This window comes from Hordeum vulgare, chromosome 6H (genome assembly GCF_904849725.1).
Source record: "Hordeum vulgare subsp. vulgare chromosome 6H, MorexV3_pseudomolecules_assembly, whole genome shotgun sequence".
Taxonomy (NCBI): Eukaryota; Viridiplantae; Streptophyta; class Magnoliopsida; order Poales; family Poaceae; genus Hordeum; species Hordeum vulgare.
In genome coordinates this window covers 90548098-90620186 of record NC_058523.1, presented here as the reverse complement: position 1 = coordinate 90620186, position 72089 = coordinate 90548098, and positions in this window count along the sequence as shown.

Sequence of the window (72089 nt, the reverse complement as noted above, 5' to 3'; positions counted from 1 at the left end):
AAATTGTTATTCAACTTGTCTTGGGAGTACGTGAAGTGTTAATTTATTCTTATGTGCACTAACATATCTCACTAGTTCTTTTCAAGTTTTGCGTGGATGAAGTTTTTGAGACAGGTGAAACCGGGATATGAGAGGATTGACTGAGATACAAAAGATCAAGCTTAGGGATACCCAAGGCACCCAAGTCAATATTACAAGAAGTCTCAAGCATCTAAGCTTGGGGATGCTACACATCCCATCTCTCTTCATCAACAACTATCGGTTAGCCTATGTTGAGCCTAAATTTGTATTTGTTCACATTATATGTGCTATTCTTGGAGTCCTCACATAGCTACTTAAATGTTTAACTACACATTGATCTTCACTCGTACCTTTTGAGAGTATTTTGATGTTTACTCTTCTGCTTCACCTATACCGTAAATTGTCAAGAAAGAAATATCGTAAATCTGAACTCATCAATGTTCTTTATTCTTACATTAGTAGAAAAGAGGGATTTGGTCCCCTTTATGAAATCCCATTAGTCTCGCTTCACTTATGAACCAGGACCCATGGGGGCATCGGTCCCGGTTCGTGAGGCCAGGGCGCCGACCGAGCCTCATGGGCCATTGATCCCGGTTCGTCTGGCCCATTTGGTCCCGATTCCACACATGAACAGGGACGAATGTGCCTCGCTCATGGCCCACAACAATTGATCCCGGTTTTTGGCTGGAACCGGGACCAAATGTTGTCCTTCACTCCCGGTTCCATCCACAAACCGGGACCAATGCTTGTCCTATTGATACGTCTCCAACGTATCTATAATTTTTGATGGTTTCATGCTATTATCCTGTCAAACTTTGGATGTTTTGTATGCCTTTTATATCTTTTTGGGACTAACTTATTAACTCAGTGCCAAGTGCCAGTTCCTGTTTTTTCCGTGTTTTTGACCCCTTTCAGAGGAGGATTTTAAACGGAGTCCAAACGGAACGAAACTTCCAAAATTATTTTTTCCGAAACAGAAGAAGATCAGGAAGCTTGAGAACCAAGGCAGGGGGCCACCAGGGACCCCACAAGCCCCCTAGCCGCGGCCAGGGGAGCCCGCGCCTCCCAGGCTTGTGGGCTCCCTGGGCCACCTCTGCCCTAGGTCTTTCGCCTATATATTCCCAATAATTCTAGAAAAAATTGAGAGATCATCGAAAGTACTTTTCCACCGCCGCAAGCTTCTGTCTCCACAAGATCCCATCCGGGGCATGTTCTGGTGCCCTGCCGGAGGGGGATTCGGATACAGAGGGCTTCTTCATCAACACCATGACCTCTCCGATTATGCATGAGTAGTTCACCATAGACCTATAGGTCCATAGCTAGTAGCTAGATGGCTTCTTCTCTCTCTTGGATCTTCAATACAAAGTTCTCCATGATCTTCATGGAGATCTATCCAATGTAATCTTCTTTTGCGGTGCGTTTGTCGAGATCCGATGAATTGTGGATTTATGATCAGATTATCTATGAATCTTATTTGAGTTTCTTCTGATCTCTCTTATGCATGATTTCATATCCTTGTAATTATCTTCGAGTTTTGGGTTTTGTTTGGCCAGCCTGATCTATGATTCTTGCAATGGGAGAAGTGCTTGGTTTTGAGTTGATACCGTGCGGTGACCTCACCCAATGACAGAAGGGGTAGCGAGGCACGCATCATGTTGTTGCCATCAAGGGTAAAAAGATGGGGTTTACATCATTAGTTTGAGTCTATCCCTCTACATCATGTCATGTTGCTTAAGGCATTACTCTGTTCGTCATGAACTCAATACACTAGATGCATGGTGGATAGCGGTTGATGTGTGGAGTAATAGTAGTAGATGCAGAAAGTATCGGTCTACTTGTCTCGGACGTGATGCATATATGTATCATCATTGCCTTAGATATCGTCATGACTCTGCGCGGTTCTATCAATTGCTCGACAGTAATTTGTTCACCCACCGTATTATTTGCTATTTTGAGAGAAGCCTCTAGTGAACACTATGGCCCCCGGGTGTACTTCACATCGTATTTTCAGCCTGACACTTTTACTTGTTGCACTTTTCTCCTTCAGTTCTCACTTTTCAATCAGTCTTGAAGGGATTGACAACCCCTTTATAGCGTTGGGTGCAAGCTCTTTTGTGTTTGCGCAGGTACTCCAGACTTGATGCGATTCTCCTACTGGATTGATACCTTGGTTCTCAAACTGAGGGAAATACTTACTGCTCCTGTGCTGCATCACCCTTTCCTCTTCAAGGGAAAAACCAGCGGAAGAAAAGTCTCTGTCAACGTGCCAATTTCTGGCGCTCTTGTCTGTTGCCGTAGGAGAAGAATTTCTGGCACCGTTGCCGGGGAGGATCAAGTCAAGAACTCATCCAAGTAAGTGTCGCAAACTCATCTCTTGCATTTACTTTTTTGCCTCTCGTTTTCCTCTCCCCCACTTCTGAAAAACAAAAATTTACAAAAAAAATATTTGCCTTTTTCGTTTGCCCTTTTTTCTCGATTGCTCTTTGTTCGCTTGTGTGCTTGCTTGCTTGCTGAAGTCACCATGACTGAAAACACCAAACTTAGTGACTTCTCTAAGACTAATAATAATGATTTTATTAGTACTCCAATTGCTCCCGCCACTAGTGCGGAATCATATGAAATCAATGCCGCTTTGCTGAATCTTGTTATGAAAGAGCAATTCTCCGGCCTTCCTAGTGAAGATGTCGCATCCCATCGTAATACCTTCATTGAGCTTTGCGATATGCAAAAGAAGAAAGATGTGGATACTGATGTGATTAAATTAAAGCTTTTTCCTTTCTCATTGCGAGATCGAGCAAAAACTTGGTTTTCGTCTTTGCCCAAAAATAGTATTGATTCTTGGAATAAGTGCAAAGATGCTTACATATCCAAGTATTTTCCGCCGGCTAAGATTATCTCTCTCCGTAATGATATCATGAATTTTAAGCAACTTGACCATGAACATGTTGCACAATCTTGGGAGAGGATGAAATTGATGATTAGAAATTGTCCAGCTAATGGCTTGAGTCTTTGGATGATTATACAAATCTTCTACGCTGGCTTGAATTTCGCTTCTAGAAACATCTTAGACTTCGCCTCCGGTGGAACATTCATGGAAATCGCGTTAGGAGAAGCCACAAAACTCCTAGATAATATCATGACAAACTACTCCCAGTGGCACACTGAAAGGTCACCTACTAGTAAGAAGGTACACGCTATAGAAGAAATTAACTCGTTGAGTGCTAAGATGGATGAGTTAAAGAATTTGGTTGCTAGTAGAAGTGCTCCTTTAGATCCTAATGATATGCCCTTGTCTTCCTTGATTGAGAGTAGCAACGCTAGCTTGGACGTTAATTTTGTTGGTAGGAATAATTTTGGTAACAACAATGCTTTTAGAGGAAACTATGTTCCTAGGCCTTTTCCTAGTAACTCCTCTAATAACTTTGGCAACTCCTACAACAATACTCATGGAAATTACAATAGATTACCCTCTGATCTAGAGAGTAATATCAAAGAGTTTATTAACTCACAAAAGATTTTCAATGCGTCCATAGAGGAAAACTACTCAAAATTGACGATTTGGCTAGGAGCGTTGATAGAATGTCTAGTGATATTGATGCTTTGAAAGTTAGATGTGCTCTTCCCAAGATCAATATGGATGAAACTTTGAAAGCTATGCGTGTTTCCATGAGTGAGAGCAAAGAAAGAACCGTCAAAATTCGTGCTAGACATGAATAGCTTAAAAAGGTGTGTTCTCGTGATAAGAATCACGAAGATCTTAAAGTGATTGGTGTGACTCCCATTGAATCTTTGTTTTCTTGTGTCAAACCTAATGATGATGGGGCTGTATATGAATCCACCTTGGTTGAAAAACGCCCCAATGATTCGGAGTCCATCTATCTTGATGCTAAAAGCATTAAAGTGGAGTAGAAGATATTAAAACTTTGAGTAGTAATGAAATTATTACTTTGGATTTCAAGGAATTCAATTATGATAGTTGCTCCTTGATTGAATGCATTTCCTTTATGCAATCCATGCTAAACTCTCCACACGCTTATAGCCAAAACAAGGCCTTTACCGATCATATCGTCGAAGCTATGATAAAATCTCTTGAAGATAAACTTGAATTGGAAGTCGCTATCCCTAGAAAGCTTCATGATGAGTGGGAACCTGCTATCAAAATCAAAATAAAAAACTATGAATGCAATGCTTTGTGTGATTTGGGTGCTAGTGTCTTCGCGATTCCAAAGTCTTTATGTGATGTTTTGGGTTTTAATGAGATTGAGGAGTATTCTCTTAATTTGCATCTTGCGGATTCTACTGTCAAGAAACCCATGGCCAGGATCAATGATGTTCTTATTATTGCAAATAGGAACTATGTACCTGTGGATTTCATTGTGCTTCACATTGATTGCAATCCTACATGCCCTATTATTCTTGGTAGACCTTTCCTAAGGACTATCGGTGCTATCATCGATATGAGGGAAGGGAATATCAGATTTCAATTTCCTTTAAAGAAGGGAATGGAGAACTTTCCTAGAAAGAAAATAAGATTTCCTTATCAATCCATGATGAGGGCTACTTATGGTATGAGCACCAAAGACGACGATACGTGATTCTATCGCTTTATGCCTAGCTAAGGGTGTTAAACAATAGAGCTTGTTGGGAGGCAACCCAATGAATTTATCTTTTTATTTAAGTTTTGTTGTGTCCACGCTATCATAATTCTGTTGTGATTGTGTCTTTTGTGTTCTTTTTGTGTTTGAGCCAAGCAAAACCTTTATGACTAGTCTTGGTGATGGTTGTTTGATCTTCCTGGAAAAAGACAGAAACTTTTTGCTCACGAGATTATTTTTCATTTTTATTCAGAAAGAGATTTTGAGTTGATTCTTTTTGCTTCTGGTTGATATGCCTTTTTCCCAGACAGTCGTAAGTTTTCAGAATTTTTGAGGTACCAGAAGTATACGAAGTATACAGATTGCTACAGACTAGTCTGTTTTTTACAGATTCTGTTTTTGTTGAGTCGGTTGCTTGTTTTGATGAAACTATGGATAGTATCGGTGGGTACTAGCCATGGAAAAGTGAGGATACAGTAATCTAACACCAGTATACATAGAAATCAAGATTTCTACAGTACCTAAAGAGGTGGTGGTTTGTTTTCTCGTGCTAATGTAATCACGAGTTTCTGTTTAAGTTTTGTGTTGTGAAGTTTTCAGGTTTTGGGTGATGTTCTCATGGACAAAGAGATAAGGAGTGGAAAGATATCAAGCTTGGGGATGCCCGAGGCATCCCAAGACAAATTCAAGGACACCAAAAAGCCTAAGCTTGGGGATGCCCCGGGAAGGCATCCCCTCTTTCGTCTTCAATCCATCGGTAACATTACTTGGAGCTATATTTTTATTCACCACATGATATGTGTTTTGCTTGGAGCGTCTTGTATCGTAGGAGTATTTTCTTTTCATTGTGCCACAATCATCCTTGCTGCACACCCTTTGAGAGAGACATGCACTCATCGTGATTTTGCTAGAATGCTCATCGTGCTTCACTTATATCTTTTGAGCTAGATAATTTTGCTCTATGTGCTTCACTTAGATCTTTTAGAGCACGGCGGTGCTTAACTTGGTAGTTGGCTTGTGCTGTGAAAGTACTCCCAAAGGTGATAGGTACCCAAAGAGAATACAAAAAAACTTCCATCTTCATGTGAATTGAGTAGAAAGAGAAGTTTTGATTCCTCTCAGTTAGTTTTGAGACGTGGATTTGGTAATATTAAGAGTTATGTTAGTAGGGTGTTGTGAATCTAGAAATACTTGTGTTGAAGTTAGTGATTCCCGTAGCATGCACGTATGGTGAACCGCTACGTTAGGAAGTCGGAGCATAATTGATCTATTGATTGTCATCCTTTGTGTTGCGGCCGGGATCGCGCGATGGTTAACACCTACCAACCCTTCCCCTAGGAGTAAGAGTTTAGCACTTTGTTTCGATTACTAATAAAAAAATCGAAACAAGTTTGTGAGTTCTTCATGACTAATGTGAGTCCATGGTATAGATGCACTTTCACCTTCCACCATTGTTAGCTGATACGTCTCCAACGAATCTATAATTTTTTATGGTTTCATGCTATTATCTTGTCAAACTTTGGATGTTATGCATGCCTTTTATATATTTTCTGGGACTAACTTATTAACTCAGTGCCAAGTGCCAGTTCCTTGTTTTTCCATGTTTTTGACCCCTTTCAGAGGAGATTTTGAAACGGAGTCCAAACGGAAGAAAATCCCCGAAAAGATTTTTTCCGGAACGGAAGAAGATCGGGAAGCTTGAGAGCCAAGGTAGGGGAGCCTCAGGGGCCCCATAAGCCCCCACCCCACGGCCAGGGGGAGGCCGCGGGACATATGCTTGTCGGCCCCTTGGGCGCCCTCTGCCCTAGGGGTTGCGCCTTTAAATTTCCTAAAGTACTTTTCCACCGCCGCAAGCTTCTATTTCCGCAAGATCCCATCTGGGGCACGTTCTGGTGCCCTGCCGAAGGGAGATTCGGATACGGAGGGCTTCTTCATCAACACCATGACCTCTCCGATGATGCGTGAGTAGTTCACCATAGACCTACGGGTCCATAGCTAGTAACTAGATGGCTTCTTCTCTCTCTTGGATCTTCAATACAAAGTTCTCCATGATCTTCATCTAGATCTATCCGATGTAATCTTCTTCTGCGGTGTGTTTGTCGAGATCCGATGAATTGTGGATTTATGATCAGATTATGTATGAATCTTATTTGAGTTTCTTCTGATCTCTCTTATGCATGATTTCATATCCTTGTAATTCTCTTCGAGTTGTGGGTTTTGTCTGGCCAACTAGATCTATGATTCTTGCAATGGGAGAAGTGCTTGGTTTTGGGTTCATACCGTGCGGTGATCTCACCTAATGACAGAAGGGGTAGCGAGGAACGCATCGTGTTGTTGCCATCAAGGGTAAAAAGATGGGGTTTTCATCATTTGTTTTAGATTATCCCTCTACATCATGTCATCTTGCTTAAGGCGTTACTCTGTTCGTCATGAACTCAATACACTAGATGCATGCTGGATAGCGGTCGATGTGTGGAGTAATAGTAGTAGATGCAGAAAGTATTGGTCTACTTGTCTCGGACGTGATGCCTATATGTATCATCATTGCCTTAGATACCGTCATGACTTTGCGCGGTTCTATCAATTGCTCGACAGTAATTTGTTCACCCACCGTGATATTTGCTATTTTGAGAGAAGCCTCTAGTGAACACTATGGCCCCCAGGGTCTACTCCACACCATATTTTCAGCCTTACACTTTCTACTACGTTGCACTTTCCGCCTTCAGATCTCACTTTGCAAACAATCTTGAAGGGATTGACAACCCCTTCGAAGCGTTGGGTGCAAGCTTGTTTGTGTCTGCGCAGGTACTCTGGACTTGACAAGACCCTCCTTCTGGATCGGTACCTTGGTTCTCAAACTGAGGGAAATACTGACTGCTCTTGTGCTGCATCACCCTTTCCTCTTCAAGGGAAAAACCAACGCAAGCCCAGTCTCCATCAACGTGTCAATTTCTGGCGCTGTTGTTTGAGAAATAGCACTAGCCTCTCTAGTGCCGGGCGACTCTTGCCGGTGCACAAACCCACCAAATGCCTTCCTCAAAACAGCCACCATGCCTACCTACTATGGCATTTTCATAGCCATTCCGAGATATATTACCATGCAACTCCCACCATTCCATCTCATGACTTGTGTCATCACTCTCATATTGCCATTGCATGATCGTAAGATAGCTAGCGAGATGTTTCAACGTCATACGCCAAGCTAGATCGTTGCACGTCTCGATACACTGCCGGAGGGATTTCCTATAGAGTCATCATCATTATGAGCTTTGAGCTGTGAGTAAATAAAAGTGTGATGATCATCATTATTAGAGCATTGTCACATGTGAGGAAATAAAAAAAAGAGCCCAAAGAGCCCAAAAATAAAAAAAAGAGGCCCAAGAGCCCAAATAAAGAGAGAGAGAGAGAGAAAAAAAGAGAGAAGGGACAATGCTACTATCTTTTTCCACACTTGTGCTTCATTATAGCACCATGTTCTTCATGATTGAGAGCCTCTCGTTCCGTCAGCACCATATGCTAGTGGGAATCTTCATTATATAACTTGGCTTGTATATTCCAATGATGGGCTTCCTCAAAATTTCCCTAGGTCTTCGTGAGCAAGCAAGTTGGATGCACCCCCACTAGTTCTCCTTTTGAGCTTTCACATACTTATAGCTCTAGTGCATCCTTTGTATGGAAATCCCTACTCATTCACATTGATATCTATTAATGGGCATCTCCATAGCCCTTTAATACGCCGAGTCAATGTGACCATCTCCTCCCTTTTTGTCTCACAACCACCACCACACTTTATTCCACCTATAGTGCTATATCCATGGCTCACGCTCATGTATTGCGTGATAGTTATAAAAGGTTTGAGAAAGTAAGAGTGCGAAAACAATTACTTGGCCAATACCGGGGTTGTGCATGATTTAAATTAGTTGTGTGGGGATGATGGAGCATAGCCAGACTATATGATTTTGTAGGGATAACTTTCTTTGGCCTTGTTATTTCAAAAGTTCTTGATTACCTTGCTAGTTTGCTTGAAGTATTATTGTTTTCATGTCAATAGCAAACTATTGTTCTGAATCATACGGATCTGAACATTCATGTCACACGAAAGAAGTTGCAAAGGACAACTATGTTAGGTAGCATTCCACATCAAAAATTTAGTCTTTATCACTTCCCTACTTGAGGACGAGCACGAGTTAAGCTTGGGGATGCTTGATACGTCTCCAACGTATCTATAATTTTTGATGGTTTCATGCTATTATCCTGTCAAACTTTGGATGTTTTGTATGCCTTTTATATCTTTTTGGGACTAACTTATTAACTCAGTGTCAGGTGCTAGTTCCTGTTTTTTCTGTGTTTTTGACCCCTTTCAAAGGAGGATTTTAAATGGAGTCCAAACGGAACGAAACTTCCAAAAAGTTTTTTTTCGAAACAGAAGAAGATCGGGAAGCTTGAGAACTAAGGCAGGGGGCCACCAAGGACCCCACAAGCCCCCTAGCCGCGGCCAGGGGGCCCGCGCCTTCCAGGCTTGTGGGCTCTCTGGGCCACCTCTGCCCTAGGTCTTTCGCCTATATATTCCCAATAATGCCAGAAAAAATCAAGAGATCGTCGAAAGTACTTTTCCGCCGCCGCAAGCTTCTGTCTCCGCAAGATCCCATCTGGGGCACGTTCTGGTGCCCTGCCAGAGGGGGGATTCGGATACGGAGGGCTTCTTCATCAACACCATGACCTCTCCGATGATGCGTGAGTAGTTCACCACAGACCTACGGGTCCATAGCTAGTAGCTAGATGGCTTCTTCTCTCTCTTGGATCTTCAATACAAAGTTCTCCATGATCTTCATGGATATCTATACGATGTAATCTTCTTTTTTCCGGTGTGTTTGTCGAGATCCGATGAATTGTGGATTTATGATCAGATTATCTATGAATCTTATTTGACTTTCTTCTGATCTCTCTTATGCATGATTTCATATCCTTGTAATTCTCTTCGAGTTGTGGGTTTTCTTTGGCCAGCTTGATCTATGATTCTTGCAATAGGAGAAGTGCTTGGTCTTTGGTTCATACCGTGCGGTGACCTCACCAAGTGATAGAAGGTGTAGCGAGGCACGCATCGTGTTGTTGCCATCAAGGGTAAAAAGATGGGGTTTTCATCATTGGTTTGAGTCTATCCCTCTACATAATGTCATCTTGCTTAAGGCATTACTTTGTTCGTCATGAACTCAATACACTAGATGCATGCTGGATAGCGGTCGATGTGTGGAGTAATAGTAGTAGATGCAGAAAGTATCGGTCTACTTGTCTCGGACGTGATGCCTATATGTATGATCATTGCCTTAGATATTGTCATGACTTTGCGCGGTTCTATCAATTGCTCGACAGTAATTTGTTCACCCACCGTATTATTTGCTATTTTGAGAGAAGCCTCTACTGAACACTATGGCCCCCGGGTCTACTTCACATCATATTTTCAGCCTTACACTTTTACTTCGTTGCACTTTTCGCCTTCATGTCTCACTTTGCAATCAATCTTGAAGGGATTGACAACCCCTTTATAGTGTTGGGTGCAAGCTCTTTTGTGTTTGCGCAGGTACTCTGGACTTGACGCGATTCTCCTACTGGATTGATACCTTGGTTCTCAAACTGAGGGAAATACTTACTGCTCGTGTGCTACATCACCCTTTCCTCTTCAAGGGAAAAACCAGCGCAAGAAAAGTCTCCGTCAACGTCCCAATTTCTGGAGTTGTTGTCTGTTGCCGTAGCACCTATATATACCACCCGACCACGAGCAGAGCAGTGCACTGCTCTGGTTTTTTGGCCGGCCGTGGGAGAGCTTTGTGGTGCTCTAGCTCACCTCCTATGCATATGAGATGTTCGTTGAAATGTCCATGCCACACTTAAGCTTTCTCCTCTCGAAGCTCCTTGTCCAAGCTCCATTTTCCTCTAGTTTTGTCTAGCTTTGGCGGTCCGTCCGTGTCCCGTCCCCGTCCTCACCACCGTCGATCACCCGCGCCCATCTCGGCGTCGGCACCACCGTGGTTAGTCTCTTCTTCTTATATTCTTTCTAAAAGAAAAAAGTTCCTACTTGTATGATTTAGATAGATACTTGTGTAATATTCTTACTTCTATTATTGTTTGTTATCATATAGTGCGATGGTTTTGGTATCTGCCTCCGTCGGCCCTCGTCCTGACTATGATTCGGATGTGGTATATATTATCTTTTATAACTATTTATTTTATTTAGTGTTTATGACAATTATGACAACCAACGTGACATATATATTTTAATCTAGGAGGTATGTGAACCGGAAATTCCAACCCACATAAAAATTCTTGTCGGGAAGTTAAATTTGGTTGAAAAAGAAAACAATTACTTGAAAGAAAAATTACAAAGAGTTGAAGAGGAGAAGATGATATTGGAGTTGGATGTTGCCGAGGTGCGTGACGATTACAAGATCAAGATGAATGCAATGCGTTTGAAGATTAGAAACATTAGAAAATATGTCATTTATACTAAGGCTTGGCATCATTATGCCGTTGGATCAATTTGTACCTTAGTTGCGGTTATGATCGCATTTGTTGTTGCATTTGAATCATTTGAATTTAGTAGTTTCAATATATGTTCTAATTGGATGCTCTAGAGAGCTATATGTTGTTCAACAATGAGAACTATGTAAGAACGTTTTGTATTTATTTTGGTCACTACTGTACTTTGGCTTTAATGCGATGATGAATTTCTATTCATTTGGTCACTTTTCTATTCATGATATGTTGTAATGGTTTTTAATACACGCACCCATGTGGAAAAAATGAAATAAGTTCGAAAAAATGAAATGCCTTTTGTAACAGATGAGTTTTCGTATGAAACCCTCATACTTCGAAAGAGATTGTCCGATTTGTACACAAAGTGCATCTAGTTTTTGCGGAAACCCTCTCAACTTTTTACCACATGCTATGTGGGTGAATTGATGATACCATGCCAACTTTCAACCTATTAAGAGTTCATTTGTAGTGCTTTTCAATTTCTGGGTCATTTAGCTCCAAAAAATCACTAGAAGCATGAAAAATACCAAATGAAGTCAGAAAGTATTGAAAATTGATGATGTGGCCTTGACTGGTTCATTTTGAACACACAAAAAGTCTGGAGTTCAAATAAGTTCAAAAAAATGAAATGCCTTTTGTAACAGATGAGTTTTCGTCTGAAACCCTCATACTTTGAAAGAGATTGTCCGATTTGTACACGAAGTGGATCCAGTTTTTGCGGCAACCTTCTCAACTTTTTAGCACATGCTATATGGGTGAAATGATGATACCGTGCCAACTTCCAACACATTAAGAGTTCATTTGTAGTGCTTTTCATTTTCTGCGTCATTTAGCTCCAAAAAATCAGTAAAAGCATGAAAAATACCAAATAAAGTCAGAAAGTGTTGAAAATTGATGATGTGGCCTTGAATGGTTCATGTTGAACACACAAAAAGTCTGGAGTTCAAATAAGTTCAAAAAAATGAAATGCCTTTTCTAACAGATCAGTTTTCGTATGAGATGTTATGTTTCATGTGTCGAATCATGTGAAGAATAGATCTTGTTCGAATTTCTTGAATAATGTCGATTTATGTCGAATCATGTGAAGAATAGATCTTGTTGGCATTTCTTTAATCATGTCGAATCATGTGAATAATAGATCTTGTTGGAATTTCTTGAATCATGTCGAATCATGTGAAGAATAGATCTTGTTGGAATTTCTTGAATCATGTCAAATCATGTGGAATCATGTCGAATCATGTGAAGAATAATAGATCTTGTTGGCATTTCTTGAATCATGTCGAATCATGTGAAGAATAGATCTTGTTGGTAGTTCTTGAATCATTTCGAATCATGTGAATAACAGATCTTGTTGGAATTTCTTGAATCATGTCGAATCATGTCAAATTATGTCGAATCATGTGAAGAATAGATCTTGCTGGAATTTCTTGAATCATGTCGAATCATGTGGAATCATGTTGAATCATGTGCGAATAGATCTTGTTGGCATTTCTTGAATCATGTCGAATCATGTAAAGAATAGATCTTGTTGGAATTTCTTGAATCATTTCGAATCATGCCAAATCATGTGAAGAATAGATCTTGTTGGATTTTCTTGAATCATGTCGAATCATGTGAAGAATAGATCTTGCTGGCATTTCTTGAATCATGTCAAATCATGTGAAGAATAGATATTGTTGGCATTTCTTGGATCATGTCGAATCATGTGAAGAATAGATCTTGTTGGAATTTCTTGAATCATGTCGAATCATGTGGAATCATGTCGAATCATGTGAAGAATAGATCTTGTTGAAATTTCTTGAATCATGCCGAATCATGTGAAGAATAGATCTTGTTGGAATTTCTTGAAACATGTCGAATCTTGTCGAATCATGTGAAGAATAGATTTTGTTGGCATTTCTTGAATCATGTCGAATCATGCGGAGCTTGGTGAAGAACCACCTGTTCTTGCCGGTCTTGAACCTATCCTCGAGCTTGAGGAAGATCTTGACGCGGGACTTCTTGGTCGTCTTCTTGGCCGAGTCCTTGCGGATCACCTTCTTCGGGTATTTGGCCAGGCCGGCGACCAGGCAGTGCCCGTAGGGGCGGTCGCGGGTGCCCTCCTCGAACACGCGCATGATCACCGCCTTCTTCTCGGCGTACTGCCCTGCAGCAAGATCACCGCCTTGCCCGACTTCAAGAACTTCACCATCTTCCGTCTCCTCTCCTCGCGCTGCGCCGCCGCCGATGGGTTGGCGGTGCTAGGGTTTCACCGAATCATGTGAATAATAGATCCTGCTTTTGGTGGTACTTCACCAAGCACTTTGGACGTGGCACGCAAAGGACATTCGTGTCAGTTTGTGGCACCAACCAGGACCAAAGACAGCCTGTCGTGTCGGTTGGTGGTACAAACTGGGACCGAAGACCCCCTTTAGTGTCGGTTTGCAGCACAAACCGGGACTAAAGGTCTCTTCTTGCCGCCCATTCTGCTGCTGAAAATTGACCTTTAGTCCCGGTTTGTTCCTCGAACCGGGATAAGAGGTTTTCGCATATAAGGCGGGAGTTGTCGAATTTTTCCCAACCTCTCCCATTTGCCCCGCACCGCCGCCGCCGATCCATTCCTCCTCATCGTCGCCGCCATCCCCGAGCCCGTCGTCGTCGCCGCTCCCGCCCCGAGCCCGTCATCGCCGCCGCCCCCGAGCCCGTCGCTGTCACTACCCCCGAGCTCGTCGCCGTCGCCGCCCCCGCCTCGAGCCCGTCGTCGACGCCGCCCCCGAGCCCATCGTCGTCGTCGCCCCCGCCCCGAGCCCATCATCGTCGCCGCCCCCGAGCCTGTCGCTGTCGCCGCCCCCGCCCCGAGCCCGTCGTCGTCACCGCCCCCACCCAGAGCCCATCGCCGAGCTCGACCCCGACACCAACCCAAACCTCTAGTGATACATCCCCATATCCCCATGCCTAGGGTTCTTGCTAGGATATGATTCTTGTATATTTGCAAAATATTTGCTCAAGCCTTGAATGTTGTTGCAGAAATATTTGCAAAATATATATATTGTGTTTTATTATTGTATATTTGGTGTCATACTTGCATGTTGAGAAAAATAGGTAGTGGGCTCTAGCTAAATTACAATCAGATGATTATTGTATAAATGATAACTAGAAAGTAAGACATTAAAGAATAAGAAAATTTTCTCACAGGAATTTGTCTCGCCGTCGATGATGCCCGGCCCTCATCCTCGTCGTCGAGTGGTCAGCGAGAGCCTACTTGATAGGCGCCAGCATGTCCGGGACTGGGCTCCGCCGGGGCAGGCACTGGGAGGTGCTACCTTCCGGGGGCGCACCTTGGTGAGGAATCCGGGTCTCATCATTGACCCGGAGCTTCTTTGGTGGTGGTAACGTGGGCTATTATCGGTGTCGAGGGAGCTGGCCCCCACGGAGGTCGTACGTCACCTTGTCAGGGAGGAGGACGAGCACGTCGGTCGCTACATGGCTACATTGGATGCCGGGTTCTCCAATACCTGGCAGGTTCTCCAGGGACATCACCCGAGCTATGATCCGGTGACGGTTCCTTATCTTTGGGTTGCCACCGCCTGCACCGTGAGACGTCAACTGGGTTTTTATCAGTGATATTGTATGATAAAATTCGAGATGTATTAGTGATAATATCGGTTATGTTTCGGTTTGTCGTTGCTCCTTGTATGAATTTCATGAGTTGTTAAATGAGTAACATGATGATGAGTTATATGTCATTTATTTGATGTATGGAACAGGTTGACTTTAGGTGTCATGGGGGTTGCTTCTCCTTATTTTCCTTCTGTGCCAGATAGAGGAAGAATCCCGACTATTGTCGTGGGGGTCGCTTCTCCTTCTTTTCCTTGTGCTAGATATTTGTAATGCACTAGGGAAAGAAGGAGTAGCGACCATCACCGACGGTCGAAATATCAGAGGTAGTGTCCACCATATACGTAGATGAGAGTTTAGGAAGGAAAGCCTCGACAAACCTAAAGTCAACCCATTTCATATTGAGTAATAGTGATATATGTGTTGATCAGTTTTATGAAGGAAATGTCTGACGATGAAAGGAAATTCTCTATGTGCGAATACTGCGAGGATGAGCGCGTCCTGTGCGACATGCCTCACCTAGTTGATGATAGGCGCTTCAGCATCATGCTGGATGAGGACTTCGAAGTGGATACAGTAAGTCACAACGATAAGTCTTTTTTCGTAATTAAGCATGACTTCTTTTGCTTTGACTTATCATTTTTATTTTTTACTATTCTACTAGCGTACCCCCTACCATGCAACAATTTATGTCTTGGATAAGATTGGTTTCAGTACTAAAAAAACTATGGAGGTAAAGAGAGTTCACTTGAGGACCGTGCATGGTTATACTTGTGTCGTAAAGTTGTACGATGCAGACACCTACTCCTATTTTGACTGCACAAGTAGGCTAGCACTATGCAAGGCTTATGCATTTGAGTCTAAGATGCTTATCACCTTTGATATTCGTCCGGAAGATGAAATTGAAGGTAATATCGACATCTGGGTCGATGTGCAGGCGCATCCAGTTCTACCATTATGTGAGTTTATCAACCATATTTATTAAGTAATTTATATTGTTTATTTAAAAATAGTTGACAACTTATTTCCATTGACACCTTATTTTCGTTCTTCAAAAAATGTACGAAAGATGGTAGACAGAACCTATTACTACAATGATCAAACGGAATTGACTTGTAAGGAGAAACATCATCTTGTCGCATTTATCAATGATCTTGAGAATTACAATACCTATCAGCAAACTCCCCCACATTATGGTCAATACGTGCCACTAGTGCACGCGGTGAACTACGGTAACATGCATGGAGATTGCATGGTAAGATTTTCTACTATTACGACATCCGTGCATATTTTGCATAAATTCTTGTATGTTTTTTAATACTATGTTTTTTAACAGAAAATCCCGCAAGATTGTGTGCCTCATCTGATATTTCCAAGAGCTCGCGTTGATGTTATGAGCATATGACCAGCACAGCCAGGTCAGCCTAGGTATCTGCATCACTCCTGTCCATACCGGATTTCTAAAACCGATGAAATGACAATCAAAGATTGGAAAAATGTATGGTCAATCGCAGAGAGATACTTGGAAGCAACATTGTACATAGGCCAAGAATGGGAGACAAGATGATCTCCATTCTCCATAATGGAGAGTCAGGGCCTATCTTGTTTTATGATATTCTACCTAAGAGAGGGTAGATTAGGTCCTATGAGAGAGTAGGTCCTAGGTACAATGTGTTATTATGTGCTACAATGTGTTATAGTTGATGGTGATGAGGAGGAGTTGTGATTATGACTAGTGACAACTTTTGTTATATATGTGATGTCTCATTGACAAAAATGATGATTAAATAGTGTTGGTGGTAATGACTATGATGATTATTAGATACAGTGATGCAAGAGTTTTTATATTAATATGATGATGATGTCGATCATGATTATCATGATGATTTGCTATTATGATCATGACTGGATATTATATCATTGGGGGAAGGAAAGTGGATTAGATTCATGTGTTGATGAATCTTAGACATTGGGTTCATTATCCCAGATGTTGTAAATGAATGGTCGGTACGCCACAATACCTAAGAGATCGAGGATAACTTGCTAAAGTCATTACTTCTACATCACGGAGAAAGAGAGGACACTTCTCTCTATTAGCTAGATAACACAATATGAAACCCTTAAATTAACCCTCCAAAAAACCCCAACACACCCCCTTCCATTGAAAAAAAACACCTCCTGGTCCCAGTTGGTATTACCAACCGGGACTATAGGCCCTCCTGCCTGGGCTCCCCGCAGAGGCCACATGGAGGCCCTTTTGTCCCGGTTGGTAAAGGAACCGGGACTAAAGGTTTTGGGCTTTAGTCCCGGTTCCGGAACCGGGGCTAATAGGCCTCTGGAACCGGGACAAATGGGCCATTTTCTACTAGTGTTAGTAGTAGTTTCACATTTGGTTTAGAAATTAAAATCTATTGAAGTTTGACAAACACTATATTGGTCATACAAAGAATTCATGAATGTTTGTATAAGGAAGAGAACTTTCACATACAAATATATTATCTTGTACACCTTTTATGATTTTGAATATCCATTAATTATTTTCAATCTTAATCAAATAGCTTAAGTTGGACAAGGAATACAACATAATGGTTATCGTTGGGTATATTTGCATAGAAGTTATATTGTTATGGATCCTCCAACATGTGGTGCTGGTTTAGAACCTTTTGCTAGCCAAAACTTAGTACTAAGTAGAGATACTACTTGTGCATCCAAATCCTTGAGCCAAGTTTCTTCCATAAGAGTCCACCATACCTACATATATATGGTGTTTCACTCCCATTCCAAGTAAATTTGCACGTGCCACCTCCAAACAATCAAATAAACATCTATTTTGTGGGCTCGTACCTCTCATGGAGGGACGGGGTGTTAGGGCCATTACCGTGATCTATATGACCAGCGAGGTACCTTGTGGTTCATGGTAGGATCACACGTTCACAAAGAGCATCATCAACCACATATGCGCACAAAGGTTTTTAGACAGGTTCGAGCCGCTCGGGAGCATAAAACCCTACGTCTTGTGTTTATGGATTATTTGCGTCCAAGTACATGAGCGCGACTAAGTGGCAAGGATGAACGAAGATTGCAGATACATGTGCAAATGGACAAAATGTCGACCTTTTAAAAGGTAGCCATGGACCTCCTTTTATAGGGCAAGGGGGTTACCATAGTGGCTAAAATGGTCTTTTACCTGGGTTGAACAGTGAGTTCTATAGCTGCCAAAACTACCGACAGGAGCTATGCTACTACAACAAAAGACCTTCCAACGGCGCCAGAAACACATGCTGACGGGAGACTGTTCTTGCCTTGATACTCCTCAGCAACGGCACCAGGAATCCTTTTGCTACGGCTACGCCTTTAGGGACTTCCTAGGAAAATATGCAAAGGATTTCCCCGTGGGCTTGGAGCCTTGCGTTGGTGCTCCCTCGAAGCGGAAAGGGTGATGTAGCGCAGCGGTGGTAAGTATTTCCCTCAGTTTTGAGAAAAAAGGTATCGATCCAATGAAGGAGTATCACAAGTGCCTCCACAAACACAAAAACTTGCTCCCAACGCTATGAAGGGGTTGTCAATCCCTTATAGATTGTTTGCCAAGTGTGAACTGAAAGAAATAGAGTAACAAAGCAATGTAAAAGTGAAAGTGGAAACGATAGGTGTAAATAGACCCGGGGGCCGTAGTGTTCACTAGTGGCTTCTCTCATGAAAGCAAGTAGACGGTGGGTGAACAAATTACTGTCGAGCAATTGATAGAACCGCGCAAAGTCGTGACGTCATCTATGGCAAAGATTGTATCTATAGGCATCACGTCCAAAACAAGTAGACCGATACTTTCTGCATCTACTAGTATTACTCCACACGTCGACCACCATCCAGCATGCATCTAGTGTATTAAGTCCAAAAGAACAGAGTAACGCCTTAAGCAAGATGACATGATGTACATGGACAATCTCATATCTACGACAAAGCCCACCTTGTTACCCTTGATGGCAACTACACGATATGTGCCTTGCTGCCCCTACTGTCACTGGGAAAGGTCACCACACGGTATGAACCCAAAACCAAGCACTTCTCCCATTGCAAGAATCATAGATCTAGTTGGCCAAACAAAACCCAAGACTCGGAGAGACTTACAAGGATATCAAATCATGCATATAAGAAATCAGCAAAGACTCAAATATATATCATACATAATCTGATCACAAATCCACAATTCATCGGATCTCGACAAACACACCGCCAAAGAAGATTACATCGGATAGATCTCCATGAAGATCATGGAGAACTTTGTATTGAAGATCCAAGAGAGAGAAGAAGCCATCTAGCTACTAACTACGGACCCCTAGGTCTGAAGTTAACTACTCACGAGTCATTGGAAGGGCGATGATGATGATGAAGAAGCCCTCCAACTCCAAAGTCCCCTCCGGCAGGGCACCGGGAAGGGTCTCCAGATGAAATCTCGCGGAAATGGAATCTTGCGGCGGCGGAAAAAGTGTTTTCGTGGATTCCCTGATTTTTTCTGTATTTTAGGGAATATATAGGCGAAGGAGCTAGGTCAGGGGGAGCCAGGGAGGCCACAAGCCTGCTAGTCGCCGCCACCCTGGTGGCGGCTAGGGGGCTTGTGGGCCCCGTGTAGCTCACCTGGTTTGGCCCTCAAGCCCCCTGATCTTCTTATGTTCGGGAGAAATTTATTTCGGGGATTTTATTCCGTTTGGACTCCGTTCCAAAATCAGATCTAAAAAGAGCCAAAAACACAGAAAAAACACGAACTCGCACTTGGCACTGAATTAATAAGTTAGTCCCAAAAAAGATATAGAAGGTTCATAAAACATCCAAAGATGACAAGATAACATCATAAAACCATCAAAAATTATAGATACGTTTGAGACGTATCAAGCATCCCCAAGCTTAACTCCTGCTCGTCCTCGAGTAGGGAAGTGATAAAGAATGAATTTTTGATGCTTTCATGCTACCTAGCATAGATGTCCTTTGTAACTCCTCTTATGTGACGTGAATGTTCAGATCCATTAGATTCAAAACAATAGTTTTCTATTGACGTGGAAACAATAATACTTCAAGCAAACTAGCAAGGTAATCATGAACTTTCAAAATAACAAGGCCAAAAGAAAGTTATCCCTACAAAATCATATAGTCTGGCTATGCTCTATCATCATTGCACAACAAATTTAAATCATGCACAACCCCGGTATTGGCCAAGTAATTGTTTTTACACCTTTACTTTCTCAAACTTTTTCAACTCTCACGCAATACATGAGTGTGATCCATGGTTTTAGCACTATAAGTGGTGTGGAGTGTGGTGGAGGTTGCAAGACAAACAAGGAGAAGATGATCACATTAACTAGGCATATCAATGAGCTGTGGAGATGCTCATCAATAGATATCAATGTGAATGAGTAGGGCTTGCCAAACAAATGATGCACTAGAGCTAAGAGTATGTGAAAGCTCTTAAAGAAAACTAGTGGGTGTGCATCCAACTTGCTTGCTCACGAAGACCTAAGGCAATTTTGAGGAAGCCTATCATTGGAATATACAAGCCAAGTTATGTACTGAAAATTTCCCACTAGCTATATGGTGGTGAAAAAACGAGAGACTCTAAATCATGAAGATCATGGTGCTTAATATGCACAAGTGTGGAAGGATAGTAGCATTGTCCCTTCTCTCTTTTTCTCTCATTTTTTGGTGGGCTCTTTGTCCTCTTATTTTTTTTGGTGGGCATCTTTGGCCTCTTTTATTTCCTCACATGGGAAAATGCTCCATCAATGATGATCATCACACTTTCAGCTCAAAACTTAGAGCAATGATGACTCTATATGGAATGCCTTCGGTAGTGTACCGTGACAATGATCTAGCATGGTATAGACATTAATAGAAACATCATGCTAGCTATCTTACGATCATGCAATGACAATGTAGAAGTGGTGCACATGTCATGGTGGTAGTTGCATGGCAATATATCTCGGAATACCTTTGAAAAAAGCCATAGTAGGTAGGTATGGTGGCTGTTTTGAGGGAGGCTAATGGTGGGTTTTGTGCACCGGCAAAAGTTGCACGGCACAAAGAAGATAGTGATGGTGGAAGGTGAAAGTGCATCTAAACCATGGACTCAACATTAGTCATGAAGAACTCATATACTTGTTGCAAAAGTTTTATTAGTAATCGAAACAAAGCATTCAACGCATACTCCTAGGGGAAGGGTTGGTAGGTATAAACCATCGTGCGATCCCGACCGCCACGCAAAGGATGACAATCAATAGACTAATCGTGCTCAGATTTCATCACATAGCGGTTCGCCATACGTGCATGCTACGGGAATCACTAACTTCAACACAAGTATTTCTAGATCCACAACACCTTACTAGCATAACTTCAATATTACCATAACCACAACTCAAAACTAATTGAGATGAATCAAACTTCTCTAACTATTCAATGCATATGAAGGTGGAAGTTTTCATATCCCTTTGGATAACTACCCCTTTTGAGACTACTTTCAAAGCATAGATCAACTACCAAGCCACGCACCGCCGTGCTCTAAAACATATAAGCGAAGCACAAAGAGCAAAATCAACTAGCTCAAAAGATATAAGTGAAGCACATGTGAGCTGAATTGTCTACCAAAAGATATAAGTGAAGCTCGACAAAATCACAGTGAGTGCATGTCTCTATCTCTAGGTGTGCAACAAGGATGATTGTGACACAACAAAAATAAAAGACTCCTACGATACAAGATGCTCCAAGCAAAACACATAACATGTGGTGAATAAAAATATAGCCCCAAGTAACATTACCGATGGATTTGAAGACGAAAGAGGGGATGCCTTCCCGGGGCATCCCCAAGATTAGGCTTTTAAGGCATCCTTGAATATCTTGGGGTGCCTTGGGAATCCCTAAGCTTGAGCTCTTGCCACTCTTTATCTTTTCGTCCATAAGAACTTCACCCAAAACTTGAAAACTTCACAACACGAAACTTAAACAGAAACTCGTGATAACATTAGTATAAGAAAGCAAACCACCACTTCCTTAGGTACTGTAGTAAACTTAAATTCTACTTATCCTGATGTTGGGTTACTGTATTTTCAATCTTCCATGGCTAATACCCCCTGATACTATCCATAGTTTCATCAAAATAAGCAACCAACACAACAAAAACAGAATCTGTGAACAGCAGACCATTCTGTAGCAATCTGTAAACTTCGTATACTTCTGGTACTTCAAAAATTCTGAAAACTTACGACAGTCGGAATAATTTGCGTAGAAATCAGAATAAAAAAGAATCAACTAAAAAACTCTTACATAAAAAAATTGAAAATTCTTTTCGTGAGCAGAAAGTTTCTGTCTTCTCCAGCATGACCAAACGATCATCTCCAAGACTAATCATAACGGTTTTGCTTGGCACAAACGCAAAAATAAACACCATAAACACAATCATAACAGAATTATGAAAGTGTGGAAAACACAAAACAGAAATAAAAAGGGTAGAGTCGTTGGGTTGCCTCCCAACAAGCGCTTTTGTTTAACGCCCTTAGCTAGGCAAAAGGTGATGGAATCACGTATAGTCATCTTTGGTGCTCAATCCATATGTAGTGTCATCATTTATCATCTTAAGATCTTCATCTTTATTGGATGACTCACCACTAGCTTTAGGAACAAAAACAGACTTGATGGTCTTTTTGAGAGTGAGATTTGGAGTATTTTGCACAGCGGCAAAAGCGAAACCCAAGTTGGTTATGACATCTTCTAGTTTGCCAATTCTAGAAGAATCATTAACTATAAGTTCCTTCTCCCTTAAATTTTTCAAAAAATTACCCCCTTTGGATCCGTACTGAGTAATTTGATTGTGGATCTTTCTATCCAAACCCTCTATAAGTTCAACTGTGGCAATTTTGTTTTCAATAGCGTCAAGCCTTTGCATCATGTGTTCCAAGGTTAAGGTAGTTCCATTAACCATGAGCGGGGGTGAGCCTACCAAATTCATGATAGCTCTATAGGAGTCAACAGTATGGCTCCTCAAAAAATTTCCGCCTACAATGGTATCAAGGATATACCTATTCCAAGGAGAAATTCCAACACAGAAACTGCGAAGAAGAACGGTAGTGGATTGCTTACGAGTAGATCTACTTTGAGCATTGCAAATCCTGTACCAAAGCGTCCTTTAAATTTTCTTCCTCGTTCTGCCTAAAATTGAGAACTTCATTTTCAGGGGTATCGTTTGGAGTGGTGAGTCTAGCCATTGATGGACTATCTCACACACAAACGAGCAGGAAGAGAAAATGAAACGGGCAAAAGAAAACGGCAAAGGAGAAAAGCAAAAGAAAACGGCAAATGTGAAGTGGGGGAGAGGAAAACGAGAGGCAACTGGCAAAAAAAGTAAATGCAGGAGATGAGTTTGTGAGACCTACTTGGATAGATCTCTCCTTCCCCAGCAATGGCGCCAGAAATACTTCTGCTACTGCAACAAAAGACCTTCCAACGGCGCCAGAAACACGTGGTGATGGGAGACTGTTCATGCCTTGATACTCCTCAGCAATGACACCAGGAATCCTTCTGCTACGGCTACGCCTTTTGGGACTTCCTAGGCAAATATGCAAAGGATTTCCCCGTGGCCTTGGAGTCTTGCGTTGGTGTTCCCTTGAAGCGGAAAGGGTGATGTAGCGCAATGGTGGTAAGTATTTCCCTCAATTTTGAGAACCAAAGTATCTATCCAGTGAAGGAGTATCACACGTGCCTGCACAAACACAAAAACTTGCTCCCAACGCTATGAAGGGGTTGTCAATCCCTTATAGATTGTTTGCCAAGTAAGAACTGAAAGCAACAAAGTAACAAAGCAAAGTAAAAGTGAAAGTGGAAACGATAGGTGTAAATAGACCCGGGGGTCGTAGTGTTCACTAGTGGCTTCTCTCATGAAAGCAAGTAGAAGGTGGGTAAACAAATTACTGTCGAGCAATTGATAGAACCGCGCAAAGTCGTGACGTCATCTATGGCAAAGATTATATCTATAGGCATCACGTCCAAAACAAGTAGACCGATACTTTTTGCATCTACTACTATTACTCCACACGTTGACCGCTATCCGGATGCATCTAGTGTATTAAGTCCAAAAGAACAGAGTAACACCTTAAGCAAGATGACATGATGTAGATGGACAATCTCATATCTATGACAAAGCCCACCTTGTTACCCTTGATGGCAACTACACGATGTGTGCCTTGCTGCCCCTACTGTCACTGGGAAAGGTCACCACACGGTATGAACCCAAAACCAAGCACTTCTCCCATTGCAAGAATCATAGATCTAGTTGGCCAAACAAAACCCAAGACTCGGAGAGACTTACAAGGATATCAAATCATGCATATAAGAAATCAGCAAAGACTCAAATATATATCATAGATAATCTGATCACAAATCCACAATTCATCGGATCTCGACAAACACACCGCCAAAGAAGATTACATCGTATAGATCTCCATGAAGATCATGGAGAACTTTGTATTGAAGATCCAAGAGAGAGAAGAAGCCATCTAGCTACTAACTACAGACCCGTAGGTCTGAAGTTAACTACTCACGAGTCATTGGAAGGGCGATGATGATGATGAAGAAGCCCTCCAACTCCAAAGTCCCATCCGGCAGGGCACCGGGAAGGATCTCCAGATGAGATCTCGCGGAAATGGAAGCTTGCGGCGGCGGAAAAGTGTTTTCGTGGATTCCCTGATTTTTTCTGTATTTTAGGGAATATATAGGCGAAGGAGCTAGGTCAGGGGGAGCCAGGGAGGCCACAAGCCTGCTAGTCGCCGCCACGCTGGTGGCGGCTAGGGGGCTTGTGGGCCCGTGTAGCTCACCTGGTTTGGCCCTCAAGCCCCCTGATCTTCTACCGTTCGGGATAAAATTATTTCGGGGATTTTATTCCGTTTGGACTCCGTTCCAAAATCAGATCTAAAAAGAGCCAAAAACAAAGAAAAAACAGGAACAGGCACTTGGCACTGAATAAATAAGTTAGTCCCAAGAAAGATATAAAAGGTACATAAAACATCCAAAGATGACAAGATAACATCATGAAACCATCAAAAATTATAGATACGTTTGAGACGTATCAAGCATCCCCAAGCTTAACTCCTGCTCGTCCTCGAGTAGGGAAGTGATAAAGAATGAATTTTTGATGCTTTCATGCTACCTAGCATAGATGTCCTTTGTAACTCCTCTTATGTGACGTGAATGTTCAAATCCATTAGATTCAAAACAATAGTTTGCTATTGACGTGGAAACAATAATACTTCAAGCAAACTAGCAAGGTAATCATGAACTTTCAAAATAACAAGGCCAAAAGAAAGTTATCCCTACAAAATCATATAGTCTGGCTATGCTCTATCATTATTGCACAACGAATTTAAATCATGCACAACCCCGGTATTGGCCAAGTAATTGTTTTTACACCTTTACTTTCTCAAACTTTTTCAACTTTCACGCAATACATGAGTGTGAGCCATGGTTTTAGCACTATAAGTGGTGTGGAGTGTGGTGGAGGTTGCAAGACAAACAAGGAGAAGATGATCACATTAACTAGGCATATCAATGAGCTGTGGAGATGCTCATCAATAGATATCAATGTGAATGAGTAGGGATTGCCAAACAAATGATGCACTAGAGCTAAGAGTATGTGAAAGCTCTTAAAGAAAACTAGTGGGTGTGCATCCAACTTGCTTGCTCACGAACACCTAAGGCAATTTTGAGGAAGCCTATCATTGGAATATACAAGCCAAGTTATGTACTGAAAATTTCCCACTAGCTATATGGTGGTGAAAAAACGAGAGACTCTAAATCATGAAGATCATGGTGCTTAATATGCACAAGTGTGGAAGGATAGTAGCATTGTCCCTTCTCTCTTTTTCTCTCATTTTTTGGTGGGCTCTTTGTCCTCTTATTTTTTTTGGTGGGCATCTTTGGCTTCTTTTATTTCCTCACATGGGAAAATGCTCCATAAATGATGATCATCACACTTTCAGCTCAAAACTTAGAGCAATGATGACTCTATATGGAATGCCTTCGGTAGTGTACCGTGACAATGATCTAGCATGGTATAGACATTAATAGAAACATCATGCTAGCTATCTTACGATCATGCAATGACAATGTAGAAGTGGTGCACATGTCATGGTGGTAGTTGCATGGCAATATATCTCGGAATACCTTTGAAAAAAGCCATAGTAGGTAGGTATGGTGGCTATTTTGAGGGAGGCTAATGGTGGGTTTTGTGCACCGGCAAAAGTTGCACGGCACAAAGAAGATAGTGATGGTGGAAGGTGAAAGTGCATCTAAACCATGGACTCAACATTAGTCATGAAGAACTCATATACTTGTTGCAAAAGTTTTATTAGTAATCGAAACAAAGCATTCAACGCATACTCCTAGGGGAAGGGTTGGTAGGTATAAACCATAGCGCGATCCCGACCGCCACGCAAAGGATGACAATCAATACACTAATCATGCTCAGATTTCATCACATAGCGGTTCACCATACGTGCATGCTACGGGAATCACTAACTTCAACACAATTATTTCTAGATCCACAACACCTTACTAGCATAACTTCAATATTACCATAACCACAACTCAAAACTAATTGAGATGAATCAAACTTCTCTAACTATTCAATGCATATGAAGGTGGAAGTTTACATATCCCTTTGGATAACTACCCCTTTTGAGACTACTTTCAAAGCATAGATCAACTACCAAGCCACGCACCGCCGTGCTCTAAAAGATATAAGTGAAGCACAAAGAGCAAAATCAACTAGCTCAAAAGATATAAGTGAAGCACATGTGAGCTGAATTGTCTACCAAAAGATATAAGTGAAGCTCGACAAAATCACGGTGAGTGCATGTCTCTATCTCTAGGTGTGCAGCCAGGATGATTGTGACACAACAAAAATAAAAGACTCCTACGATACAAGACTCTCCAAGAAAAACACATAACATGTGGTGAATAAAAATATAGCCCCAAGTAACGTTACCAATGGATTTGAAGACGAAAGAGGGGATGCCTTCCCGGGGCATCCCCAAGCTTAGGCTTTTAAGGCATCCTTGAATCTCTTGGGGTTCCTTGGGCATCTCGAAGCTTGAGCTCTTGCCACTCTTTATCTTTTCGTCCATAAGAACTTCACCCAAAACATGAAAACTTCACAACACGAAACTTAAACAGAAACTCGTGATAACATTAGTATAAGAAAGCAAACCACCACTTCCTTAGGTACTATAGTAAACTTAAATTCTACTTATCCTGATGTTGGGTTACTGTATTTTCAATCTTCCATGGCTAATACCCCCCGATACTATCCATAGTTTCATCAAAATAAGCAACCAACACACCAAAAACAGAATTTGTTAACAGGAGACCATTCTGTAGCAATCTGTATACTTCGTATACTTCTGGTACTTCAAAAATTCTGAAAACTTATGACAGTCTGAATACTTTGCGTAGACATCAGCAGAAAAAGGAATCAACTCAAAAACTCATACATAAAAAAAATGAAAATTCTATTCGTGAGCAGAAAGTTTCTGTCTTTTCCAGCATGACCAAACGATCATCTCCAAGACTAATCATAACGGTTTTGCTTGGCACAAACGCAAAAATAAACACAAAAAACACAATCATAACAGAATTATGAAAGTGTGGAAAACACAAAACATAAATAAAAAGGATAGAGTCGGTGGGTTGCCTCCCAACAAGCGCTTTTGTTTAACGCCCTTAGCTAGGCAAAAGGTGATGGAATCACGTATAGTCATCTTTGGTGCTCAATCCATAAGTAGTGTCATCATTTATCATCTTAAGATCTTCATCTTTATTGGATGACTCACCACTTGTCGTGGTTTTGTCACGGCAGATGTCCTCGTGAAAGGACTTAATACTGGAGCCATCGCACCTTGGTGGCGACTCCAAGGGGTTAAGCGGGAGAGATACGGCGATTTACCCAGGTTCGGCCCCTCGTGAGGAGGTAATAGCCTACGTCCTGCTTTTGTGTGTGTATTGATGTGGATTCGATTACAAGGGGGCCGTAATTCGCCAAACCTAGCACTCGATGATTTCTAACCTCCCCTCTCGTCCCCTGGGACTCGCCTTTATATACAGGTCAAATCCCCTAGGGTTTACAAGGATACTTTCCTTCCTACGAATCGTGACCCCGGTGGTCTCCAAGTCGCTATCTTTCGAAGCTTGGAGACTTTCCATGATTCACGAAACGTCATATGACCTTGATTTGACCAGGACAAGGCCCAAATACCTGCTTGGATGAATCGCCTAATGACCAACCCAGCCCAACTAGGGCGGGTCAGTCACAGGTAATATCCCCAACATTAGGCCCCAAATTGACTTGAACTTCTTTTTCATGCCAATACATCTGCTTAGTTGAAGGCGATTCATTCCTCATTTTCCTTCATATGTCAGAAATTGTAACCCGCCATCGGGCATCGAAAATTCTTTAAGTCTCCAAACCATTTCTTGTTGGCCTCTTCTTATCCCTCGATCTTCAGGAAGATTGACACAACCCCAACGGATCTTAGCACATCGTTATCCCGAAGTCTTCGGTGCGCATTTAGAGCGAATCTTTTTATTCCCTGGAGGTTCCCGCTCATGTCGCCTCGATTCCAGTGCCGACTCTGATAAATAGACAGGGGGGACAGGACTGGTGCTCCCCACCTACCAGTCTCGTCAATCTCTTCCCCACCACTGCAGCGCGAAAACCTCATCGCCTTCCGAGGACTTCGGCGCCGCCGTCCTTCCCACCTTCACGCGAGAGGCTTTGGCGCCGCCCCTAGGCCTTCGCCATCGTCCAGCTTCGCGCCGCGGCCGATTTGTCCGCCGCCGTTGACCACCACATCATCGCCGACGATCTTGCCGACTACTACGAACTCCGCCGCCGCCGAAGACCTCGTCGCCCGACGAAAACTCCGCGCTTCTCCAACAGCCTTCGTCGTCGGCGGCCCTCTTCGTCTGAGAGCATCAGGTTAGGCCTTCTCCCCCCTTTTTAGGAAAAGATCCAATCCCTGCTCAGAATTCCGGTCATTGCCATGTCCTGCCATTGCTAAGTTCTTGATATTCCTCGCGAGCAGACGTCGCATACCCTGAATCGATTAACACGAACATCGATGAGATATCCAATGCCCTTGAATACCTTTATTTATCCATCTTTACTTGTGGATCTTTTAGTATAGTGTTCCATCAAATGAGGGGCGTCATCTTGCCCTGGTAAGAAATGGCCGCATCCGGTCGTTTTTCTCAGGGTTTTTACCTGCCTGATAGATCCACCATTTACCTATTGTTTGCGGAAAGCTGTTTGTAGTCTTCACACTTTGACATTTCGAACGAACGTCCCCGTCATCTCTAGAGCGCAGCTCTTGTAAATAGCCACACCCCGTAAGTCGCCATAATAAACCGACTCGGCCCTTTGATATGGCGAGTCAAGTCCTTCCCTTAGTCCGTGGACAAAGTACTCGGCGATTCAAATGAACTTATTTCATCCCATACAGTAGATGTTTCGAGGCATGTAAGTTCACACCTTACCTCTTTGTAGCATGGGCGCCGTCTTCAAAAGTGATTGGCTTCCTACTAAGGTTGACGATACCATATTGGCTGACTACGTGAAAACGGGCAACCTGGATCCCCAGAATGTTATCGGCTGGCGCACCGGGTTTGGAGAGGATCTTCCTAACCCCAGGGAAGGAGAAATAGTCGTCTTTGTTGAACACCTGGAGCGAGGTTTTAAGCCGCCTGGATCGAAGTTTCTTAGAGACGCCATGGCTTTCATGAACGTCCGCCTCCAGGATTTGGGACCCAATTACATAAGCAACTTATGCCAATTCCAAGTTTTATGTGAAGCTTATCTGCGGATTGAGCCCTCTGTTCCTCTATTCTGGCACTTTTTTCATCTGAATCGCCAAACAGAATTCCACAACGGTCCCAGCCTGGAACTCGGCGGTGTCAATGTCCAACGCTGCAGGGATAGCCCGTTTCCCTCACTAGCCATGCCCAGCCATCCCAAAGGTTGGGGTGAGTCTTGGTTCTACTGTCAAGAGACTTCTCCTGCAGGCGAAAACAAACTTCTGGGCTACCGGCCAACTCGCCTTCCAACAAACTTCAAGCTCCCAGACAAACTCACCGTGGAAGAAGAGTCGGAGTTCATCCCAGTATTGTCCGAATTAAGGTCCTTGACGAATAATGGCCTTACTGGAGTTGACCTAATCCGCTGCTGGGTCGAATGGCGTATCCTCCCTCTGAGTCGCCGGGACGGTCTGATGTGCGAATTTGATGGCACCCTAGATCATCCTCAATGTTATTTCCGCACGGCTTTAACAGAAAAGGACATTGTCACCATTATCAAGAAACTGACTGGCGAGCCTGCGGGAAAATGCGGCCAAATCGGCCTCAAGCCTTTCTGCAAAATTAACCCGGCGCCCAAGGTGAACAAATCTAACCCGCCTTTGGTTGTTTACTCCTTATGCTTCATTTGTATTGTGTTTTTGTAACATATACTATTTCAGAAAGGCGATAAGTTCTGGTCCAGAAAACCCAAAAGGCCAGCCATGAAAAATGTTAAGCCGTCCTCAAAGAAAACCAAGGGTAAGGGCAAAGCTGCTGTGGCTGAACCATCCGAAGTCGATGAATCTCAAGTCGGCGATGCACTTTCGGAGGTAAAAATCCATCCTCTTTTCACTCGCCATCCACTACTGTTAATCTTTGTATTTACGTCTTTCCCTTTCTTTGTAATAGAACGAAGACAACGAAAGCTAGGAGGACTCTGTTGAGGTAATTTCTGTTTCCTCCGATTCATCTCCTTCTCCACCTAAGCCGGCCAGGCGAGTTTGTGGGAAAGTTCCCTTCTCACACCCAAATGCTTGTTTGGACCCAAATTTCCTACTGAAGAAAGCACAGCACACTTCAAATCGGAAGACGCGAAGTCATTCTGGTGATCTGGTGTTCGGCTTACCAGCAACAAACAAGAGGAAACCAAATGAGGTATTTTGTGAATGACAATTCTCCATGTTCTCCTTGAATCACTCCTGTAACCCACCAATATTGTTGGCGTATAATTCTTGCAAAACTCTCCTCCTACATCTGGCGACTCAGTGATGTCGACACTTCCACCAATGATTCGAGTTCCAGGGTAAATCTTTTGATAATCTTGTTTTGAATCCTGAGAGTAATGAGCCTTTCAATTCCTTAATACGCTTCTCCCTTCTTTTTAGGGCACAGGCCAAGAAAAGGAAAACCAGCGGGTCAACTCCTGTCCCAACTTCAGAACCCATGGAAGACTCAGCAGCGAATCAGGATGAACCGGACCAAGCCGAGCCTGAAAATCAGATGGATCTTCCTGAATCGCCGAAGGAAACAACGGATATCCCTAAGCCGCCAAGTCCATTGACAACAACAGAAGACCCAGATGCTGTGATTATTACTGGTAATGGCTTCTCGAAGCCGGCGGCGACGGTTTTGTCAAAACATGTGGCATCCTCCTCCCAAGCCATTCCTGAATCGGGACTCTCCAAGGCCAAACTTTCTGAGTATGAAAACCTGGAGTTCGGGGAACTCTGCTCTGGTTTTTCAAGTCGCCTAGAGGCGAGCTATGAGATGGAAAAGAGCCTGCTGCGAATGTTAAAAAACCAACATGAGGTAAACTTGTTATATTGTATTACTCCCATTAACCCCCAAGGGCCGGGTCATCCACAAAGATGAGCCGGGTCTTTAGAAAATTTAGAAAAAACTTTGCGACCAGTAACCCCCAAGGGCCGGGTCATCCAAAAAGATGAGCCGGGTCTTAAGAAAATTTAGAAAAAACTTTGCGACCAGTAACCCCCAAGGGCCGGGTCATCAGTAAAAAGATGAGTCGGGTCTTGAAAAAGTTAGAAAAACTTTGCGATCAGTAACCCCCAAGGGCCGGGTCATCAGTAAAAAGATGAGCCGGGTCTTGAAAAAGTTAGAAAAACTTTTGCGACCAGTAACCCCCAAGGGCCGGGTCATCAGTAAAAAGATGAGCCGGGTCTTGAAAAAGTTAGAAAAACATTGCGACCAGTAACCCCCAAGGGCCGGGTCATCGGTAAAAGGATGAACCGAGTCTTGATATTGTATAATTTCATCTGAAAAGAAAAAATTATACATTAGCCCCCAAGTGTCAGGGATATTGCTTGCAATAGTTCTGAGACTTGCCCTTGTTTTTTACTTTCAACAGGAAACCCTTGCTCAAACTGAATCGGCACTTGGCGATTTAAAGAAAAACTTATCTGGTCTACAAGACGCCCGAGCAAAGTCCGAGGAGAAATACCAATTAGCCTTGGCTGAGCTGGAGAAACTCAAAGCCGAGTTGAAAAGAGCTCAAGCTAACCAAGATGCCGCCATAAAAAGAGTAGAAAAGGCTGAAGCCAAGCTGGCCACTGTGCAACAGGAATTATCCGGCTTGAAGCGTCACATCTCCAACATGACGCAAGCCGTCTTCGGTAAGTTTACTGAAACCTTTGATCTTCATTTATTTTATAAATAATTCTTATCATAAGTCGCTGATCATCATGACCCCTTACTCAGGTCCGAGAGCCGCCAACCTTCAAGAAGACTGCGTGCTGATGCTGAAGGCGATTTACACGCTGACAGAGCAACTGTACACCGACAGTGTCTTGACTGTTAAGGCCGTGATGGGTGCCAAAGAGCCTATCACTTCCATAAAGAAGGTGCTTGGCTGCTTATCCACAATTCCCCCTCAAATTGGCGAGCTAACTCGGTCAGCCGCTCGAAAGGGTGCTCTGACTGTCCTGAGTCGCTGCTTGGCGTATGCTCCAGAAATCAACCCGGAGGAGGTAGCAGCAAGCTTTCCTCAGCTTAAAGATGATGGGTCAGAATTTGTTGAAGAGGACTATCAACGTGTCGTCAAGGACTCCCGACTAGCAGCAACCCAGCTTGCAGCAACCTTGATTTATCAAAGTATCAGGCGGCTTATGATAGTAAAAACAAAAGGGTCAACCCGCCAGCCTTTGCGACGACCAGTTTAACTCCTCGGCGACCCAAGAACCCTTTTGACTTGGAAGCAGACCTGGCATCGATCCTGACTGATGACGATGACTTCGCAGCCTTGGCTAAGTGCAATTGGGTACTGGGCGACTTCCAAATCGAAGTTGGCCAGAGCTCACAGCAGGATGATCCTAAGGCGCCAACATAATGAACCTTACTGATTTTGGCCTCAGAGCCATGTAATAGGTTTATTTCATACGGTACTGTTTTGGTGATACCCTTTGCAAGAATCTTTATGTCGCTCGTAAGGCGATTTTGAAATATTTGAGACTCCTTTAAGATGCTCAACTTGTCATGGACAAAGCAGTCCTGATCATTAACCTGTCTTTAGGCCTTGAAAACAGCATATATGAAAACCCAAAAAGTGACAACAAAAATTTCCCAGAGGGATCAGAAAGAAAAGGTACAAAAACCCTCAAGGCTATGCCTTTAAACAAAAACAGCAATTTCGTCGGCTCATAAGGTCACGACAGAATGAGGCAAGTCAGAAAACTCAAGCATGCACCCAAAAATGCAGGTTTCGTTGGCTCATAAGGTCGCGACGGGATGAGGCGAGTCAGAAAACTCAAGCATGCACCCATAAATGCAGATTTCGTCGGCTCATAAGGTCGCGACAGGATGAGGCGAGTTAGAAAGCTCGAGCACACACTCTTAATGCAGGTTTCGTCGGCTCATAAGGTCGCGCCAGGATGAGGCGAGTCAGAAAGCTCGTGCACACACCCTAAATGCAAGTTTCGTCGGCTCATAAGGTCGCGACAGGATGAGGCAAGTCAGAAAGCTCGAGCACACACCCTAAATGCAGGTTTCGTCGGCTCATAAGGTCGCGACAGGATGAGGCGAGTCAGAAAGCTTGAGCACACACCCTAAATGCAGGTTACGTCGGCTCATAAGGTCGCGACAGGATGAGGCGAGTCAGAAAGCTCGTGCACACACCCTAAATGCAGGTTTCATCGGCTGATAAGGTCGCGACAGGATGAGGCGAGTCATAAAGCTCGAGCACACACCCTAAATGCAGGTTTCGTCGGCTCATAAGGTCGCGACAGGATGAGGCGAGTCAGAAAGCTCGAGCAGACACCCTAAATGCAGGTTTCGTCGGCTCATAAGGTCGCGACAGGATGAGGCGAGTCAGAAAGCTCGAGCACACACCCTAAATGCAGGTTTCGTCGGCTCATAAGGTCGCGATAGGATGAGGCGAGTCAGAAAGCTCGAGCACACACCCTAAATGCAAGTTTCATCGGTTCATAAGGTCGCGACAGGATGAGGCGAGTCAAAAAGCTCGAGCACACACCCTAAATGCAGGTTTCGTCGGCTCATAAGGTCGCGACAGGATGAGGCGAGTCAGAAAGCTCGAGCACACACCCTAAATGCAGGTTTCGTTGGCTCATAAAGTCGCGACAGGATGAGGCGAGTCAGAAAACTCAAGCACATACCCTAAATGCAAATTTCGTCGGCTCATAAGGTCGCGACAGGATGAGGCGAGTCAGAAAGCTCGAGCACACACCCTAAATTGCAGATTCTGTCGGCTCATAAGGTCGCAACAGGATGACACAATTGCTTTTATTGAAGAAGCCCCCAAGTTAGGGAGTATTTTATTACTTCATAATGAAACTGAAAAACTTACATAGTGTAGAGCTTTTAAGAGCTCAAGTGTAATAAGGCCGCAGATGGGCAATATTCCAGGGGCAAGTCGACTCAGCCTCCGTGGTCAGTCGATTAGGCCGGAGATCCACCAAATAATAAGAGCCATTGCGGAGGTTCTTGCTGACGACGAATGGCCCTTCCCAAGGTGGTGACAACTTGTGCATGCCTGCTCGATCTTGTATCAGTCGAAGAACCAAGTCGCCTTCCTGAAAGGTCCGACTCTTAACCCAGCGACTATGATAACGCCGCAGATCCTGCTGGTAGATAGCCGAACGGGCCACAGCCAGATCGCTCGCCTCCTCTAAGGCATCCAAAGAGTCTTGACGCGTCAGCTCATTGTCTTGTTCCACATATGCGGCGACTCTAAGTGAGTCATGCCTTATGTCAGTAGGGAGAACAACCTCTGCTCCGTAGACCAAAAACAAAGGGGTGAATCCCGTGGATCGGTTCGGGGTAGTCCGAATACTCCACAGTACTGAAGGTAACTCTTCAACCCAACACCCTGGGGTTTTTTCCAGGGGAACCATGAGTCGGGGCTTAATCCCTCGCAAAACCTCCTGATTCGCCCGCTCTGCCTGCCCGTTAGATTGTGGGTGAGCGACTGCAGAAACATCAAGTCGGATCTGTTCTCGACGACAAAACTCCTGCATCGCCCCTTGGGACAAGTTAGTACCATTATCAGTGATGATACTATGCGGATATCCAAACCGGAAAATCAGCTTCTTCAAAAATTTGACCGTTGTTTCCGCATCGCAAGCCCCAACAGGTTCCGCCTCAACCCACTTGGTGAACTTATCAACCGCCACCAGCAGGTGGGTCTTCTTGTTGGAGGACATCTTAAAGGGGCCAACCATGTCCAGTCCCCAGACCGCAAAAGGCCAAGTAATGGGAATCATTCTTAATTCTTGAGCCGGCACATGAGCCTGCCTCCCATAACGCTGGCACCCTTCGCACCGACGAACTATGTCTTCTGCATCTGCATGAGCCGTCAGCCAAAAGAAACCATGACGAAAAGCCTTTGATACCAAAGAACGTGACCCGGCGTGATGCCCACAGTCTCCGGAATGAATGTCATTTAGGATTAAGCATCCTTCTTCGGGGGAAACACATCGCTGAAAAACTCCAGAAGCGCTCCGTTTATATAACTCGCCATTAATGAAGACCATGGATTTGCTGCGCCGAACGATCTGGCGAGCCAAAACTTCATCAGCCGGTAACTCGCCCCGAGCGAGATAAGCCAGATAAGGGAGGACCCAAGCTGGAGTGACATGGAGAGCCGCCACGAGCTGAGACTCGGGATCTGGTATCGCCAATTCCTCCTCTGACAGTAAAATCACGGATGGTTTATGTAAGATATCCAGAAAAACATTAGGGGGAACCGGCTTTCTCTGGGAGCCAAGTCGCGAGAGGGCATCAGCTGCCTCGTTGAGGCGCCGATCAATATGGTCCACCTGATAGCCATGAAAATGACCCGCCACATCAGACACAGCTCGCCTGTAAGCCGCCATCATGGGGTCCCGGGAATCCCAGGTACCCGAAACTTGTTGTGCCACCAAATCGGACTCACCGAAACATCTGACTCGTGTTAGGTTCATCTCCTTGGCGAGTCGCAAGCCGTGAAGCAAAGCTTCGTATTCCGCCGCATTGTTAGTGCACGGAAACTTGAGTCGGAGAATGTAACAGAACTTATCTCCTTGAGGGGATACCAACACCACACCAGCCCCCGAGCCTTCCAGCTGCCTGTATCCATCAAAGTAAATAGTCCAGTAAGTGAGATCAGGCCGGTCCTCCGGAGCCTGTAGCTCTGTCCAGTCGTTAACGAAATCAACTAGTGCCTGGGACTTGATAGCTGTGCGAGGAGTATATTGTATGTGATGAGGCCCAAGCTCTATCGCCCACTTGGCGATTCGCCCTGTTGCCTCCCGATTCTGGATGATGTCCCCAAGGGGGGCAGAGCTAACCACTGTGATAGGGTGTTTTTCAAAATAATGCTTAAGTTTTTGACTTGCCATAAACACCCCATATACCAACTTCTGCCAATGTGGGTACCGCTGCTTGGAAAGAGTTAGCACCTCGCTGATAAAATATACCAGACGTTGCACTAGGTATTCCTTCCCTTCCTCCTTTCTCTCAACGACAACCGCCACACTTACTGCTTTGGAATTTGCCGCGATATATAGAAGCATGGGCTCCTTTTCAGTTGGGGCTGCCAGGACCGGCGGGTTAACCAATTGGCGTTTCAGGGCCTCGAGCGCCTCGTCTGCCTCATTTGTCCAAACAAATCGATCGGATTTCCTCAATAATTGATAAAGAGGGATCGCCTTCTCCCCGAGGCGACTCACAAAATGACTTAAAGCCGCAATGCGACCCGCCAGTCGTTGAACTTGATTAACGTTCGCCGGCTTTCCGAGGGAGGTAACCGCTTCGATCTTGTCCGGGTTAGCTTCAATGCCGCGCTCCGATACCAGGAAACCTAGTAACTTCCCTGCAGGTACACCAAAAACACACTTGGTGGGATTTAGTTTCATCTGATATACCCGTAGATTATCAAACGTTTCCTTGAGGTCTTCCAGTAGTGTCTCCCCCTGGCGGGTCTTGATCACAATATCGTCGACATAGGCATGGACGTTGTGACCAATTTGGTCATGAAGACAATTCTGGATGCAGCGTTGATAAGTCGCCCCCGCACTCTTGAGTCCGAAGGGCATGGACACATAACAAAAGGCCCCAAAGGGGGTTATGACGGCCGTTTTCTCTTGATCCTCCACGGCCATCTTGATCTGGTGACATCCTGAATAGGCGTCCAGAAAGCACAATCGTTCGCATCCCGCCACCGATTCAATGATTTGGTCGATGTGGGGAAGAGCGAAGGGATCTTTTGGACAAGCTCTGTTGAGGTATGTATAGTCAATACACATACGAAAAGTACCATTCTTCTTGAGTACCAAAACCGGGTTAGCCAGCCATTTGGGGTGAAAAACTTCCATGATAAATCTGGCGGCTAAAAGACGGGCGACTTCTTCCCCAATCGCCTTGCATCGCTCCTCGTTGAATCTGCGAAGGTACTGCTGGACGGGTTTGCACTTTGGGTCAACATTAAGATGGTGCTCAGCGAATTCTCTCGGCACACCAGGCATGTCAGAAAGTTTCCATGCAAAGATGTCCCGATTCTCACAGATGAATTCGATGAGCGCGCTTTCCTATTTGGGGTCCAGACCCGTCCCAATGTGAACTGCTTGGATGAATCGCAAGGCACGAAATCGATTGTTTTAGTGTCATCCGTTGGTTTGAACTTGAGGGGCGACTCAGAGTCTGTAGTTGGCTTCTTCAGGGGTGACATGTCCGCCGGGTCAACATTGGCCCGATGGTGTTTGAGCTCTTCCGCAGCACAAGCGACTTCCGCATAAGCCGCGTCCCCTTCTTCACATTCCTTTGCGATCCTTCTATCTCCATCAACTGTGATGGGTCCTTTGGGACCAGGCATTTTGAGCTTGAGGTAGACATAGCACGGGCGAGCCATGTAGCGGGCGTAAGCCGGCCGCCCAAACAGCGCATGGTAGGGGCTTTTCAATTTGACCACCTCGAAGATTAGAGACTCCGACCTATAGTTCTGTGCAGTTCCAAATGCCACTGTGAGCCTGACCCGGCCTATGGGATAAGCCGACTTGCCTCGGACAATTCCGTGGAAAACTGTGGTTGAAGGCATCAGGTCTTTCTCCAATAGATTCATCCTTTGGAAGGTGTCGAAGTATAGGATATTGATGCTGCTGCCACCATCCATTAGTACCTTTGATAGGGTGTAACCCCCCACTTGGGGAGCCACGACCAACGCCAGATCGCCCGGGTTATCTACTCTCGGCGGGTGATCCTCCCTGCTCCATGTTATGGTCTGCTCGGACCAATGGAGGTATCTGGGAATCGCCGGTTTAGATACACTGTACGCCCGGTGACTCACCTTCTTATCACGCCTGCAAGCATTAGTGGTGAAAACGTGGTACTGCCCATTACTTAACTGTTTGGGGTTGCTGCGGAAGCCCCCATTATCGTCCTGACTCTGCGGAGCCCCCTGTGGGGGTGGCTGCTGGAAGACTCCTGGCGGGTTGTACCGCCACTGGTGGTGCACCGGGTATTGGCCGCCGCCTGGCTGCGGGCCTCCCTGAGCCCCCTGTTCGGGAAATCCGCCGAAGGGGTTCTGTCTTTGCTCCTGGCGCTGGTCCGGGTCTTCGTTTTGACTCTTCTTGATTGCCTCCGCCCGAAACTCTCGCATCATGAAGCAGTTTTCCCAAGAGTGACTCGCCGGGCCGTCAGCCGTAGCGTGGTGCGGGCAAGGGCCCTTGAGTAGCTCCTCATAGTTTCGCGTCCTCTTCCCACTGAAACCTCGATTCTTCTTTTTTCCGTTATTAGCGTTGGTATTGGCGACTAAGTCCGAGGGCTCCTCCTGTGGTATCCGCTTGCCATTGGTCCCTTGATTGTGACGGTTATGCCCCTGGAACCAGGTGTGACTATTGGATGACTCGCCCTTCTTAGGCGAATTAGCCTTGCCATCCTCGCCGGGATCTTTGGTATCATCGACCTCGGCATATCTAGTGAGGGTGTCCATCAGCTCGCCCATGTGTTGGACCTTTCGTTTGAGTCGCCCCAATTTCTGCACCAAGGGTTCGTAATGACAATTGTGCTCGAGGATGAGCACAGCTTGAGCCGCCGTAATACCATCTGACGAATGAATAATTTCTGCAACCCGCCATGACCAATGGTGGGCCGACTCATCCGGGTGCTGAACGCAGTGCCGTAGATCGACGATCGTCATCGGACGTTTGCAAGTTCCTCGGAAGTTTTTGATGAAACGTTCTTTTAACTCGGCCCAGGACTGGATGGAATTGGGAGGCAAGATTTTCAACCAAGTGCATGCCGACCCCTCGAGCATCATTGTAAAGTATCTGGCGCAAACCGCCTCGTTTACGTCGAGCATGTCCATGGCGATTTCATAACTTTCGATCCATGATGCCGGCTCGAGGTCCGGGGTATAATTAGGAACTTTCCTTGGCCCTTTGAAGTCTTTGGGCATCTTTTCGTCACGAAGGGCGGGGGACAAGCATGGTACCCCAACTCGCCCTCCGCCCCCAACGAGGGGGGCCGGGGCGTCTTGGGTGTTCGGGAGATCCCGGCCCGGCGGGTTCCGTTCAGGCGGGTTGTCCTGTGGGACATGTCGCGGCCCGCTGTTTACGGCGGGCTGGTCCTCTGGCCGGCTCCTGGTGTAACTTGCCTGGGGGGTGGAATGCAATCTCTCGAGGCTATGTGAGAACTGGGCGTTTTGAACCACCGCCAACTTCAACATCTCGATGGTGTTCCTTGCTTCTATCTCGGCAGGGTTGTTGCCGTGAATCGAAAGAGACTCCAGATGGCGAGTTGCGGCAAGCACGTTGTCCACCGGGTTGGAAAAGTGGCCTTGAGGCGTCCGGAATCAGGGAATGTGATCCTCAATCGGCTAAGCCGGCGGGTTAGGGGGCGGCCCGGTCCTCCCCCCAGGGCGGCTCCCGCCCCAGGGGTTCGTGGAGTGCCGAACAGGCGGGTCGGGTTGAGATCATGGGGCAGGCGACCCTGGTGTCTCCGCTGATGGACGGCGTCGGACACGCGCTGCTGTCTCTCGAGCCGCCAGTTGTCAGTGTTTAAACGCATCCTTTCGGTCGTAATTTGAGCTTGCCGAGTCTCGATCCTGGCGGACTCCATCCCGGCGTCCCGATGGGCTTTTGCCACTGCCACTCTGAGTTTCACCAGCTCCGTGTTTATCTCCTCATGGTTCTCTGGTGTGAGGGGAGTCGCCATTAGCCTTGTGACATCCGCCGCTAAATCCACTAGGACTGCGGCCGGGCTCCTGGACGTCACGCCGGTTCCATCGCCCCCAGTAGGGTTTTGTGTGGGCTGAGTCGCCCCGGCCATGTAGATGGCGATCTGGCGGCGAGTTCGGTCAAGGACTTCTGGGTCCATGGCCAGCGACAAGCTCCCAAGACAATCCCCATGCAGAGAGCGGAATGAATCCGAGTCACCCATGGATGATTCGTCATCGGAGTTGACCGGTGTAGCTTCCTGAGTCGCCGAGCGTTCTGGCTCCTCCGATCCCTGCGTGAACCCCACAAAGACCGGGCGAGTCCGGTTTGGCGTTATGACTTGGCGGACGTACCTGGCCGGCTCGACGATGTCGGTGGAGCTGTCCGGCTCAGGCGCTGACGATCCGATCATGCCGATGAAGATGTTGATCTTGCCGAAGGGGACCCTGTAACCAGATTCAATCAAATCCGCTTCATGTCCCCATTGCTGGTTGTCAATGTAGGTTATCCCGCGGCGGCTCCGAGTCATGAGCCCCGTCGCGTAACTCCCAAACCCTGGTAGGGCTCCCTTTGAGAACTCAACTCCACCGTGCGTAGGCCCCACGGTGGGTGCCAACTGTCGTGGTTTTGTCACGGCAGATGTCCTCGTGAAAGGACTTAATACTGGAGCCGTCGCACCTTGGTGGCGACTCAAAGGGGTTAAGCGGGAGAGACACGGTGATTTACCCAGGTTCGGCCCCTCGTGATGAGGTAATAGCCTACGTCCTGCTTTTGTGTGTATATTGATGTGGATTCGATTACAAGGGGGGCGTAATTCGCCAAACCTAGCACTCGATGATTTCTAACCTCCCCTCTCGTCCCTTGGGACTCGCCTTTATATACAGGTCAAATCCCCTAGGGTTTACAAGGATACTTTTCTTCCTACAAATCGTGACCCCGGTGGTCTCTAAGTCGCTATCTTCCGAAGCTTGGAGACTTTCCACGATTCACAAACCGTCATATGACCTTGATTTGACCAGGACAAGGCCCAAATACCTGCTTGGATGAATCGCCTAATGACCAACCCGGCCCAACTAGGGCGGGTCAGTCACAGGTAATATCCCCAACACCACTAGCTTTAGGAACAAAAACAGACTTGATGGTCTTTTTGAGAGTGAGATTTGGAGTATTTTGCACAGCGGCAAAAGCGGAACCCAAGTTGGTTATGACATCTTCTAGTTTGCCAATTCTAGAAGAATCATTAACTATAAGTTCCTTCTCCCTTAAATTTTTCAAAAAAAATTCCCATTTGGATCCATACTGAGTAATTTGATTGTGGATCTTTCTATCCAAACCCTCAATAAGTTCAACTGTGGCAATTTTTTTTCCAATAGCGTCAAGCCTTTGCATCATGTGTTCCAAGGTTAAGGTAGTTCCATTAACCATGAGCGGGGGTGAGCCTACCAAATTCATGATAGCTCTATAGGAGTCAACAGTATCGCTCCCCAAAAAATTTCCATCTATAATGGTATCAAGGATATACCTATTCCAAGGAGAAATTCCAACACAGAAACTGCGAAGAAGAACGGTAGTGGATTGCTTACGAGTAGATCTACTTTGAGCATTGCAAATCCTGTACCAAGCGTCCTTTAAATTTTCTTCCTCGTTCTGCCTAAAATTGAGAACTTCATTTTCACGGGTATCGTTTGGAGTGGTGGGTCTAGCCATTGATGGACTATCTCACACACAAACGAGCCGGAAGAGAAAGTGAAACGGGCAAAAGAAAACGGCAAAGGAGAAAAGCAAAATAAAACGGCAAATGTGAAGTGGGGGAGAGGAAAACGAGAGGCAACTGGCAAAAAAAGTAAATCCAGGAGATGAGTTTGTGAGACCTACTTGGATAGATCTCTCCTTCCCCGGCAATGGCGCCAGAAATACTTCTGCTACTGCAACAAAAGACCTTCCAACGGCGCCAGAAACACGTGCTGACGGGAGACTGTTCATGCCTTGATACTCCTCAGCAACGGCACCAGGAATCCTTCTGCTACGACTACGCCTTTAGGGACTTCCTAGGCAAATATGCAAAGGATTTCCCCATAGTCCTTGATTTGACCAGGACAAGGCCCAAATACCTCCTTGGATGAATCGCCTAATGACCAACCCGGCCCAACTAGGGTGGGTCAGTCACAGGTAATATCCCCAACACCACTAGCTTTAGGAACAAAAACATACTTGATGGTCTTTTTGAGAGTGAGATTTGGAGTATTTTGCACAGCGACAAAAGCGGAACCCAAGTTGGTTATGACATCTTCTAGTTTGCCAATTCTAGAAGAATCATTAACTATAAGTCCCTTCTCCCTTAAATTTTTCAAAAAAATTCCCCCTTTGGATCCGTAATGAGTAATTTGATTGTGGATCTTTCTATCCAAACCCTCAATAAGTTCAACTGTGGCAATTTTGTTTTCAATAGCGTCAAGCCTTTGCATCATGTGTTCCAAGGTTAAGGTAGTTCCATTAACCATGAGGGGGGGTGAGCCTACCAAATTCATGATAGCTCTATAGGAGTCAACAGTATGGCTCCCCAAAAAATTTCCATCTACAATGGTATCAAGGATATACCTATTCCAAGGAGAAATTCCAACACAGAAACTGCGAAGAAGAACGGTAGTGGATTGCTTACGAGTAGATCTACTTTGAGCATTGCAAATCCTGTACCAAGCGTCCTTTAAATTTTCTTCCTCGTTCTGCCTAAAATTGAGAACTTCATTTTCAGGGGTATCGTTTGGAGTGGTGGGTCTAGCCATTGATGGACTATCTCACACACAAACGAGCAGGAAGAGAAAGTGAAACGGGCAAAAGAAAACGACAAAGGAGAAAAGCAAAAGAAAACGGCAAATGTGAAGTGGGGGAGAGGAAAACGAGAGGCAACTGGCAAAAAAAGTAAATGCAGGAGATGAGTTTGTGAGACCTACTAGGATAGATCTCTCCTTCCCCGGAAATGGCGCCAGAAATACTTCTGCTACTGTAACAAAAGACCTTCCAATGGCGCCAGAAACTCGTGCTGACGGGAGACTGTTCATGCCTTGATACTCCTCAGCAACGGCACCAGGAATCCTTCTGCTACGGCTACGCCTTTAGGGACTTCCTAGGCAAATATGCAAAGGATTTCCCCGTGGCCTTGGAGTCTTGCGTTGGTGTTCCCTTGAAGCGGAAAGGATGATGTAGCGCAGCGGTGGTAAGTATTTCCCTCAGTTTTGAGAACCAAAGTATCTATCCAATGAAGGAGTATCACAAGTGCCTACACAAACACAAAAACTTGCTCCCAACGCTATGAAGGGGTTGTCAATCCCTTATAGATTGTTTGCCAAGTAAGAACTGAAAGCAACAAAGTAACAAAGCAAAGTAAAAGTGAAAGTGGAAACGATAGGTGTAAATAGACCCGGGGGTCGTAGTGTTCACTAGTGGCTTCTCTCATGAAAGCAAGTAGACGGTGGGTGAACAAATTACTGTCGAGCAATTGATAGAACCACGCAAAGTCGTGACGTCATCTATGGCAAAGATTATATCTATAGGCATCACGTCCAAAACAAGTAGACCGATACTTTCTGCATCTACTACTATTACTCCACACGTTGACCGCTATCCGGATGCATCTAGTGTATTAAGTCCAAAAGAACAGAGTAACGCCTTAAGCAAGATGACATGATGTAGGTGGACAATCTCATATCTATGACAAAGCCCACCTTGTTACCCTTGATGGCAACTACACAATGTGTGCCTTGCTGCCGCTACTGTCACTAGGAAAGGTCACCACACGGTATGAACCCAAAACCAAGCACTTCTCCCATTGCAAGAATCATAGATCTAGTTGGCCAAACAAAACCCAAGACTCAGAGAGACTTACAAGGATATCAAATCATGCATATAAGAAATCAGCAAAGACTCAAATATATATATCATAGATAATCTGATCACAAATCCACAATTCATCGGGTCTCGACAAACACATGTGACAGCCTGATGCCGATGTTCTAGAAGATTCCGTTTTCGTCCCGTGGCTTATTTTATTTGTCGCATCATCATCGCATCATGCGCATGATCAGCAGTGCATCGGTGTCTCCGTTGCCGCTAGTTTTCAAAACTTGCATCCGTTAGTAGTTGCCGGTTCTCGTCGTTCTCCGTTCTGAGTCCGACCGCACACGCACGCGCCCGCGGCATCGTCGAAACCCTGTTTTAAAAGTGTGTTGAAAACTTCCTCTGATCAGGTTGAGATTTGTCGTGCGGTGTTATTTATATATAGGTAGGCCGCCTGTCGAATTTCGTCGTGATCGGAGTTCGTCTGGTACCCGAACGGTCGACCGTAGCGGCACCGTAATCGGTCTACCATCGGACGTGTCGCGCCGCCCGTTCTCCCTCTCGTCTCCGGATATCACCTCTACACGGCCGTGTACCCATTCCCGCGTTCGGAATCGTCCGAATCCGACCCCGCGGTTGGATCCGGAACGAAATTTCGGGTAACCTAGCCCCCCATTTGTCTATAAATAGACCCCCTCCTAAAATTTAGGCAGCCAACCCCCCTCTGCCTCGAAAACCATGCCTAACCCTAACCCTAGCCGCCATCCAGCGCTCTCTCTCTTCCACCGGCCGCCGGGCCCGCCCGAGCCCGGGTCAGGCCCGCCCGAAACCCATTTGTGCCCGTGCTCCATGCGCCGCCTCCCGTGCTCCCGTGCCTCTTGGACCGAGCAGCGCCTCCCGTAGCCGCCGTTGCCTCCTCTCGTCGGAGCACCACCGGCCCGTTCCCAGCCCCTCGCCGGTCGCGCCCCGTTGCCGGTGCCCCGCCGCCATACCTCGCTGGAGCCCCAGCCGCCGCCGCATCCTTTAGCCTCCCTGCCCATCTTGCAATCCCCGAGGTCGCCGGAGCCTCGTGCAGCGCCATGCCCTGCCCGGCCGAGTCTCGTCACCGGGATGGGTTGCAGCCGCCGGATCTCGCCGGGATCTGGTCGCCCCGGCTAGCCCCCGCACCATCGCCGGAGTCCTGCTGTCGAGGGCAACCGCCGCCGTCCCTGGCGTGCAAGGGAACAAGCAGCGTCTCAGGAGATCGAGGACTCCACCAACCGTCGCGGCCCAGCGCCACGTGGGCCGCCTCAATGCCCAGTCCTACCCGGCTCCTCGCCCCAGCCCAGCTGCAGAGCCTCCCGTTGGCCTGCCTCCTTCCAGCTCCAGGCGAGGCCCAGATCGCCCACAGATCGGCCTTCTCCAGCCGCCTCGCCCAGGCCGCCTCTCCACCATCGGCCCAATCGGCCCAAGGTTAACCTTCCCCCCTGCAAGCCCTATTTCTCGCCTAGGCGTAGCGTAGTTTAGCCCCGCTCATTGCCAGATTCGGCCCAATGTCAACTTAGGTCCGGTAGTTTCTTTTTCTTAGGGATTTTCGGAATTATTAAATTCCAGAAAATTTCTAGATATTCGAATGCCCGTAGAATATTATCCGTAAGTCGGATCGCGAAGATTTAGATATGTATCTCGTGTAACTTTTCACGTAGAATCCGAATTTATAACTTGCACATTTGTTTGACGTCGTTTAGCGTGATGTTTGCATAGATAAGCGTGCTGTCCTAATAGGTTTCGACCCGTATTTGTTTTTCGTGCAAGACCGGGTTGCCCGTATACCGTAGATTAAATGTCCATGTTTTAGGAATCATTTTTGTATGTATTTTAGAGCGGTCAATTGTATTTTTACGTGTAGGGATTTGCCGGTAATTTATTTTCCCGCGTATAGGTTTTTCCCGCATTAATGTTTGGCAATATTTTGTGTTGCAAACCCCACATATTTTATATGATTCCGGGGTAGAAAAATCCCATGGATTTTTCTTTGCAATTAGTTTTAGCATTAGAGCAAGTTAGTTCGTGAGATATTTTGCTAAGTTGCCCTTTTGTTTAATTCGTAGGATTTATTCCGTGCGTCGTTTGACGGAGTTGTCAACTAGAGAGTTGATCTTGGATGTTTTGTTCAGCCCCTGGTATTTTTGGTTGCAATATAAATGCATGTTTAGGTGTGTTTTGATTGCCCTCAAGTTGCTAGAAATAGTGCTGATTTGGAGGAGCTGAAATATTTCTAAGTCTGGAATCTGTTATATTTTGTTGTTGTCTTGTCTTGCTTGTATCTTGTGATCTGTAGCTCATTTGAGGTTGGTCCAATGGAGTTAGTTGTACCCCTTGTGTTTCTCTAGCATGCTGTGAAGTTTCATGCCATTTGGAGTCCTGTAGCTATAGGTTTTGCTGCTGTCAATATAGCTTCAGGCTGAAAACTGCACCTTCATGAGGTGTAATTTTCACTAAGTCTGAAATAGTGTGTGAGATGCCATTTTTGTGTCTTCTTTTCCTAGTGCTCCTTGCTTCCATGCTAGTTGTTGTTAGTTCTTTGTAGTAGTGCTTCTTGCCCTCTTCCGTGCCATGCCTTGCTTGAGCTTATCGGAGTTGTGTAGCCATAGTTGTGGGGCGTAGAAAATGTTATGTGGCTGGTTTTGGCAGATTGTAGTGATTTCTTGATTTGCTCGTATCTTTTGAACCGTAGCTCCGTTTTGATCGTGTCCTACGTGAAACTTGCTTAGAATCTTGTGTAGTTTCATTTTATCTTGCTGTTTGTATGTTTTGAAGTGCTCGTGACCGTCGTTGCACACACATTGCATTCATGACATCAAATCTTGCGGTGCTTGTAACTTTTGATCCGTAGCTCCGTTGGAGATGTTCTTTATGTGTAAATTGCTTGCATTGACGCGTAGAATCACGTGAACCTATTTGTTTTGCTGTTTAACAACTAATTAAATGCATTAGTTCAGATCTGGACAGAATTGTAAATTAACTTGCGAGGTCGTTTCGGAGGTGCTATATGACATTTCCGACCTCATTTAAAATGTCTAGATAGGTAGTTTAATTTATGCTTCACCTCTTGCCATGTTTAACCACATTTAAAATTGCCGTGTACCTAATCGGGATAGAACTAGATAATTAACGTGGACTTTCGTCAATATGCAACTCGTTGCATATTGAACTTCACTTAATGGTAGTGTCTGTTTGTGTGAATTGTCATGCTGTGACTTACATGTATTCAGCTGCTCATGCATAATTTGTGTTGTGCATCGTGTGGTGAATTCCGTGTGTTGATTTGTGCTTCTGGTTTGCTTCGTCTCGAGAGAGTTCCGCAGCGTGTCGGATTGTGAGGACCCGTTCGACTACATCGGTTCGTCTGCTTCACGGAGGCATTCTTCTTCCAAGCGGGATCTCAGGCAAGATGATCATTTCCCCAGATACCATTACTATCATTGCCATGCTAGTTTTTATCGCTTCTATCGATTATGTCTCGTTGCCTACCACCTATTAAATGTCAGCCTCTCAACAATGCCATGTTAACCTTCAACCTGTTCAACCTAGCAAACCACTGATTGGCTATGTTACTGCTTGCTTAGTCCTGTGTTAGCGTTGCTAGTTGCAGGTGCAGTTGCTTCCATGTGAAACATGGGTTCCTTGTTATATCACCATATTAATAGCTATTTAATTTAATGCACCTATATACTTGGTAAAAGGTGGAAGGCTCGGCCCTTTTCTAGCCTGGTGTTTTGTTCCAACTTTGCCCCTTTAGTTTCCGGCTACCGGTGTTATGTTCCATAAATGAGCGCTCCTAACACGATCGGGGTTGTTATGGGGACCCCCTTGATAATTCGTTTTAGATTAAAGCTGGTCTGGCAAGGCCCAACATTGGTACTACTTTTGCCTAATCACCTAATAAAATTGCATAGGGACCCGCCGGCACCCGCGGACTATTTTAATCAACCCCCGTGCCAGTGCTCCTCATGAGTGTTGGTCCAAAACAGAGCATCTTATTAACGCTACCCGGGGCAACTCTATGTTTGGCGTGGTAACCATCGCTCATCCGTCGTGTCCTGAGAACGAGGTACGCGACTCTTATCGGGATCGTCGACACGTCGGGCGGCCTTGCTGGATTAGTTTTACCTTTGACGAGATATCTTGTGCATCGGGATTCCGGTGATGCTTTGGGTAATCTCAGAGTTGAGGTTTTCCACTAGGGAATCCGACGAGATTGCGAGCTTCGTGATTGAGGATTTCTATGCGGCTTGTGGTAATTTGTGATGGACTAATTGGAGCACCCCTTCAGGGTTAAATCTTTCGGAAAGCCGTGCCCGCGGTTATGTGGCAACGTGGAAGCTTTGTTTAACACTGGTTCTAGATAACTTGAAGTTAACTTAATTAAAATATACCAACTGTGTGCGTAACCGTGACTGTCTCTTTCGTGAGTTCCTTCTCCGACCGAGGACATGGTGGGGTTATATCTGACGTAGGTAGGTGTTCAGGATCATTCATTTGATCATCAGTAGTCACGTCCGTTATGCGTAGATCATCCCCCTCTTAATTCTTGTACTCGTAAGTTTAGCCACCAAATATATGCTTAGCCGCTGCTGCAACCTCACCACTTAACCATACCTCACCCGTTAAGCTTTGCTAGTCTTGATATCTTTGGAAATGAGATTGTTGAGTCCCCTGTGGCTCACAGATTATTACAACACCAGTTGCAGGTCCAGGTAAAGGTTACTTGACGCGAGCGCGTTGATTGTTCATTTGGAGTTGCTTCTTCTTCTTCTTCTTCATCGATCTAGGATGGGTTCCATGCCGGCAGCCTGGGATAGCAAGGATGGACGTCGTTCTTCTTTTGTCGTGTGTTTTCGTCCGTAGTCGGACCCTGCTCTTACTCTTGATGTTTATGTAATGTACTGATGTGACTCTGATGTAGCTTGTGGCGAGTGTAAGCCAATTCTATTATATCTCTCTTCTTTTCACTACATGTACTTGTAACGATATCCATTCTTGCGACACGACGAGATGCGCTTCTATCCCTGATGAGGCCCTCGTGCCAAATTGAGGATAGGGTTGCATCTTGGGCGTGACAACACACCGCCAAAGAAGATTACATCGGATAGATCTCCATGAAGATCATGGAGAACTTTGTATTGAAGATCCAAGAGAGAGAAGAAGCCATCTAGCTACTAACTACGGACCCGTAGGTCTGAAGTTAACTACTCACGAGTCATTGGAAGGGCGATGATGATGATGAAGAAGCCCTCCAACTCCAAAGTTCCCTCCGGCAGGGCACCGGGAAGGGTCTCCAGATGAGATCTCGCGGAAACGGAAGCTTGCGGCGACGGAAAAGTGTTTTCATGGATTCCCTGATTTTTTCTGTATTTTAGGGAATAAATAGGCGAAGGAGCTAGGTCAGGGGGAGCCAGGGAGGCCACAAGCCTGCTAGTCGCCGCCACACTGGTGGCGTCTAGGGGGCTTGTGGGCCCCCTGTAGCTCTCCTGGCTTGGCCCTCAAGCCCCCTGATCTTCTTCCGTTCGGGAAAAAATTATTTCGGGGATTTTATTCCGTTTGGACTCCGTTCCAAAATCAGATCTAAAAAGAGCCAGAAACACAGAAAAACCAGGAACTGGCACTTGGCACTGAATTAATAAGTTAGTCCCAAAAAAGATATAAAAGGTACATAAAACATCCAAAGATGACAAGATAACAGCATGAAACCATCAAAAATTATAGATACGTTTGAGACGTATCAAGCATCCCCAAGCTTAACTCCTGCTCGTCCTCGAGTAGGGAAGTGATAAAGAATGAATTTTTGATGCTTTCATGCTACCTAGCATATATGTCCTTTGCAACTCCTCTTATGTGACGTGAATGTTCAGATCCATTAGATTCAAAACAATAGTTTGCTACTGACGTGGAAACAATAATACTTCAAGCAAACTAGCAAGGTAATCATGAACTTTCAAAATAACAAGGCCAAAAGAAAGTTATCCCTACAAAATCATATAGTCTGGCTATGCTCTATCATCATTGCACAACGAATTTAAATCATGCACAACCCCGGTATTGGCCAAGTAATTGTTTTTAGACCTTTACTTTCTCAAACTTTTTCAACTCTCACGCAATACATGAGTGTGAGCCATGGTTTTAGCACTATAAGTGGTGTGGACTGTGGTGGAGGTTGCAAGACAAATAAGGAGAAGATGATCACATTAACTAGGCATATCAATGAGCCGTGGAGATGCTCATCAATAGATATCAATGTGAATGAGTAGGGATTGCCAAACAAATGATGCACTAGAGCTAAGAGTATGTGAAAGCTCTTAAAGAAAACTAGTGCATCCACCTTGCTTGCTCACGAAGACCTAAGGCAATTTTGAGGAAGCCTATAATTGGAATATACAAGCCAAGTTATGTACTGAAAATTTCCCACTAGCTATATGGTGGTGACAAAACGAGAGACTCTCAATCATGAAGATCATGGTGCTTAATATGCACAAGTGTGGAAGGATAGTAGCATTGTCCCTTCTCTCTTTTTCTCTCATTTTTTGGTGGGCTCTTTGGCCTCTTTTTTTTTGGTGGGCATATTTGGCCTCTTTTATTTCCTCACATGGGACAATGCTCCATCAATGATGATCATCACACTTTCAGCTCAAAACTTAGAGCAATGATGACTCTATATGGAATGCCTTCGGTTGTGTACCGTGACAATGATCTAGCATGGCATAGACATTAATAGAAACATCACGCTAGCTATCTTACGATCATGCAATGACAATGTAGAAGTGGTGCACATGTCATGGTGGTAGTTGCATGGCAATATATCTCGGAATACCTTTGAAAAAAGCCATAGTGGGTAGGTATGGTGGCTGTTTTGAGGGAGGCTAATGGTGGGTTTTGTGCACCGGCAAAAGTTGCACGGCACAAAGAAGATAGTGATGGTGGAAGGTGAAAGTGCATCTAAACCATGGACTCAACATTAGTCATGAAGAACTCATATACTTGTTGCAAAAGTTTTATTAGTAATCGAAACAAAGCATTCAACGCATACTCCTAGGGGAAGGGTTGGTAGGTATAAACCATCGCGCGATCCCGACCGCCACGCAAAGGATGACAATCAATACACTAATCATGCTCAGATTTCATCACATAGCGGTTCACCATACGTGCATGCTACGGGAATCACTAACTTCAACACAATTATTTCTAGATCCACAACACCTTACTAGCATAACTTCAATATTACCATAACCACAACTCAAAACTAATTGAGATGAATCAAACTTCTCTAACTATTCAATGCATATGAAGGTGGAAGTTTACATATCCCTTTGGATAACTACCCCTTTTGAGACTACTTTCAAAGCATAGATCAACTACCAAGCCACGCACCGCCGTGCTCTAAAAGATATAAGTGAAGCACAAAGAGCAAAATCAACTAGCTCAAAAGATATAAGTGAAGCACATGTGAGCTGAATTGTCTACCAAAAGATATAAGTGAAGCTCGACAAAATCACGGTGAGTGCATGTCTCTATCTCTAGGTGTGCAGCCAGGATGATTGTGACACAACAAAAATAAAAGACTCCTACGATACAAGACTCTCCAAGAAAAACACATAACATGTGGTGAATAAAAATATAGCCCCAAGTAACGTTACCGATGGATTTGAAGATGAAAGAGGGGATGCCTTCCCGGGGCATCCCCAAGCTTAGGCTTTTAAGGCATCCTTGAATCTCTTGGGGTTCCTTGGGCATCTCGAAGCTTGAGCTCTTGCCACTCTTTATCTTTTCGTCCATAAGAACTTCACCCAAAACATGAAAACTTCACAACACGAAACTTAAACAGAAACTCGTGATAACATTAGTATAAGAAAGCAAACCACCACTTCGTTAGGTACTATAGTAAACTTAAATTCTACTTATCCTGATGTTGGGTTACTGTATTTTCAATCTTCCATGGCTAATACCCCCCGATACTATCCATAGTTTCATCAAAATAAGCAACCAACACACCAAAAACAGAATTTGTTAACAGGAGACCATTCTGTAGCAATCTGTATACTTCGTATACTTCTGGTACTTCAAAAATTCTGAAAACTTATGACAGTCTGAATACTTTGCGTAGACATCAGCAGAAAAAGGAATCAACTCAAAAACTCATACATAAAAAAAATGAAAATTCTATTCGTGAGCAGAAAGTTTCTGTCTTTTCCAGCATGACCAAACGATCATCTCCAAGACTAATCATAACGGTTTTGCTTGGCACAAACGCAAAAATAAACACAAAAAACACAATCATAACAGAATTATGAAAGTGTGGAAAACACAAAACATAAATAAAAAGGATAGAGTCGGTGGGTTGCCTCCCAACAAGCGCTTTTGTTTAACGCCCTTAGCTAGGCAAAAGGTGATGGAATCACGTATAGTCATCTTTGGTGCTCAATCCATAAGTAGTGTCATCATTTATCATCTTAAGATCTTCATCTTTATTGGATGACTCACCACTAGCTTTAGAACAAAAACAGACTTGATGGTCTTTTTGAGAGTGAGATTTGGAGTATTTTGAACAACGGCAAAAGCGGAACCCAAGTTGGTTATGACATCTTCTAGTTTGCCAATTCTAGAAGAATCATTAACTATAAGTTCCTTCTCCCTTAAATTTTTCAAAAAATTTCCCCCTTTGGATCCGTAATGAGTAATTTGATTGTGGATCTTTCTATCCAAACCCTCAATAAGTTCAACTGTGGCAAAAAAAATTTCAATAGCGTCAAGCCTTTGCATCATGTGTTCCAAGGTTAAGGTAGTTCCATTAACCATGAGCGGGGCTGAGCCTACCAAATTCATGATAGCTCTATAGGAGCCAACAGTATGGCTCCCCACAAAATTTCCGCCTACAATGGTATCAAGGATATACCTATTCCAAGGAGAAATTCCAACACAAAAACTGCGAAGAAGAACTTTAGTGGATTGCTTACGAGTAGATCTACTTTGAGCATTGCAAATCCTGTACCAAGTGTCCTTTAAATTTTCTTCCTCGTTCTGCCTAAAATTGAGAACTTCATTTTCAGGGATATCGTTTGGAGTGGTGGGTCTAGCCATTGATGGACTATCTCACACACAAACGAGCAGGAAGAGAAAGTGAAACGGGCAAAAGAAAACGGCAAAGGAGAAAAGCAAAAGAAAACGGCAAATGTGAAGTAGGGGAGAGGAAAACGAGAGGCAACTGGCAAAAAAAGTAAATGCAGGAGATGAGTTTGTGAGACCTAGTTGGATAGATCTCTCCTTCCCCGGCAATGGTGCCAGAAATACTTCCGCTACTGCAACAAAAGACCTTCCAACGGTGCCAGAAACACGTGCTGACGGGAGACTGTTCATGCCTTGATACTCCTCAGCAACGGCACCAGTAATCCTTCTGCTACGGCTACGCCTTTAGGGACTTCCTAGGCAAATATGCAAAGGATTTCCCCGTGGCCTTGGAGTCTTCCGTTGGTGTTCCCTTGAAGCGGAAAGGGTGATGTAGCGCAGCGGTGGTAAGTATTTCCCTCAGTTTTGAGAACCAAAGTATCTATCCAGTGAAGGAGTATCACAAGTGCCTGCACAAACACAAAAACTTGCTACCAACGCTATGAAGGGGTTGTCAATCCCTTATAGATTGTTTGCCAAGTAAGAACTGAAAGCAACAAAGTAACAAAGCAAAGTAAAAGTGAAAGTGGAAACGATAGGTGTAAATAGACCCGGGGGTCGTAGTGTTCACTAGTGGCTTCTCTCATGAAAGCAAGTAGACGGTGGGTGAACAAATTACTGTCGAGCAATTGATAGAACCGCGCAAAGTCGTGACGTCATCTATGGAAAAGATTATATCTATAGGCATCACGTCCAAAACAAGTAGACCGATACTTTCTGCATCTACTACTATTACTCCACACGTTGACCGCTATCTGGATGCATCTAGTGTATTAAGTCCAAAAGAACAGAGTAACGCCTTAAGCAAGATGACATGATGTAGATGGACAATCTCATATCTATGACAAAGCCCACCTTGTTACCCTTGATGGCAACTACACGATGTGTGCCTTGCTGCCCCTACTGTCACTGGGAAAGGTCACCACACGGTATGAACCCAAAACCAAGCACTTCTCCCACTGCAAGAATCATAGATCTAGTTGGCCAAACAAAACCCAAGACTCGGAGAGACTTACAAGGATATCAAATCATGCATATAAGAAATCAGCAAAGACTCAAATATATATCATAGATAATCTGATCACAAATCCACAATTCATCGGATCTCGACAAACACACCGCCAAAGAAGATTACATCACATAGATCTCCATGAAGATCATGGAGAACTTTGTATTGAAGATCCAAGAGAGAGAAGAAGCCATCTAGCTACTAACTACGGACCCGTAGGTCTGAAGTGAACTACTCAGGAGTCATTGGAGGGGCGATGATGATGATGAAGAAGCCCTCTAACTCCAAAGTCCCCTCTGGCAGGGCACCGGGAAGGGTCTCCAGATGAGATCTCGCGGAAACGGGAGCTTGCGGCGGCGGAAAAGTGTTTTCGTGGATTCCCTGATTTTTTTTGTATTTTAGGGAATATATAAGCAAAGGAGCTAGGTCAGGGGGAGCCAGAGAGGCCACAAGCCTGCTAGTCGCCGCCACCCTGGTGGCGGCTAGGGGGCTTGTGGGCCCCGTGTAGCTCTCCTGGCTTGGCCCTCAAGCCCCCTGATCTTCTTCCGTTCGGGAAAAAATTATTTCGGGGATTTTATTCTGTTTGGACTTCGTTCCAAAATCAGATCTAAAAAGAGCCAAAAACATAGAAAAAACAGGAACTGGCACTTGGCACTGAATTAATAAGTTAGTCCCATAAAAGATATAAAAGGTACATAAAACATCCAAAGATGACAAGATAACAGCATGAAACCATCAAAAATTATAGATACGTTTGAGACGTATCAAGCTACAGTTGTAAATACCTAACCCTGACGAATTAGGACAAGCGCATTAAATGCACCGTCATGTGTCACGCTAGCAACGTTCTCTCAATAAATATGTTCTTTTACGAGGAGTTGTAGAACACTTAGCTTTACTGAGTATGCACTCGGTCTTCGCGTGTCTTTGTACAAAGGATTACAAGCCTTGTCGAGTTGACTTGTACAAAAGGGATTGTCGGGAAGCCCGACAACCGCGCCTCACGGATAGAACTTATGAAGATGCTTTAAATTCCATGAGTTTTGCACCGGAGTGCCATCTTCAGTCTCCACACGGACTGCGCCCACTTTGGCTTCAACTTGTAACACCCGGTAAGGGCCTTCCCACTTTGGCTTCAACTTGTTTATTGCCTTCGCGGACTGGATTCGACGAAGGACAAGGTCACCTTCCTCAACGCCCCTGGTGTGCATCCTGCGGTTGTGATAGAAACGCAGGTCTTGCTGGTACCGAGCGGCACGTAGTGCATCCTAGAGACGATATTCCTCGAGGAGCGTGGCATCATCTTTCCGAAATTGCTCTTGTTGTTCTTAATCGAAAGCTTGTACTCGAGGTGACCTGTATGTGAGTTCCGTGGGTAGTACCGCTACTGCACCATAGAATAGGGAGAAGGGTGTCTCGCCGGTGGCTCGACTCGGTGTCGTTCTTATCGACCAAAGAATCACCGACAGTTCATCAATCCAGTGCCTCCCATCCTTGTGCAGCTTGTCGAAAGTCCTTGTCTTGAGGCCCCGCAACATTTCAGTAGTTGCCCTCTCTACTTGTCCATTGCTCCTAGGGTGTGCAACCAACACGAAGCATATCTTGATGTTGATGTCCTAGTAGTACTACATGAAGATGTTGCTAGTAAAATGCATGCCATTGCCTATGAATATCCTTTTGGGTACTCCAAAACGGCAAACAATCCCTCTGACGAACTTGACTGCTTCTTGGGTAGTCACCTTCCTCGCTTCGGTCCACTTTGTAAACTTGTTGATTGCTACGAACAAGAATTCAAAGCCCCCGGTACACGGGGGTGAGGGCCGACTATGTTGAGCCCCCATACCGAAAATGTCCAAGAGAGTGGAATAGGTTGGATGGCTTGTGTTGGGTGATGTATTTGTTTGGCACGAAATTGGCATGCTTCACATGTAGTCACCACTGCTAAGGCATCATGAAGGACTGTCGGCCAATAAAAGACTTGCCGGAATGACGAAAGTCCATGGATACATTTAGAAAGGCCAACACTTCATCCAGTTGCACACTTAGCTGCACTCCTCGTGCATACTTACTGGTTGTCGTGCTCGTGTACTTGGACATGAATAATACACAAACACATGTGTAGGTTTTTTTTACTTTCGAGCGGCCCGAACCTATTTAAAAATCCCCGAGCACGTACGCGGTTTATGATGCTCTTTGTGCACTCGTGACCCTGCTTGAACCACAAAGGACCTCCTTGGTCCCGTAGATCGTCGTAGTTTCCCGACATCTTTGCTTTGATCTGTCTGATGTAATCCTTTTGTGTGGTGTGTTTGTTGGGATTCGATGAATTGTGGGTTTATGTTCAGGTTATTCATGATAAAGATTTGAGTCTTAATTGAATTCTAATTATGATTATTATTTCCATGATTATCATAGCTTCATAAATCTGTTCAATGAGAGGGGTGCGTTGTACTGGGTTCAATCTGACGGAATTCTATATCCCAGTGATAGAAGGGGACAAGATACGTATTTGTATTGTTGTCACTAAGGATAATACAATGAGTTCAATTCATATTAATCAAGTTCTCTTTGTCTACATCATGTATTTGTTTTCCTTACGTTGCTCTGTTTGTCATGAACTTAATACGTAGAGAGGCAAGCATAGAAACACTCTTGAAGTGGAGTAACAGTAATAGGTGGAGGCAGGAGTCGACCTATTTGCTTATGGACGGGATGCTTATATACATATGATCATTGCCGTGAATATCACATAACTATGCACTTTTCTATCAATTTCCCAAGAGTAATTTGTTTACCCACTGTATGCCTACTACATGAGGGATGCCATTAGGTAAACCTACGACCCCTGTGTCTATTAACTTATAAGTTTACAAAAGCTAAAATTCCTTGCTGCCTTTATATACTTTTCACTTTGCAACTTCTATGTACACACTTTAGTTGCTTGCAAATAACAAGACGAGGGGATTGGCACCCTTCTTGCCCGCGTTGGGTGCAAGTGTTTGTTTGTTTTGTATGTAGTAGCTGAAGACGGGGACTGGTTGATACTCCTATTGGTTCGATAAACTTTGGTTCTCTACTTGGGGAAATTCTTACCTATATTGTGTTGCATCACATGTTCTTCTTCACGGAAAACCCAACGCAAATCACAAGCATCACGACCCAACAACAAAGGCCAATAGAAGTTTAGTCAAGAGGTAGCATATGTGAACTTGATCTATGCAACCCACATCCCCAAGAGGGAGAGGAAGCGCGTACTTGGGGATATCAACGCGTTAGAGTCAATCGCCCCGAAGTTCAACCCGTGGTCAGCTTACCCGATCACATTCAACAAACGTGACCATCCGACGAACATCACACATGGCGGATCAGCTACCCTTGTCCTGAACCAAATTCTTGATGGTTTCCATCTGATGCACATCCTTATCGACGGAGGAAGAAGCATCAACTTAATCTATGAGGACACGGTTAGGAAGACGAGCATCAACTCATCTCGGATCAAGCCGAGCAGCACTACCTTTAAAGGCATCATACCACGTGTTGATGCTAGTTGCATCGGAACTGTATCAGTGGAGGTTGTCTTCGGATCATCCAAGAATTTCAGAAGCAAGGAGCTAATATTCAACATTGTCCCCTTTTGAAGTGGATATCATGTGCTCCTAGGGTGCACAACATTCATTGTATTCAACGCGGCCCCGCACTATGCTTACCTCAAGCTCAAAATGTCGGGACCCAACTGTGCTATCATAATCAATGGTAACACGGAACGCTCCCTCCGTACTGAGGAGCACAACGCGACATTCGTATCACGGGTGCAGGCATATGAGGACGTGGCCCATGGCGGTAAACACACTTCTATCTCTTCAAAGCATACATGGACCACGCCAGTCTACCTCAAACACATACCCCCACACCCTAAATAGGGGTACGGGCTCGTCGCGTTCTCCCCTTCGAAGGGGCACTACGTCCCCAAGGTGCACAATTTCGCACTAAAAACCCCTTGGGATACCGAGGAACCAAAATTTATGGAAACACCGATTCGGCTAGACCGAGGGGCGACTAGGCTTCGAGCTTCCATATCAGCAAGGTCCTATCAAAGAGCTAGCCTGGAAACTATACCCACATGGTTTCAACCATACTTTGGACATCTGCAAACCTCTTAAAAGGACTCGGCCAACGAGTGCTTTAAGCACATGCAAGGACGAGGTTGCATGTAGTCCATCTCAATCTTTTCCATCAATGAGGATAAGTTGGTCAACAGCAAGGATACGCACATGTCCGGCACGAAGCATCCCAAACTAATAAACCCGATGATAATTTCTGCCTTGTTTTTATGTGATCCTTTATCTACCCTTTTGCATTGTCTATTTTTAGTTTCTCCCATTATGGCTCGGCATGTAAAGCTTGAAGTTACAAAATAAAGAAAGCATGCCCCTCATGCCTCTTGCTGCATTTCTGTACAAGCACTTTCTGTGAGCTACAAGAACCTCTTCAAGATACTACCGCTAAAGGGCTTCGTTTCCTTATCTTGAAATACATGTCCCAAGTATTCAGCATGTCGGATGTTGCACTATATGCATCAGTTTCAAACCAAGATTTTGGTCAATAGTTGGGTTTCCCGGCTCCTATGTGTACCCCTTACGTTCTCGAACAAGTTCGGCTAAGGGTGTAGTGGGAGAACCACTCTGTTACTATCACAAGTTTAGTTGGCAAAGCACCCTACTGGACAAAGTCGAAAATAGACAATCTAGGTAAGCAAAAAACTCATCGCCAATCTAAAGACCACGTTAAGAAATGTTTCTATAGAGAGATCACCCGTGTTGAACGAAAGGCTTATTCAAAGTATAATCCAACATGGCCAATGGCATAGACATCGGCTGCTTAAAGCCGACCACTTCACAGTGAACCTAGAGCGGTGCTTATCCATCTACCGCTGTCAGGTGCATTAAATGCACGTCTTGTCCTTGTCAGCAATGTGTTGGTGAAGTCACGTATCCAGGTGTTTCGACACCTCGACGCTGCGCTGGCGCATGCAGAATGTGCTGGAACTTGGGGGGGTACTGTGGCAAGGGCAGTTGTCATCCCGTCAAGGGAGGCTTGCCGAGGTCTTGTACTTGGTGAGCTCATCACGCCCACCAAATGAGTGTGGCCTTGGTCATCTTCCCGGCAAGGCAGGCTTGCCAAGGCCTTGATTATCTTCCCGGCAAGGCAGGCTTGCCGAGGCCATGATTATCTTCCCGGTAAGGCACGCTAGCCGAGGCCTTGATTATCTTCCCGACAAGGCAGGCTTGCCGAGGGCTCAATTATCTTGGGGGATGCATCTTGTCTGGGTCCTGCCATGCCCCACCGACAGGGGCTCTTTGCGCCCGTGCACATGTCTGGGGCACTAGGGACCCCAGTCTTTAGTGCACCAGCAGAGTGTTATGCCTTTATCTCTTTACAAAAGGCTTTGTCTAGATAAACTAATCCCTACAGATATCTCTCTTAAAATGGCTGATAAGTCAACAGTCGTTCCTGTTGGTATTTGTGAGGATGTTTCTGTTGAAGTTGCTAGTTGCTTGATCCTTACTGACTTTGTTGTGCTTAACCTGCCCGAGGATGGGAGCATGTCTATTATTCTTGGTAGACCTTTTCCTAAAACCGCAGGTGCTATTATTGATTGCAATAAAGGAAAGGTGACTTTCAATGTTAATGAGAAGGAGCACACGGTATATTTTCCAAAGAAGATTGATAAAAGGCATGGCCTCAATTCTATTGAGAATATTGAGACCGTGAAGGTTGGAAAGTGGGATTGACCTCTACATGTGCACAATAAATACAAAACCATTATGGCGGGGAAAATATCCATTAAAATAAAGGTAACATGATTGTTGTATAAGAAGTGAAACTTTTTGCTCGATATATCACCTGTTTGGTAGTAAGACTTGATCAACCTTGCTAACAAACATGTTTTATATGAGTAAAAAGAGAAACTTTTCATGTTTTCATTTCCTTTATCTTTCATCCTCCTTGTTGTACCAAAATTTTATGTTTTTGAAGCTTCATATTTTAACCATTGCTTCGAGCTTTCCGGAAGTTTTGCAGCTTTCGGTACTTCGAATTTTTTTCAAAAGAGAAGTTATCAGAAAAAATTCCAGAAAAATTATAATAAAAATTTCCGTCAAAAAATAGACGCAGGGGCACCTCGGGCTGACCAGGGGGGCCACCCTTGGTCCAGGCGACCAGGTGGCGCGGCCTGACCCCTGGTCGCGCCCACAGGGTGCGTGGGCCCACCTGGTCCCCTTTCCAGGTATTTCTTCTTCCCTTCTCTCTCTCTCACTCAAAAAATCCCGATTTTTCTCCTGGATCTTGAGTTCTTGCTGTTCTTGGTGGCAAATTTCGATCTTTCTTTATAGCCCATCATTTGCATTGAGAATTTGAGCATTTGCTCCTTGGCATGTGACTCCTCCACCCCTCCAATTAGAATTTTGATTAGTAGTCTTATTTGTGAGTATTTAGGAGTTATTGGTGATTTCATATGAGCTTGCATGCATGTTTATAAATTTATTTATGAAGTTTTGACGCAAGTTTATGCATAACGGAAGTGAGTAGAATAGTTTAATCCAACTCATTTTGCTTAAACCTTCATTTTTGTGATGTACCAAAAATATCAGAAATGAGTTTGTTTGGAAAAGCAAAAGGATGGCTGATGACGCACAAGTATAGGGTATCAATCGTAGTCCTTTCGATAAGTAAGAGTGTCGAACCCAACAAGGAGCAGAAGGATCTGACAAGTGGTTTTCAGCAAGGTAAAATCTGCACGCACTCAAATTGTCGGTAACAAGTAATTGTGTGGTGAGATGATTTGTAGCAAGCAACAAGTAACAAAAGTAGCAACGGTGCAGCAAAGTGGCCCAATCCCTTTTGTAGCAAGGTACAAGCCTGGAAAAAGTCTTATAGGAGGAAAAACGCTCCCGAGGACACACGGGAATTTCTGTCATGCTAATTTCATCATGTTCATATGATTAGCGTTCGTTACTTTGATAGTTTGATATGTGGGTGGACCGGCGCTTGGGTACTGCCCTTACTTGGACAAGCATCCCACTTATGATTAACCCCTCTCGCAAGCATCCGCAACTACGAAAGAAGAATTAAGACAAAGTCTAACCATAGCATTAAACTAGTGGATCCAAATCAGCCCCTTACGAAGCAACGCATAAACTAGGGTTTAAGCTTTTGTCACTCTAGCAACCCATCATCAACTTACTACTTCCCAGTGCCTTCCTCTAGGCCCAAATAATGGTGAAGTGTTCTGTAGTCGACGTTCACATAAAACCACTAGAGGAAAAACAACATACAACACATCAAAATATCCAACGAATACCAAATTCACATGCTTATCCCATGTCCTCAGGAACAAAAGTAACTACTCACAAAGCATAATCATATTCATGACCAGAGAGGTAATGAGTAGCATCAAGGATCTGAACATGAACTCTTCCACCGAATAATCCAACTAGCATCAACTACAAAGAGTAATTCACACTACTAGCAACCTTACAAGTACCAATCGGAGTCGCGAGACGGAGATTGGTTACAAGTGATGAACTAGGGTTTGGAGATGAGATGGTGCTGATGAAGATGTTGATGGTGACGAGTCCCCTCCGATGAGAGGAGTGTTGGTGATGACGATGGCGACGATTTCCCCCTCCGAGAGGGAAGTTTCCCCGGCAGGATCGTCCTACCAAAGCTCTAGATTGGTTCTGCTCAAGTTCCGCCTCGTGGCGGCGGCGAATCCACGAAAAAACTCCTCCCTGATTTTTTTTCCTGGACAAAACCGTTCATATAGCAGAAGAGGGGGTCCAGTGGGCCAGCAGGCTGCCCACAAGCCCTAATGGCGCGACCTGGGGGTGGCCGTGCCGTGCAGGCTTGTGGCTACCTGCTGTCGCCCCTCTGGCGCTTCTTCGGCCCAGTATTTTTTATAAATCCGGAAAAAATCCTCGTTGATTTTTATGGCATTTGGAGTTGCGCAGAATAGGTATCTCAACTTTGCTCCACTTTCAGGCCAGAATTCCAGTTGCCGACATTCTCCCTCTTCATGTAAACCTTGCAAAATAAGAGGGAAAAGGCATAAGTATTGTACCGTGAAGTGAAATAACAGCCCAAGAAGCGATAAATATCAACATGAAAACATGATGCATAATGGACATATGAACTCACCCAAGCTTAGACCTCGCTTGTCCTCAAGCGAAAGCCTATCTCAATAAATATGTACACATGTTTAGGGAGAGAGGTGTCGACAAAACAAGATACGAACATGCATGCATCATGATCATGATCAGAACAGCAATACCAACATATAATCTCTCATGCTAAAGTGATAATTCCTTCACAAAGTAAAGCATGGATCAAGAACCTTACCGAGAAGTAACAACTGATAGCCTTTAGTCATTGAAGCAATTGCAATTTATCACAACATCAGAAAGAGTCAAATAAGAGCTTGTAAAGCAAATCCACATACTCAATCATTCTTTCGTTCTCTACAATTGCTACAACTCACGTGGTACTCATGAGATCAAAGTTTCAGCTGGACACAGAGAAAGATAGGGGCTTACAGTTTTGCCTCCCAACTGCTTACCTCAAGGGTAATGTCAACAATAATAATTCATGAATACTTACCTCCAAGTTGACATATGAATATAGATCTTTCCCAAGCATATGACGTTAGCCAAGACAAAGGCGAAATAGGGAATTGGTGAAGATCACCATGACTCTTTCAAGGGAAAAAAGTAAAGGTACAAGATAGGCCCTTCGCAGAGGGAAGCAGAGGTTGCCATGCGCTTTTGAGGTTTGGATGCGTGTCCTCTTAGTGCGGAGGAACATCACTTTATATTGCCTCCTATGATAAAGAACTTTATTATGCGGTCTGTCGCTTTTATGTCTTCCTCATCACAGGTTCGTACAAAGCTTATTTTCCACACACTAATAGATCATACATATTAGAGAGCAATTTTTATTGCTTGCACCAATGACAACTTACTTGAGGGATCTTATTCAATCCATAGGTAGGTATGGTGGACTCACATGGAAAAACTGGGTTGATGGTTTATGGATGCACAAGTAGTATCTCTACTTAGTGTGGGAGGTTTGGCTAACGTGAGGTGGAAGCAATCGTCACATGCTAAGGGATCTCTAATCATATAACATTGTTCGGAGCCAAGCAAACACAATTCATTATGTTGTCTTCCTTGTCCAACATCTACTTCTAGGCATGCAATAGTTTAGTGAGTGTTCACAATCATAGATGGTGTTAGAGATGATATATTTATATGTGAACCTCTCCTTCTTTATCACTTCCTATTAATTGCAACCATGACCAAGGTCTACGTTTCCCTACCCTCAACAAGTTTCAATCCTCATTCTTTTTATATGTGAAGCCATCACTTCCCATCAGATCATTACATGATCTTTCATGCGTTTGTTCTATTCTCACTCTTTTGATCATGGCAAGAGGAAAAGCCCTTCAACTAAGACACTCTTTATTATATGGCTCACAAGCTCGAATACATCAGGGGTGACACAAAGCAAAACTCAAGACTAAAACACTAAGACTTTTAATCTACTAGAGAAAGATAAAACTGAAAAGGAAAACTAAAACAAAGGTAAAGGCAAAAGATATGATGGTGATACGATACCGGGGCAACTCCCCCAAGCTTGGCACAAGCCAAGGTGATTGCCCATACCAATGTTTAGTTGTCTTCCTTTGGTGGTGAAGGTGGAGGAGTTGTTGCAATCTTTGATTCCAAGAGGGCCATTAATCTTTGATTTATACCTTGGAGATATGCGATATGTTTTTCCAGCAAAACAACTTCACGAGTGAGACAAGTATTGTGAGCACGAGTTGTTTCACAAAACCTCAAGAGTTCAATCAAAGATGGAGACATTAGGTGGAGGTAGGGTTGGAGGAAATCCACTTCTTCAACTTCTTCCTTGTTGAGCACAGATTGCACTTCGTCCCATGTCTGATCCTTCTCCTTAGCTTTGCCCTTAGTTTCTTTAGGTAGCCTTTCCTTAGCCTCCCTGACCTCCATCCTATTCAGATCAGCATGAACTTCTCCATAGATTTGATGGAGATTGTTCTCCACCACAGATTCCTGGGACGACATCTTGCTCTAAATCCGCGGCAGAAAACAAGCTTGAAACAAAAAACAGAAGAGAATCCGTGTGATGCAGGGGTCAGAATAAACGGGAGTATATATAATGATTTTTTTCAGACCAGAAGGAGTACCCCGCATGAAAACGGAGTCTGGGAGGCGCACGAGGTGGCCACAAGCCCTCACGACGCGGACAGGGGGTGGGCTCGCGCCGTGCAGGCTTGTCGCCTCCTCGCGCACTTTTTGGACTACTTCCAATTTTTGTATTTTTTCAAATATTCCAAAACGGAGAAAATTTCCTACTGGAAAAGTTTTGGACTCTGTTTTCTGACCGAATCAAATACCTCTTTGTTTTCGGAGTCTGAAACAGGCTGATAAATATCCCTTAGGTATTCTTCCGGAGTTATGGTATTAATAATATTGCTTTCAACATTTATGGGAGTACCTGAGATATAATGCTTCATTCTCTGCCCATTTACCACTCTCGGACAATTACCTTCCGTGTTGTTGATCTTCATAGCACCGGAACGATATACTTGCTCAACAACATAGGGACCTTCCCATTTAGAGAGAAGCTTGCCTGCAAAGAATCTTAAACGAGAGTTATATAGCAAGACATAATCACCTACATTGAACTCACGCTTTTGTATCCTCTTATCATGCCACCTCTTAACCTTCTCTTTGAACAGCTTGGCATTCTCATATGCCTGAGTTCTCCACTCATCAAGCGAGCTAATATCAAATAACCTCTTCTCACCGGCAAGTTTGAAATCAAAGTTGAGCTCTTTGATTGCCCAATAAGCTTTATGCTCTAGCTCAAGAGGTAAATGACATGCTTTACTGTACACCATTTTGTAAGGAGACATCCCCATGGGATTCTTATAGCCAGTTCTATAAGCCCACAGTGCATCATCGAGCTTCTTAGACCAATTCTTTCTAGACATGTTGATAGTCTTTTGCAGAATCAGTTTAATTTCTCTATTACTTAGCTCTACTTGGCCACTGGACTGAGGGTGATAGGGAGACGCAATTCTATGGTTGACATCGTACTTAGCAAGCATTTTACGGAAAGCACCATGAATGAAGTGTGAACCACCGTCGGTCATTAGATATCTAGGGACTCCAAATCTAGGGAAGATAACTTCTTTAAGCATCCTGATAGAGGTGTTGTGATCAGCACTACTAGTGGGCATAACTTCTACCCACTTAGTGACATAATCAACAGCAACTAAGATGTGAGTATACCCATTGGATTTTGGAAAAGGTCCCGTATAATCAAAGCCCCAAACATCAAATGGTTCAATGACAAGTGAATAGTTCATAGGCATTTCCTGACGTTTACCGATATTACCTATTCTTTGACATTCGTCACAAGACAATACAAACTTACGAGCATCCTTGAAGAGAGTGGACCAATAGAAACCTGATTGCAATACCTTGTGTGCAGTTCTATCTCCCGCATGGTGTCCTCCGTAGGCCTCGGAGTGACACTTCTGTAGGATCTGTCCCTATTCATGTTCAGGTACACAACGTCTAATAACACCATCTACCCCTTCCTTATAAAGGTGACGATCATCCCAAAAGTAATGTCTCAAGTCAAAGACGAATTTCTTCTTTTGCTGGTACATGAAGCTAGGTGGTATGTATTTGGCAACGATATAGTTTGCATAATCAGCATACCATGGTGCACTACATGAAGCATTAATGACATTCAATTGCTCATCGAGAAAGCTATCATCAATAGGTGGTGGGTCATCAAGAACGTTCTCCAACCTAGACAAGTTATCTGCTACTGGGTTATCAGCACCCTTTCAGTCGACAACGTGCAAATCAAATTCTTGTAGCAAGAGAACCCATCTGATAAGTCTAGGTTTAGCGTATTTCTTCTCCATGAGGTACTTAATAGCAGCATGATCAGTGTGAATAGTGACTTTGGAATCAACTATGTAAGACCTGAACTTTTCACATGCAAATACGACTGCTAAAAACTCCTTCTCCGTAGTAGCATAGTTTCTTTGGGCATTGTCTAGAGTTTTACTAGCATAGTGAATAACATTCAACTTCTTGTCAACTCTTTGCCTTAGAACAACACCAACAGCATAATCGCTAGCATCGCACATGATTTCAAAAGGGAAGTTCCAATCAGGTGGTTGAACAATAGGTGCAGTTATCAAAGCCCTCTTAAGTATTTCGAAGGCTTCCTCACAATCATCGTCAAAAACAAAAGGAATATCCTTTTGTAAGAGATTGGTAAGAGGCCTAGAAATCTTAGAGAAGTCTTTGATGAACCTTCTATAGAAACCAACATGACCAAGGAAACTTCTTATACCTTTGATATCTGTGGGGTATGGCATTTTCTCGATTGCATCAACCTTAGCCTTATCGACTTCAATGCCTCTTTTAGAAAATTTATGTCCTAAGACGATGCCTTCATTAACCATAAAGTGGCACTTCTCCCAATTCAAGACAAGATTGGTGTCTTTACATCTCTGTAAGACTCGATCAAGGTTGCTGAGGCAATCATCAAAGGAAGACCCATAAACCGAAAAGTCATCCATGAAAACCTCGACAATCTTTTCACAAAAGTCAGAGAATATAGCCATCATACATCTTTGAAAGGTGGCAGGTGCATTATATAATCCAAAAGGCATACGTCTGTAAGCAAAGGTACCGAAAGGGCAGGTGAAAGTGGTTTTCTCCTGATCAGATTGTGCAACTCGTATTTGGGAGAAACCAGAATATCCGTCTAGGAAGCAAAAGTGTGTGTGTTTGGACAGCCTTTCTAGCATTTGGTCGATAAAAGGCAAAGGGTAATGATCTTTCCTAGTGGCTTTATTCAGTTTCCTAAATTCGATCACCATCCTATGGCCAGTAATAATCCTCTGTGGGATCAATTCATCCTTATCATTAGGGACAACGGTAATGCCTCCCTTCTTAGGGACGCAATGCACGGGACTCACCCAATCGCTATGAGCAACAGGATAGATAATACCCGCTTCCAGGAGCTTTAGTATTTCTTTTCTTACTACCTCTTTCATCTTAGGATTTAATCTCCTTTGATGATCAGCATCTGGTTTAGAATCAGGATCAGTTTTAGTCTTGTGCTGGCATAGGGTAGGAGTAATGCCCTTAAGATCATCAAGAGTATATCCAATAGCAGCACGGTGCTTCCTCAGAGTTTTTAGTAACTTCTTTTCTTCATGCTCTGAGAGGCTAGCACTAATTGTAACAGGATATATCTCTTTTTCATCAAGATAGGCATACATAAGAGTATCATGCAACTGCTTAAGCTTGAACACACGATCACCCTTTGGTGGGGGTGGATCCCCAAGCAGTTCAACAGGCAGATTATTCTTAAGGATAGGATATTGTTCTAAGACAACTCTATCTATCTCATCCTTTCATCCATATGCATATAATTTTCATTCTCAAGCAAGTATTGCTCTAAGGGATCGGTAGGGGGCACGGCAATAGAAGCTAAGGCAATAGTTTCATCCTTACTAGGCAACTCCTTTTCATGAGGCTGTCTACCAAACTTGGAGAAGTTGAACTCATGTGACACGCCTTCAAAGCCAACAGTGACAGTTTGCTTCTCACAGTCAATATGAGCATTGACGGTATTGAGAAAAGGTCTGCCAAACATGATGGGACAAAAGCTATCTTGTGCAGTAGCAAGAACGAGGAAATTAGCAAGATACTTCGTTTTACCACACAAGACTTCAACATCCCTAACAATTCCCAGAGGGTAGATAGTATCTCTATTGCCAAGCTGAATAGTGACATCAATAGGTTCTATCTCAACAGGTGCAATCTCATCTTTGATTTCAGCGTATAAGGATTGAGGTATTGCACTAACACTCGCACCCACGTCACATAAACCATGATAACAATGATCTCCTATCTTAACAGAAACCACAGGCATGCCAACAACAGGCCTATGTTTGTCTCTAACGTGAGGTTTAGCAATTCTAGCAGCATCTTCACAGAAGTGAATATTATGTCCCTCAACATCGTCGGACAGAAGATCTTTGATAATAGCAACGCTAGGTTCAACTCTAATTTGCTCAGGGGGTGTAGGTGTTCTAATATAGCCTCTATGTATCACAGTTCAAGCTTTAGGATGATCCTTTATCCTAACAGGGAAAGTTGGTTTCTCAATGTAAGCATTGGGAACAACAGGATCATTATAGGCAATGCCTTTCTCTTCAACTGGAGTGGGTTTAACTACATTGACTTCTAAAGGAGGATGATATTTAAACCACTTCTCTTTGGGGAGATCAATATGAGCAGCAAAGGATTCACACAATGAAGCTACTATCTCAGAGTCAAGTCCATACTTACCGCTAAAGTCACAAAAAGTATTTGTCTCAACAAAGGATTTAACGCAATAAAACGTGAAATTCATACCTGACTCCTTACCTTCTTCAAGATCTCAATCTTCAGAGTTGCGTTTAGTTCTCTCCAATAAATTCCATTCGAAGTCAATATCTCTCTTCATAAAAGAACCGGTACAAGAAGTGTCAAGCATAGTGCAATCATCATGAGAAAGCCAAGCATAGAAGTTCTGAATGATAATTTCTCTCGAGAGCTCATGATTGCGGCATGAATATAACATTGATTTAAGCCTCCCCCAAGCTTGAGCGATGCTTTCTCTGTCACGAGGCAAAAAATTGTAAATATAATTCCGATCACGATGTACTAAATACATAGGATAAAACTTTTGATGAAATTCCAATTTAAACCGATTGTAGTCCCATGATCCAGTGTCATCACATAGCCTATACCATGTCAACGCCTTATCCTTCAAAGATAAAGGAAATACCTTCTTCTTGACCTCATCCTCGGGCAAACTTGCAAGCTTAAATCAACCACAAACTTCATCTACGTAGATTAGATGCAAGTCTGGATGTGATGTTCCATCTCTTGTAAAAGCATTAGCCAGCAGTTTCTCAAGCATACTCGAAGGAAATTCCAAGAAAATATTTTCAGTAGGTGCAGCAGGTTGAGGAGAAACTATTTGTGCTTCCGTTCGAGGTGAAGATACCCCGAACAAGCCCCTCAAAGGATTAGTATCCATACTGACAAGTGACAATAAATTTCAGCACACTATATGAATGTTTCCTTACCAAGTTCCACTTACCAAAGGCGCTTCACTCCCCGGCAACGGTGCCAGAAAAGAGTCTTGATGACCCACAAGTATAGGGGATCAATCATAGTCCTTTTGATACGTAAGATTGTCGAACCCAACGAGAAGGAGAAGGATCTGACAAGTGCTTTTCATGAAGGTAAAATCTGCAGGCACAGAAATTGTCGGTAACAAGTGATTGTATGGTGAGATGATTCATAGCAAGCAACAAGTAACAAAAGTAACAACGGTGCAGAAAAGTGGCCCAATCCCTTTTGTAGCAAGTCACAAGCCTGGACAAAGTATTATAGGAGGAAAAACACTCCCGGGGACACACGGGAATTTCTGTCATGCTAGTTTCATCATGTTCATATGATTCGCGTTCGTTACTTTGATCGTTTGATATGTGGGTGGACCGGCGCTTGGGTACTGCCCTTACTTGGAAAAGCATCCCACTTATGATTAACCCTTCTCGCAACCATCCGCAACTACGAAATAAGAATTAAGACAAAGTCTAACCATAGCATTAAACTAGTGGATCCAAATCAGCCCCTTATGAAGCAACGCATAAACTAGGGTTTAAGCTTCTGTCACTCTAGCAACCGATCATCTACGTACTACTTCCCAGTGCCTTCCTCGAGGCCCAAATAATGGTGAAGTGTTATGTAGTCAACGTTCACATAACACCACTAGAGGAAAAACAACATACAATACATCAAAATATCGAACGAATACCAAATTCACATGACTACTATTAGCATGACTTATCCCATGTCGTCAGGAACAAAAGTAACTACTCACAAAGCATAATCATATTCATGACCAGAGAGGTAATGAGTAGCATCAAGGATCTGAACATAAACTCTTCCACCAAATAATCCAACTAGCATCAACTATAAAGAGTAATTAACACTACTAGCTACCTTACAAGTACCAATCGGAGTCGCGAGACGGAGATTGGTTACAAGTGACGAACTAGGGTTTGGAGATGAGATGGTGCTAATGAAGATGTTGATGGTGACGAGTCCCCTCCGATGAGAGGAGTGTTGGTGATGACGACGGCGGCGATTTCCCCCTCCAGGAGGGAAGTTTCCCCGGCAGGATCGTCCTACCGGAGCTCTAGATTGGTTCTGCTCAAGTTCCGCCTCGTGGCGGCGGCGAATCCACGAAAAAGGTCCTCCCTGATTTTTTTCCTCGACGAAATCCTTCATATAGCAGAAGAGGGGGGCTAGGGGGCCAACAGGCTGCCCACAAGCCCTAATGGCGCGGCCTGGGGGGTGGCCGCGTCGTGCAGGCTTGTGGCCACCTACTGGCGCCCCTGTGGCGCTTCTTCGGCCCAGTATTTTTTATAAATCCAGAAAAAAAATCCTCGTTGATTTTTATGGCGTTTGGAGTTGCGCAGAATAGGTATCTCAACTTTGCTCCACTTTCAGGCCAGAATTCCAGTTGCCGAAATTCTCCCTCTTCATGTAAACCTTGCAAAATAAGAGAGAAAAGGCATAAGTATTGTACCGTGAAGTGAAATAACAGCCCAAGAAGCGATAAATATCAACATGAAAACATGATGCATAATGGACGTATCAATGGCTTGGGAAGAAGAGACCCAAGCCTACCGATAGACTAACTAGAGCTCCAGCTTCACCCTCTACTGTGAGGACAAGTTACAATGATGATATCGTGCCACCGGAATTGCTCCACGAGATGGACATGGCACGTGCCATGACATACCTGTGTTCGAAATTCCTTACGGCGACGGGTATTAAGGATGAGTTTGATAACCTCTGTGCAGCTGTAGGTTTGACACGTCTCGTAACACGACGTGTGCCACAATACCCAAAACTCACCTATTATTTTGTCAACTGGTTTGGATATAATGATAAAACTTCCATGATTGAATTTAGATTATATGAGGATGTATTTACCATGTCTTTGGCAAAATTTTGGGACGTTATAGGTGTGCGGAATGTTGGGAAGACGACCAGAATGAAAGTTCAGCCCTACGAGCTGAAATCCCTATTTGCCTCCCTTTGCAGCAAGGATCGAGAAAACCGGGGGAAGATTTCCAACATCTTGTTTCCCCACATCAGGTATTTCGTATACTATATTGCTCGATGGGTATAAACTCGTGACAGCACGAGCAACATTTCGGCTCCGTATATTGCTATCTTGGCAGCCGCCCTCTCAGGAGATAACACGTATAATATTGGTGCTTTGATTGCTTGTTGCCTCTTCGCTAACAGCGGCAAAGGGACTCACTTTGGTGCACTTATGCCACGCTTATCCTTGAGCATCTCGAGCGCACTGTACGTGTGGATAATGCGCCTATTCCATTGTCACACCCTGTTTTTGCTATCACCTGTCTGTGTTGTAAAATTCTGAGCTTGTTAAAACTTTTTCAAAACTAATATTGTGAGTACCATGATTGACATTGTATGCTTGATCATGTGAGGTTTCAAAACCCTAAATTCCTTTTTGGTACTTTACTGATTTTCAAAAACCTTTGATAACCATAGTAAAACCACCTTAAGT